The sequence below is a fragment of the Macrosteles quadrilineatus genome, unplaced genomic scaffold (genome assembly GCF_028750875.1).
Source record: "Macrosteles quadrilineatus isolate MER2022 unplaced genomic scaffold, UCM_ALF_1.0 Scaffold_3__2_contigs__length_128488019, whole genome shotgun sequence".
In the NCBI taxonomy this organism is placed as follows: domain Eukaryota; kingdom Metazoa; phylum Arthropoda; class Insecta; order Hemiptera; family Cicadellidae; genus Macrosteles; species Macrosteles quadrilineatus.
The window spans coordinates 38,992,089-39,064,177 of NW_026542596.1; the positions used below are offsets into that span (position 1 = coordinate 38,992,089).

Here is a 72,089-nt window from a genome sequence, read left to right on the forward strand (position 1 = left end):
TAACCAGAAAAAAGACCTTGAATCAGTGTTGTATATGGCTGGGACACTTAATGATCGTCGCCAATAGCTTACAAACAAGGTTTCCAATCATTGACGGCGCTTCAATGGCGATTGTGTAAAGTGTAAAGTAAAAAAATCACAAACGCAGTGGGTGATTGTAACAGAGGTGTTGGATATGGTCTACAAACATTTCATTTAAATAATCTATGGTTTATACTTTGTATTGTCTTTTCCAGCTGCTATGAAAATATGAACTTTTATAATTTTGAGACATATGATTTTTGAATGAATTGTTATGTTGTGATACAGAAATAATAGTTTTGGTAGCATTTTACTATGATTGAGTAACTTTTCTTTTGTAAATAATTAAATTATTTTCTGCTCAGTATCGAGTCCTTTTTCTCTCTTTTTTTGACTTTTAACATTTGGCGACCGTGACAGGACTGTATGAGTTTTTAACACAAGATAGTCACTATTGAGATAATGGAAAGAAATAGGAAACTAAGAAAAACCTTCAGAACAGCATTTACCAGAATTTATAATGGAATAAATGAGGAGCTATGCAAAGATGAGCAAGACCTACACAATGTACAGGGTAAATTGAGCTCTCTGGAAGGTAAGATAGAAGAACTAAAAACTTTGGACAGGGAAATTTTAGATTTCTTGCTTGATTCTGAAGCAGATGAAGAAGAGTTAGATGAAGAAATTAAGCTAGCAGATGAATATGTAGAGAAGTTTAATCGAATTAGTTTAGCTGTACAGAGTAGATTGATTAGATCTAGGGATACTTCACCTGAGTCCAATGGGTCTGTAATGAGTAAATCTGCTGCTGTTAGGACTAAGCTGAGGCTACCTACTATTGAATTCACAAAGTTTAGCGGGGATTTGAAGGATTGGCTACCTTTTTGGGCACAATTCAAAAGAATAGATGATGACGAGAATATTGATGATATTGATAAATATCATTATCTTGTGCAGGCTACTTTAGCTAATTCTAGGGCTCGTCAGCTGGTCGAAAGCTATCCTGCTACCACTGAGAACTATTCAAAAGCTTTGCAAAGTCTTAAAAGTCGTTTTGGTAGAGATGACCTTCTCATAGAAGTGTATATTAGAGAGCTTTTGAAGTTAGTGCTGAATAATTTAAACAGTAAGGTAGAAGTTTTTTGCATTTACGATAAACTGGAAACCCAGCTAAGAGCATTGGAGACATTAGGAGTAACAACTGACAAATGTTCTGCTATGTTATATCCTCTTATAGAATCTTGTTTGCCTGAGGAATTGTTGAGAGCTTGGCAGCGTCACTCCGGCTATGAAGTTGATGCTGAACTTAAGGATAGACTTGATGGTTTGATGAAGTTTCTGCAAAAGGAGGTTGATAACGAGGAAAGGATTACTCTAGCCGCATCTGGTTTTGAAAATAGGAAGCGACCTAACCTACAGCCTAAAGTAAGTAAATCTACTGTATTTCGACCTAAGCCTAGTTACGCCAGACATACTGAAATGATGCCGACAGCTGCTGGTTTAGTTAACCCAACGAAGTCTGATAAGTTAAATACTAAAGACGTTAAATGTATGTTTTGTGGTTCTAACCACTTAGCTGAAAACTGTAAAGACAGTAAATTGACAGTAGATGAGAAGGTGAAAATCGTTGGAAAAAATGGTTGTTGTTTTACTTGCTTGAAGTATGGTCATAGGAGTGCGCAATGTAAAGTTAGAGTAAAATGTCCCATCTGTGGAAAGAGGCACACCGCTGTTATGTGTAGGGCATCTGCTGCTGAAGGAAGTTCATTGAGTGAACAACCAGGCAAAGAAAGTTCTCTAGCAAACAATGTTCACACAGAAGTGTTTTTACAAACCTTTTTAGTAAAAATTAGAAACCAAAATCGAGAGCGAACAGCACGTGCTTTAATAGATACGGGATCACAACGATCTTATATTTTGAAAACTACAGCAAAGGAATTTGGCTACGACATAGTCAGAAAGGAGAAGCTAGCTCATGCTTTATTTGGTGGCACTAGTACTGAAAAAATTGAACATGAGTGTTATAAGGTTAGACTAAGTGACTTAAATAACAGTTATGCCTGTAATTTTGACGTTCTTGATCAAGATGTAATTTGTAACGATGTTACAACAGTTAAGCCTGGTCCTTGGTCCATTGAGCTTGGAACACTGGGAATTAATGTAAAAGATGGAGACGGGCCTATTGAAGTTCTAATAGGTGCAGACGTTGCCGGGAAACTTTACACTGAGAAACGATATCTGCTTTTCAACGGGTTAGTTGCAATGCACACTTTGTTGGGCTGGACTTTAATGGGAAGAACTACAGTTGAAGGGAATGACAGGTCCAGTTCTATGACAGTAACTTCTTTACTGTCCCCTGTTGATAATAAATCCATTTCAGATTTGTGGAGTTTGGATGTTTTAGGAATCAAGGATCCAGTGGAGGTAAAGAGTGAATCTTCAGTTAAAAGTAGAACAATGGAACATTTTGTAGAATCTGTTTCAGTGGAAAATGATGGCAGATATCAGGTCAAATTGCCATGGGTTGATGATCACCCGCCGTTACCTACTAATTTAAAAGTAGCACAGAAGAGACTCGGTAATCTTACAAATAAACTTATTTCTAGTGGATATCTTAGTTCATATCAACAGGTGTTGTCTGACTGGGAGGAATTAGGTATCATAGAGAAGGTTAACGATGCTGATTTCGAAATTGGTCACTACCTACCGCATCGACATGTGATAAAAGAAAACAGTCTTACCAGGAAATTGAGACCTGTATTTGATGCATCTGCTAAAGAAAAGAATCAGCCCTCGTTGAACGATTGTCTAGAAAAAGGTGACAACCTAATTGAATTGATTCCGTCCATATTAAATCGTTTTAGACTACACAGATATGGAGTTGTTGCCGACATTGAGAAGGCTTTTCTACAGATTGGTGTACATACGGATGATAGAGATTTTCTTCGTTTTTTGTGGATTAATGAAGATGGTCAATTGGTTGTTTACAGACACGCTAGAGTGGTCTTTGGAGTTACCTGTAGCCCATTTATGCTAAGTGCAGTAATAAAACTTCATTTAGAAAAAAACTTTAGACTTGATAGATTCTGGATCGTTAAACTACTCAAGAAAAGTAGTAGAGACACTGTCGAGAAGTTTCTATGTAGATAACTGTATGGCAAGTTTTGATGACTTTTCAGATTTGAATCAATTTGTAGATCAAGCGACTTCTGTAATGAAAGATGATAGATTCTGTCTTCGGAGTTGGGAGTACACAGAAATTCAAAGTTTTAAAAATGATTCTACTTTGACACCTATCTTAGGTTTAAATTGGAACAAAAATACTGACATGATTGAGTTGAATTTTGAAAACTTTGAGTTTAAAGAGCCTGAAATTGTCACAAAGAGATCTATTTTGTCTTTTGCTCACAAGTTGTTTGACCCCATAGGTATAACTTGTAGGTATAACTTGAAAATCCCAAGATATTTTGGAAATGAAATCGAAGGGAATATTTCTTGGACAGTTCACTGTTTTTGTGATGCAAGTCAGGACGCTTATGCGGCCGCGGTTTTCCTGAGGGGTGAATCTAATGGACTTGTCACAGTTCAATTAGTTCAAGCGAAGAGTAGAGTTACACCTGTCAAGAAGATGACCATTCCTCGGCTGGAGTTACTGGCGGCTACCATTGGCGCTCGTCTAACTGACAACGTCTTAAAGAGTATGGGATTTGAAAATGTCAAAAAATTTTATTGGACCGACTCAACCACCGTTTTGTCATGGATTCGTCGAGAAGATTACTGGGGAGTGTTTGTTTGGAACCGAGTAAAGGAAATAAGATCCCCTTAGTAACATTGAATCTTTTGAATCATGTTCCAGGCCATATGAATCCAGCTGATTTGCCGTCACGTGGATGTTCTCCTAAGCAGCTAGTGGAGTCGAAATGGTGGGAGGGACCACAATGGCTAAGAAACTCATCAAACTTGTGGCCTAACCAAAACTTCAGTGATGATTGTGATGAGAAAGAAGTAAATTCTGAACTTAGGAAGATCAAATCAACCACAAAGATTCTGATTAATTCAAAACCTGAACCAGATTGTTGGTATTACAGATATTTCTCCAGATTTGATAAAATCGTCAGATTGGGAGGCTGGTGGGAAAGACTCATAAGACTATTGAAACAGCTTCTTCGCAGAGTCTTAGGAAGAGCTAGTTTGACTTATAAAGAATTTTTGACCGTTTTGTGCAGTTGTGAATCTGTCATAAATAGTAGACCCTTGACTTACATTTCAGAAGACAGCCTTGACATGGAAGTTTTGACGCCAGCTATGTTTTTGAATGGTACGAAGGAGTATGGAGTTATTGATTTGGACCAGATCAACTACACAAATTTGTCTCGACGTTGGAACTTTAAATTGAAATTAAAAGAAGATCTTGAAAAAAGATTTAGAAGTGAATATTTAAGTCAATTGGTGTTACATTCAAAGAAGAAGAAATCTCATCAAGTACAAGTTGGAGAAATTGTTTTTCTTGGAAGCGACAATACCAAACGGATGGACTGGCCTTTGGCGAAGATTGAGAAGATACTTCCTGGAAAAGATGGCAACATACGTCTTGTGGAAATGAAAACATCAAAAGGAACAGTGCTGAGACCCATACAACATGTGTTTCCACTTGAATTGGTCCAGCAGAAAGACAATCAAGATGGTAATGAAACATTCGAAATGGAAGATGAACAAGTAGCTGAAGGTGTTGATCGTGAACATGATCAACCAGTTTACACACAAAGAGGAAGAAAAATTAGACCACCACGAAGATACCTGAAGCGATAATTAATATTTTGACTTTACAAGTCAAAAGGTGGGAGAATGTTGGATATGGTCTACAAACATTTCATTTAAATAATCTATGGTTTATACTTTGTATTGTCTTTTCCAGCTGCTATGAAAATATGAACTTTTATAATTTTGAGACATATGATTTTTGAATGAATTGTTATGTTGTGATACAGAAATAATAGTTTTGGTAGCATTTTACTATGATTGAGTAACTTTTCTTTTGTAAATAATTAAATTATTTTCTGCTCAGTATCGAGTCCTTTTTCTCTCTTTTTTTGACTTTTAACAAGAGGTTTACGGATGATGCTAAACTCGCTTTTCCAATGTGTCACTTTCTGTTTCTACTCACCGTGTAATGCAATCGCTAGACCATACAGCAAATAGGCCCATAGCCCATCTTTTGGGTACTTACGCCTTTCTATTTATTAATCTAACAACCTTTTCGACGACGATCCTTGATACCAGTACTTTTCCATAGAATACATAGCCTACCTACTTAAGAAATAAAATTACAAATGTCCAAAAACCCAACATTGTGTGATTTTTGTCACATTCAACTGACTACTATAAGATCCCCGTACGTAGAACGGGCACACAGCTAGTTAATAATACAAACGCTTGTAGCGAAAGCGATCTAAACCCAATACCTGTTTTGTAAATATGCCAGCGGTCAAAAGCGTCCCTATTCAACAATGTACATGAAGAAAGACAGCTGTTCAAAGTAAAGGTTAGTTCTATGACTTTATAAAAAAAAAATATTCTCCATGCGTAGTAAGAATGTGCAAAATGATACCACATGATTTATTTCCCAGCAAAAAACTTTAGACCCATTATTGGCCTTGTGCTTAGCATCCTGTAAATAACAAACGTTAGATAAAACGCTGCGAAAACTCTTGTCTAGTATTTATTGTGACCATGGTGATATTATATTTCTGTCTAGCCCCCTTGTACTTTCTTGTTGGTGTAATAAATAAAAATTGACGATTTTATAGGTAGACTAGTAGGTACAGGTATTGCATCACATATTATTTTCAATAACTTTGTGTTCACAACACTATTTACTAAATAACCAACTACCTTAACTAGTTTGATAAAACTAATGTTTTACATTTTGATTTGGACCTACAGCCAATAAAGACCATTTAAACAATAAAACACCTCAGGAAAAGATTCAAAGCTTATTGGCATCAAAGGCCTTCCTGTAAGTAAGATATTATTTATAAAATCTTGATAGGAGCAATCTAGAGCTATTATGTACAGCAGCTGAAGTGCCTCTATTGCAGTGAATTAATTTATATTTCACTCTTGCCAATATCCCTTTATATCTGCATCATCTATAAACAGTCAGCATACAATTACTGTCATGATGGTTTTTTTTTTGTTTACGTATACTAGTACGTTAACAGCAAATAGATTAAATACCTATTACAGTTAAATGCTTAACTAAAGACATCCTATATGTATTTTGTGACTATGTGATTATGTTTCTTATTTTCTCGTTTGTATGGATACAACGTAGATTTAACTCCTAGTAAACACTATTTACTAACTGCTTGATGTATATGTCCATTGATACAATAAAGGGGTAGATTTATCTGTAGCTTAACTGACAACACTATAAACAACAATGTATATATAGTTTAAAGGCATTATGAGAAATACATTATGAAAAAAAAAACAATCCAACATAGAAGAAAAAGGCGCACTATTTGGCTCCCTCCACAAATAATTCCAAATCTTCGTTACTTAAAAATTAATTAAATATGTGTTTGTAGTCGATGTGTGAAAACAATCTTTTGAAAGAAGAAGAAAACAGACTTAAACAATAGACACAAAAGACGAAACAAAACATCAGGTGAGACCAAACAGCAAAGACAACAGTCACTTCACGCAGTAACCACTAAAACAGTAATAAACTTGTTTCTACCTTCGCCACAAACATTCGTCTGGTAAACAAAATTTGCACCACGTGTTGTCTTTGTCGGGTGTAACTTAAGAAATTTTGTCTCTATTTTGACCTTTAGGCACATATTATAAAAACTTAATAAATAATTCTAAAAGATTTTTAAATATCGAGATAGAAAACAGTTATTGGAAATCGATTCTAGAAATTGATCAAAGATGAATGATAATGGATTAGAGAAATTAAGGAAATTTATTTTGCTAGGACTGCGAAATTACATATCGGTAGTGCTGTGATTTAGGATACTCTAGTCGATAAAAATGCAATATAAAGTTCTATTAATAAGGAGAAAATGCTAAACAAGCATCAATTATCAATTAAGTATTTTGCCAAATATAGTAAATAAACAACTGGTAGATAATTTAAAACACACTTTCAAACAACATTTTCGTGTAACAAAAGTGTCTTCAATATTTTCTGGTTACAAAAGCTTAAGTGAATAAATCATTGACCATCCACCTCTACTATGGTGTATAGTTATTTGTGACGAGCTAAAAAAATGACACACAAGCCCTGTTATACAAGAGTAAGGTCGCAATAAAAGTTCGATGCAATTTATCAGATTGTGGCCTCGCCTACCCAGCTCTAATAATTTGTAAAACCAACCACGAAATGCCTGATAGCACCACTAAACCTTATCTTCTACGCTGCGGTAACTTTATTAATTTGTCTGCGTTCTTTCCATATCATGAAGTTGAATGGTCTTCATGCGTGGGTTTTTGTTAGGTATAAAAAATATTCTTGCTCAATTTACCTTCTCTACGATACTTATAAAACATGTAAAAGCAATTAAAAAGGATTAGAGGATTAAACAGGCTTTACAAGTTTTAATAAATACTTCAATAAAGTAATATTTCGTAACGATTATTTTACTAACAAAACAACTTGTTATAAAAAATATTCACCAGATGTATAAATACATTATTCTATTTATAGCAAAGTTTTCAATCGCTCTAAACTGTTTTCAATAAACATTACCTATTTTTATATTATAATATATTAAATGCATTTTCATAGAAAATCGTTTTAAACATTTTTATATTATAAACATTTCACATAAAGTAAGGGTATTTTTTGTTGTTGTAAAAAACGTCTACAATATTTAAAGACACGTAGAGGAAAAATTAACACTTTGTAGAAAAAATCGCTTTCTTCTTACATCAGATAACACAGTTTTGAGAATACTGTATTTGCGAAAACAGAGCTAAGTAAAATTAAGGAAACTTAAATTTTAATAATGAGTGAGTTCATAAACAGAGATTTGATTTTTAAACTAAATCGAAGGGGTCCGTTGGCATAAAGTTCAGACTACTGTAATTGATTTTGTGAAATGGCGACGGATTAAAAGATTTAATTTGGGAACACGAAACAAATCAAGATAGTCAAGGTTAATTTACTTTTGTAAATTTTTATATTAGGTTTGTTACTGAAAAAGGAGACTTTGTTGCTACAATTGTTTTTGATCCAAAGAGAACTTGTTTGAACTAGCTGTTTTAGTTTCAAGAAATGGTAGATTTACATTCTCTGATAATTACTTTATATTGTGTCAACATGCATTTGATTAAAATGTTCAGTAATAAAACTCGACGTAGTTAATTTGGAATGAATTAGTTTTCTTCACATAAATGTGTTGAATGATTCATAGAACCAAAGGATCGAATGGTGGAATACCTAGTAGATTCATTGAATGACTAATTTTTACCATTTTACCTTATTTATGATGTAAATTTTGCAATTTTCTCTATAAAGATAAATGCTACTTATCAATCTTGGTGTAGTATCATTTGGATCGTTGGATTAAAGCTAAATGGTTTAAGGTGCCTGGCTTAGTAGAGTGATCCTTTGTATAATACTATAGTTTCACACTTCTGGAGTCCAGATGAGACCTTATGTTTTCGTCACACCATATGGTCCTCAGAAGTTTAAAATTATAGTTGTGTACGACTGCAAAAGATCGCCTGAAGAAGCAATGCAACTATAAAATTTTAGCATTGATATCTCGTCTAGAAGCAATAAATATGTAAAGTACAATATTATACACAGGTAGTATAAAGATGATAAAATAGTAATCTTAAAAATATTCAGCGTGTAAGTCTAAACTTTGTCTCGAAAAGATGTATAAACTTGTGACAACATTATGTGAATGTTTACGTTAGCTGCAGTATAACTTTGCTAATAGTGTAAGTATAATTATAAACGAATATTTAAATGCAGCAAGAATAATGTAGTCGCTTTGTGATCGTGAAAGTAGTGAAGCTAATGCAAACAGGTTAAAGTCTTGTTCATTAGTTATGCTCTGTTTATATTGTAATCTAGCTTTTAGGAAATAATTAAAGGTTTTCGTCAATGCTAATTTGGGTACGATGTTTAATAAGGTTACGATTTTTTTACATGTCTAAATCAAAGCTTATATTCATATTTATACCTTGTTCCAAATAATGTATATCCGTGTGGAAGCTAATTATTTTAATTTACATATTATATAATTCTAAAAGAAATAGAAAACATAACGTTTGCATGTATTTACAACTTTTAATTATTCAATTATCAAACACCCTGTTGTCAATGACACAATATGAAATAAATAGATTATAATAAATTGACAATTAGTACTGCAAATGATTAATTGGTAATAAGATAATTATTGTAATTAAAACATGACTCAATAAAACCAAGTATTGGGCAAAATAATAATCATAGAATTGCACAAATGAGTTATTTTAACTGAAGACATAACGATGTCCTCCCTAAAACTGGAAAAATAATTAAAACACTAATTAAAACAGAAGTCTGGGTGAATTTTTACCCTTTGTATTCACTGCACTGAAAATATCATCCATTTTGAATTCTGATTGTATGTGGCATACTTTATTCTTGTCTCTTGCTAGTATAATTCAAATATTTTTCAAGGCTTTCGAAAATCATATACAAATATATTTTTAAGTAAGCCTACTATTTTTTTATTTTTATTATTTTCGCACAATAGGTGATTAGTGTTAAAAATCCACAATATTCCTTTCGAGACTCATACTAGTTTGTTGAATTGTGGTTGGAATGCTTTAGTTGTAGTATTTTGTTCTGTTATATTTTCTAATATGTAGCCTGGAAATTATATAATGTAACATATTTTTTATTATAAAACAAAATCGACTACCTAAACGCATGTTTTGAAAGGGGATTTTTGCAGATATATCAGATTATAACAAGTTTGTTGGAATTAAATGATAAAAATATCATTATTAATCCATGTATTATCACATTGGAAGAGATTATTACGTTAGTAGGCCTACAGTTTTATCATGGAAATTATATTTTCAGAGGCTTTATTTTTATTAAGGTGAAAGCTTTAGCTAGAGAATGATTATAACCAGATTTGAATTGAAACGTCTATGTAGAAATCAATAAATTAGTACTGTTAGCCTCATCAGTGGCATAAAATGGGGTTTCATTATGTTTCTTTAATAATTAGTCGGCTATTTAAATAGCCCTCAATAAAAAAGCGAAAATTTAAACCAGAGATCCTGATTAAGGTACCGAATGGTTTAAGCATAATGGTCATTAATATTACCTTTAGAAATCTCAGTATCCCCTGTGAAATACTATTCAATGTCAATAAAGCTTTTTTAGTTCGAGACGTAACAAATTTGACTATTCGTGGAATCAAAGTAGTTGTGGGATTTATGTACTTTATTTATGGATTTATGGACCAATATATGCTAAAGTTATGGAATATAAAATATAATATGAATTACATTTTTCACTATGTATTTTTAGCGTATGGTTTGTTTTTAATTAACAATTACGGTTCAAAGGGAAATTGATTTGTTTATAGTGTCTAATATATTCATAGCGTTTGAAAAAAAAAACACTCACGAATGGAAATTCACTTACAAATACCACGTTATAAACTAAATCAATATTTTGGATAAAAATAACTATAATAATAATGTCATTTGTAACATGAAAATGAGTAAATCAATTAAAAATACTATTTATGAAAACATGCTTAATTTCAAAACAATGGTGTGAAGATTTGCTAATCATTCTATTAAATCCACAGACTAAGTAATTATAACTTTTCCATTATAATGTATTGTGCTCTTAATTACTTTTTGCATAGATTATTCAAACTAATCAAGGGTTGTAGTCGTAATAGATAATTTATACGTCTATGCATACAAATCAAAGAATGCGTTTTATACGGAAATAATTAGTAATTTAAATAAATAAATAATATATTAAATAAATAATTAAATATAACAGTTTATCATCTTAATACTTGACTAGGCTGGGTAAAAGTAAATTATAATCATATATTTGAGATTTTTAATCATATTGTATTCGAAGCATTTCTACTACTAAATATTATAGCTGGACCAACGGACTTTGATGCTGATGAAGGTTTCGACAATAAATTTGAAGTCAACTTCCAATCTAACTGTTTACATACCGATTCAAATAGTAAAATAATCCTAAACAGTTAGAATTTTTCGCTTACATTTCACACTATAAAATTTTAAGTTGCCAAATATTTCATAGGTACATATAAACGTAAGACCAAACTTTTTAGGTCTTATCACGAATACTTGAACAGAACCGGTGTAGATAATAAGCATAAACAAATGCTGGCCTGAATCCTATTGGTACTAATAGCAGTAACATATGGTTTTAAGAGTTCCATTTAAGCAATGTTAAAATAAGGTTTATTTTCGGGCAAAAAACATCATTATGGTTAGTTTATGTTTATGATTCATATCGTTTCTGTTCAAGTATTCGTGGCCCTTATTGGTTTTTAATCACTAATTTCATTGGATTCTAGTTATCTATTTGTATAACATAAGCTGATTTTATTCATGTCGAACCAGTGGTATAGTGACCAAATAACTTACATAATGGAAAAACATCAGGAGAATGTTTAGCTTATTTTATTGAGCTAAATATCTAAAGATAAAAATTAATAACATGTAATTTAGCACTACTTTACTATAATTAATACCGTATACAGTAACAGACAGCACGTAAAGGCCTGTTTAAAGAGTCTGAATGGAGGGTGAAATTGATTTTCTCTAACAGGACGACATCGCAAAACCCGTCCAAATTTATAGCTCGGGCAAAACCACTGAGTCAACTCATGCAAACCAAACTGTTGAAAGCGTTACCTTTGGTATCTGGTTTACAATTTGATGCGTTTCATTTCCAAAGTAAAAGTTTCTGGAGGATAATGTTTAACACGAAGTAATTAAGCATATTTATTAAAATAACAAATGAAGGTCTATTTATCGAGTCTTGTTCCATTTGCAAATATGTTACCTTAATATTTGCAAATCAATAGCTTATCACGTATCATAGCTGAAGTAGTATTTTTTTAAGCTTCCAACTATGCTTGATTTGATAAGGGCCAGCGCATGTTGAATTCAGTATAAATGAACAATATTTGATTGCAAACCTGGGTATAATATGTTTGCTAAGTTAATTATTGTTCTATTCAACCTCTAATACAATCTCATAAATTGCATTTTTGTAAAAGCACTGTGAAAATGACTAATGAAGTTTTCTCATATTTGACTGGACTTATGTTTAAAATTCTTATAAATTTGAAAATCAGCTGTATTTTAATTCTATAATTTTGACAGTTCATTTATGTTTACCTTTTGTAAGTTTTCTAGGATAAAAATAATGATGAAATTGATATACTGTATTTAAAAAAAGAATTGATTTTTTCTGCAATTTAGTTCGAACGGTCTAATTTCCACAAAAGTTTAATCATACAATGTTTAATTGTTTCTAAGTTCGATTTGTTTAAGGAATTAATCTCTTTACAGGAATTGAGAACAATTCTAATTTTATTATAACCAGAAGAAATTTAAAAAGCACGGTTGTACCATTAAAGGTTACATAAACAAAACATCTAAAAATACTAATGTTATCCTTAGAGAGGAAAAAAGGTTGTCGTAGTTTGATTGTTAATAGATATACTTTGATCGAAAACTGCCAAAACATTTCTTTTATTCCGTAATATTGACAGGTGGTTATAAAATAAACACTTTTCCTTTCTTCGTACCAGCAAAGCTAATTACTCTAAACATCTAATGTTTAGTTAAAAAGGTAATACATATGAATTTCCTTTGAGATATAAAAAAATCTAATCAGACAAATTTAAATTCACTTAGTCTGCAGGTTTGCTGCGGAGGTATTTCGGTACAGTAGTTGTGAAAGAAAAGAAGGGAACTTTGTTAAACTAACTATGAATCTACACTACATTGGGGGTATATAAATGATTCTAATGAATAACTATACAATGTTCTAAACATTTAGCTAAAACAACCCTATCACAGCTAAAAGTTGACAGATTTAAGTTTAGTTTTGGTCTATCAAATAATGTCCAAATATCCTTTGAAAACTCAGTTCCAAAAATATTAACAGAATAAATTAATTTAAGATACTATTAACAACTTTTATTTGTACAATATTAAATTCAATCCCTACTAAAGTTTTTTTTTTTTTTAGGTAAAATACATATAAAAGCAGGTGATTAATATTGTGAACGCTGTGGTTTAGATCGTGGTTTTACACTGAATTACTAGTTTTTAATCTTTAATCACACTTCACCTTTGATTTCTGTTTAATCACGGTTCGCGCAGGTGATTTCTGTACCCCGCTCTGGTTTTATTTCCAAACTATATTTTTTAACACATTTTAAATGCACTTCAAATCCCTTACATAAAATTTGGATTTGTTGTTAGTTTGTTTACTAGTACACGACTTTAAAAAACAAGGTAGTCTACACAGTTCACAAAGTCAAATGCGTTTAACATTTCAATTGTAGCAAATGTACAATCCCAAGCTGTTGTTGTGGCTTTAGTGGTTTCGATGTGTTTGTATTTTATTATACTTAACTACTTATTTTAAAAACGATTTCACATCAAATTTTCCTACAGGAACCCAGCTCGGACTCCACTACTTAAATCTTCAAGAGTTAAATTATACGAGCAAAGAAATAATTCTTCACAGCGTAACTTTAGTGAGATTTCTGCAGAAACCCCTACTTATCAAGGTCAAACATTGTGTTTTGAATGCATTTTCTCAGTCGCTATCTTTGTCTTCTATTGTAACAATCTAGGAACAAAGGCCTATTGTAAGCATCTACCTGCACTATTGTATGTAGAATGTCTTCGGTTTAAACTTTGATTGCAAATAGAGAACCAGTTGAGTAGAGCTTATATCAGTGTTTTTTTTATATACAGTGACGTTATTTATTTTGACTTGGAGCTTAAACTGGTTATACACTTACTTTTCCTATCTTTAATTTGCAATGACGTGTCGTAGAGTTTTCTTTTTTACTTTTAAAACGACTAAATAAATTACAATTTGATTAAATTCATTAAAAGTACAGTAAAGTAACTTATTAAGTTTTGGCCCTTCCATTGACTTTTATGCTATTGGTAGTAGACTGTAACTAAATATCTAGCTAAGCTATGGTTAATTGTTTTAACTCTTATCCACCACTTTTAACAATCATACCGTGTTTATTTATTTACTTGGTAAAATATTTATAAAAATTAACATAAAGATAAACACATGATCAGATTACAATTTACTAATATCTGTCGTACTAGCAAAATTTGAATATTTCATCGTTACTATTAGCTATGTATAATAGGTGATTTAGACAATATATTTGCTACTAAGGAAAACCAGTAGGTTTTATGAATAATAATCAGCATCTTTAACAGTAGTTTTATGTTATTGTGTATTTTTTCACAGTTGCAAAATAGTAGAAACTAAGTGTTCAATATTTATGTAGAAAAAGACGCGTGTATTGAAAACTGAACCTGTATAGTATTCGACGGTTATTAATTAGTAAACACATTTAATTTTAAGCATGGATAATACTCCAAATAAATTAAACTTCAAGAAAAACAAGAGTCAAGAACAAATTCAGCGATTGCCACTCAGGAAGCCTGTCACCAACACACTTTACGTCTGTGGCAAAAACTTGATTTATATGCAAATGTGCTGGAATGGGTGCAGACGTGGATTAGACTTCTACACTTCAAATGTGTGACAGGAGCTTTTACTGGTGGATTAAATTATTTTAAGATCCTTAACGCATTTGATAAAACTTAAACTGCAATTTAGGATTGTAATAAATGCTTACTTTGATCTAACTTACTTGTATATATAATCCAAAACCTCGTACAGTATAACGTTCTTGATTGAAAGATAATTAAAGCAGAATACACAAAATAGTTTAATTCGTACCTAGGGCCGAAAATGAGGTTTTGCCGGCTCGAGATAGTTGTTAAGTTCGAGACGAAGTCGAGAACTTAAAACTATCGAGAACTGCGAAACCATTTCGGTCTGTGGTACGAACGCTATTTTTCCCCACACCATACCCTATTACCACTACTCACCACAATAATAATAAACACTGATATTCAACACAAATACAACTTTAAGGTTATGTGGAAATAATTTAAAGGAATCAGTAAAAATAATAATAAATAGTTGCTAGGCAGTGGTGATAGTAAAACAATTCTATTGCAATGCTATATGGATACTGATTGTGTATTTAATATGCATTCATGTTTTAAGAAAGTAAGCGGGCAGCTGATTTTGCAGCCCTAAGGATGTAAAAACCTACTCGGTCCCCAAATATCGATGACAGCTGGCATGTCCAGGAAACCTAGCATTCAGCCACCAATTAACGTATGTAAAACAGCTAAAAATATCACAGTGTGGTGAAAAATAAGTATTAGTCTTAATAGTTTTAATTTAAGTTCATAAACTAATAAGTGGTAATATCAGATTACAAAGTTGAATACTAGTGGGGTCGTATAGCTGCATATAGTGGCAGAATATTTCAGTTCTGGCAGACAGGCTGCAATTTTAGGTGGTTATAGTATACAAGGTTCTGAACCTAAAACCGCCCAGACCCCAATTTTTAAGGACCTCGGTCGTCCGTAATGACGTCATCAAAATGGCGGCCGTAAGAGGATGCTGGGTCCCCATGAATCGGCTATAATGACCGAATGCCTGAAACGATTTCCATGAAATTTGGCACACAAGTGCTGAATACATTATCTCGGCCTGGGTTGAAAATGGTCAAGTTTCATCAAGTCATTTCAAAATGGTGGCTGTTCAAAACTAAAAAAATTATGAGGAAAATAATTGTGAATTGTTTTATACAGGGTGAGTTTCAAATGAGTTCCCCCCTACTTTTTTATACATTTCTTAAGATATCAACTCCGAACCAGGTCAGATAATTGTAGAGTAGTGAGTACTTCATTTTGACTGCGTTTTATTTTATCCGTTTTATGTTATCAAGCTTTTTTGATAAAATATAACAATTATTTTGATTTAAAATGTCAATATTTCAAAAACCAAATATGATAATGAAAAACGAATTGCGGCATTGAATTCAACATAAAAAAGTAGTTCACAATGATGGGTCACAATACCACCTTCATATTTAAAATAATTTATCAAACTTCAAAATGGCGGATCCAAGATGGTGGCTGAAAAAAATACATCCGTCATAACCGAGTGAAAATAGGTCAACAATGAATGGTGGTGTTCACTTATCTTTATCTAGCACTATTTTGAGATTATGGCCTTATTTTGTAAATGCACAATGTTATAATGGACTAAAAATAAAGTTATAAAAAGTTCTCATAAATTTAGAATGGATCAAACTTTTTTAAAACGGATTGCAGCATCGTATTCTGCGTAAAAGTCTTGTTTGAAACGGTGGGTCACAACCCTACCTTTACGTTTGAAAAAAAATAACTTTTTATCCAAAATGGTGGATCCAAGATGGCGGCCAAAAAATTAAACCCAGTCATAATGAAGTACTTGCTACACTAGAATGATCTGACATGGTTTAAAGTTGATATCTTAAGAAATGTAAAAAAAAGTAGGGAGGGAACTCATTTAAAACTCACCCTGTATAAAACAATTCACAATTATTTTCCTCATAATTTTTTTTGGATTTGAACAGCCACCATTTTGAAATGACTTGATGAAACTTGACCATTTTCAACCCAGGCCGAGATAATGTATTCAAGCACTTGTGTGCCAAATTTCATAAAAATCGGTTCAGGCATTCGGTGGTTATAGCCAATTCATGGGGACTCAACATCCTCTTACGGCCGCCATTTTAATGACGTCATTACGGATGACCGAGGGCCTTAAAAATTGGAGTCTGGGCGGTTTTAGGTTCAGAAAATTGTATACTATAACCACCTAAAATTGCAGCCTGTCTGCCAGAACTGAAATATTTTCCTGCTACCCAACCTGACTATAATAAAACAGATATTTAAACATAGTTTTAGCAGATGTTTCAAACAGATGTTTTGCTCAATCCTAAGAAAAATACCTCCTACTTGATAGATAATTTTGCTTTAAATAAAAATTTCTTGGTAACGAAATAGCAGTTTGTTTCAATTTGTTTACATGCATATTTACTTAAAATACCCCAATTTCCATACGTAACAAACATATTACTATTTTTTTCTAGAATTCTGAAATTTTATGTGTATGAACATAAACATGGGGAGTGTAACACAGCACATACGTTTTATGTACACATTTATATTCAACTGTTACCGTTCCTATGACGTAAATAGAATAAAATTAAACAGCTAATAAACAGACAATGAACAAGGCATTTAAAAAGATAAAATGAGTTTTCAACTGAGCTGTAAATGCCTTTGAGGTAATTAAAAGAGTTTAAAATTGACAATTGATATTTGTCTGTAACGTTATGATGAGTTTTTTTTACAGGAATAGTATTTTAAGTTTCTTCATTCTTGGACGTTATGTGTGAAATAGAATAATACAATATCTTGGGGAAATACCATTCATGAGATTGTATCCACGCAGATCCCAATGCATTTTTTATGTACATCTCAATGCAAAAAACGTAGATTTAATTTTAGATTCATAAGTTAATTATTGACAACTTAACATATTTACGTAATGATTAAACATATAACTTTCGAACATGGAAACATAAAAACGTAGACACACAGAAACAAAGAAACCAGAACTTTAAGGTGTGTTATCGAGGAAACAGGATTTCAAGTACTATTGTATAAAGAAGACAAAAAAACATGATACTTAAAAATACCTAGACTAAAACTGCATTTTAACTGGAACGGTAATTATAATGCAATTTATTGCAAGGCCAACATATAAATCAGACATAATTCAGATAAAAACATATTGCTACTTCATACTTTTTATAAAAAAGTGTATTTAATTTGTATATAAAGGGCGACAACTAAGTCTTAGAACGTCTTTGTAACTTTAAAACAAAAAGAGATATAATACCTTTAGTTTGATGTGCATAGCGACCAATGCTTACGTTTACGATTTTCTTTTCTTCTGGTGGGTGCCCACTGAGGAGGTAATTTGATGAACTTATCAACATATGCTTACCTTTAAGATTTTCAACTTACTCCCTTATGGGCGGTCCCCTATATGTGACATCCGATCACTATGTACACAAAAAACTATTACCATTAATGGATGCTAAATTTAGTTGAGATATCTCTTTTTGTTTAAAAGCTATAAAGTCGTCCTACCTGTATTTATAAACAACGTATAATGAATTTTGCGACCAATAAAAAAACTTTACATTAAAAACCACTGCCTGAAAAATAGGTAGGGAGGAAATTATGGTTTATCAAGCATTCATATTTTATTGCGTTAGAAAGGGCCATTGCACGTTCGTTTACGGGTTTTTGAAATTTATTATAAAATGCCTGGCGATAAGACCAACAATGGGATCGTAAACTATACGTACTTTAGACGGAGTTTTATATTTTTACCGTCCCTATTACACAGGGCTCACTATAAAAGCTATTTAATGCAAACAATATTTGCCTGTATAAATAATATTAAATAGTTGTTTAGGATTTAGTGCATGTTTAATAACTTAACGGTCTATATTACACTTTTAGGACTAGAACAACTTTTGAAAATAAAAATGTATACTGATGGGAGGTTATATCTTAGGTTTTATGTAAAAACAAAATGTACGCAGAGTATGGAAACATACTTCTTACACCTGCCGCATTTCAAAGTTTATTGGGCGTGAGATGTGTTTTTGCATTTCAAAATCCAGGTTTGTGTTGTAAAATGCAAGAGAAATTCTGCTTTAGTGTTTCACATTTTTAAACACTTACAATATCAATCCAACCATTCCTCATTTTCATTTTATAATATGTTAAGTCAACATTTCATTAACTGCTTATTTTATCATGATTTCTTTTATAAATATGTTGACAGCCTCTTTCGAATAAACTTATTTTATTTAATCAAGTTCATGTAGACAATATATTAAAGATGGGACGACAAAATACACTTTCATTAGCTTCACATTCCGTAACTAAACAGTGCTTAAACCAAGGATAAGGCATCCACAGTCAAGCTCAAAATCATAGCTTTAATACAGCACGACGAAGTTGTTCAGTTGGCTACTACGAAATAGTATTGGTAGTAGTGGTGGTAGCTTACTGCCCTGAAGATGACATTTGAGACGAGATCGAAACGTCGGTACACCCTGTGTGATGTGACACAGTTTTACTAACCATTAATCAAAGTTTCAATAATCATAATACGTAATCGACATAATTTTAAAACATTAACTCTGATCAGGATTTATTCAACAATCTTTATTTAACATTTTATTCAACATTAATTTATTCAACATTTTTGTATCGCAGTTCACCCAAAAACGTTTGGATATAAATTACAAGTATTTTAAACACAGTCCGATATAAGATAGTCTAGTAGCTCGTACTTTTATATTTTTTATCTAGAGCGTACATAGTCGTAATCATTTAATTTGTTTGGATTGAGGATTAGGCTTCATCTGCAAGTTAGATTAAATGACTTAAGACCCTCGCCTATCATAATTGCCTTCATTTAGATATTATTCAACTCCAAATGGGCCTTTTCTTTATAATTATCACATCGGGAACTATATTTTTGGGGTTAACATAGTTATTTTTAAAATTATGAATACATGGTCCCCACTACTGCTGTTTCTAGTTAGTATAAAAAGCTACAAGGATATCTCACTCCATTCTACATTCAACCCTTACTTATATTTTGGGTTAAAATACGCCCTTTTGCGTCCTATTTCAATTAGAGTCACGAATGAATAATATACAAAGAATAACTTTCAAGTTCAACCAACATGTTTTAAGTTTTGAAAATTTAGGCATTTTTAAGAATCTTTCACCTACTATTGTCAATCAGAAACTTCACATACATTTAATATACCAATTATTAATTATACATTTAATATACAAATTTATAAATCTATATAAATAAAATTAGAGTTTTGTTAATTATAAATTAATTATCACAGCAATCCTGCATACTAAAATTAATATCAAAACCATTTGGTGAAATTGTTTCTGTTTCAAAATTTTAAACTTAATGAAGACCCAAGTTTTTTTTATTTATTTATTTATTTATTTATTTATTTAATGTTTCAGATGCTATGTTTCATACTTAACGAGCTACTCATTAACTTATATTTTGAATTGAATATGATCTCTGTTTATTGAAAGGATAATGTATTTAAAGTAAAGTGTAGGCTTATAATTCTAGTTACAAACCATCACTAAGCTCTGGAGCTTCATGATGGTTCGAACAGGCAAACTTCACATTAGTTTGCCAGCATACACCAACGATATGTGCTCTTTGGCATACACACGTCTCGAGCAACTTTTAGTTTTTACAGCACCATAAAGGAAACAAAACATGTTATTTATCGATATGAAAAATGTAGATTTATATTGTGCTGCAACCGTGTAATGTTATAATTTATCACACCGTTTGAATACATATTTCAAACTTTAACACACGCAGTTACATTCGTCGGGTCCGGTACATTAACATTCCCACGGCTAAAGTCACGTCAGTGACAACAGAGCCGTTGAAAACAATAAGCAGTCGCTCTACGATTATCGTTCAACGGCTGTCGTCCAACGACTGCAGTTCCAGCCGCACCAGTGACAATGCACCTTAGCTACGCTCTCCGCCACACTCTAGCCTGCCGCTCCACTATGTTTTCACCCTTTACAATCAAGTAGGCCTTTCCAAATATATTTGTGTTTGTATTACTACTTCAGTAAATCAATACCAAACATTTAAACTTAAGTTGTAACTCAAGATACAATTTTGAGGTTGCATGAAGGTTTATCGATTTAGCTTGAATGAACCATGCTACAAACTATGTAACCCACCTCTCCCACTAACGTTAAAGACCTAGGCCTATCGATCTTTCCTGAAATACAACCTCTTACGAAAACAGCTTATTGAAAACTATGGCTCTTCCAAGTATAATATCGTCTGATATCCAGGTGTGGTGGCTCATATAAAATAAATTCATAATAAAGTCCTGGACACATAGAAGCCCTGGGCAAGTCACGTAGCGTCGGTCAGCCGGTAATCTGGTTATCTGTACGTGACCTCTCCAACCATATCACTTACCGCATTGCCAACCTAGTTTACCAGCTATGTGCAAAATGCTATCGTTCATGCTATGCACATCATTTGGTTAATAATCTAGAGAGTTTATACAAGTTTTGGATAATAAACGTGACTGTTTTAACACATTTAAAAACATAATTAGTCTAGTTGTTTATGTTAAAAACTTTATGTTTTAACGTAAAGTAAGATAACACTAGATTATATTTTACTCCAAAAAGCAATTTTTTTTATTGTCAAAAAATTATTCCAGACATTTGGTCTTGACAAAGTAAAGCGTGTGTGCTATTTGTAAAATCAGTTATTGAAATAACGGGTTATTACACAGAGAAACAAAGGTTATGTCTAATATTTTTTATAATCTTAATAACTTTATCATATTTTTATCTTCCGTTTTTTGTAGGCATTAACTCAAAGGTGTCATAAACACGAAGCCCCGAGTGATAAAAAGAACCTCAACACGGCCTTCATGTCGTAAAGGTTTACTGAACTCTTGAGGTGTTGAGTTTATTGTTGTCAATGTTGAAACATGACAGGTTTTATAAAAGCAGACTACTGTATGTAGAAACTCATAAGAATATTTTCCTTGACAGAACATTTAAATACACAAAAAATATTTCATTGCCGTAATAGTAGTTTACGAAAGCATCACGTAAAGATGGTATTAACGACACGAGTATGAATTTTAGATACTTAAAAACTTCTACGAGTGTCGTTAAAGCTTCGCGACCACTAGGTCGGTATGGTTGGTATGGTATGGTCGGTATAGTATTTTTCAAAAGTTAAAAACATTGAATTAAATGAGCATGCGCCCGTGATGGCTGTCAACGGAATTCCGCACTTTTGGGATGTCGGACAGAAAGTTTGGAGCTACAAACTCCAGTACACTTCCCTGACGGCGGATCCATCCAACAAATCCAGTACGCGCGGGCTTCGGACGTTTGGGACTGTCGGTACGGCATTTTAAGCGATCTACGCAGTCTGCTCTCTGATCTCTGTTTTGCTCGTGTTCAGTTTGATTGCAATGGATGACGAAAATTCGTTTTCTCTCTAGATAATAGAGTTTCAAACTTGTCATGAGTCATCCAAGAGTATAAAAAAAAACTTAACGTTATCTTCCATAAGGTCTGGGGATAAAGTGCGGAATTCACCATAAAAACGTTATTTGGTAATTCCATCAACCTTTCTCTATTGATATTGTGAATCCAAAACCTCTTTTTCTTAACTTAGCAGTCTCCACTACTTCTTATGTTGAAAATGCACCTACTAACACAATGTCCTCCTCCGCATAACTCTTTTAACAGATTCGAAACTGACTTCTGTTTTGGCGAAAGGTGGATGAAAGACAGTGCCGAAACTCTAATGCCCCCTTCTAAAAAGTGCCAAAACTGCCGTGACAGCCGTACCGGCCTTACCGAGCCAGTGGGCACGTAGTTTAAGTCTATTTACGCGAGTTGCGTACACTACTTTACCTACGACAGTTTTTTAATTACTAACAATCACTATTCATAACTTGAGAGATCATGTTTTTGTTTATAACCTTCCATTGCCACTAACAGTGATGCAACGACTCATATTACCAACCACTAATTGCACCCCTCATTAACAATTAAATTGGTCTTAAAAGCTGATAAGTTAAAGTTTAAAGCATTAAAATTTAACTTTTTTCTGTGAATCCTTGAACCTCATTCGTCCGTTATTCGTCTTGTTAAGTAAAACAATGATGTTAAGTGATTTTTTTTTTATTCTAAGAACTGAACTGAAACGGCTATTAAACAGCGGTCGTAGGTAAACATCATGTTCTTAACTTTGCTGTGAAAGTTTACATACGATTTTAAAAATATTTAAAAAATTTGATTGGTGGGGAGCGATTTAGTAGTTGGGTCTAGGTAGGGGGTCTAGTAGTTGAACACGGTACTTCTGTACCTGAGGTCCCGTGTTCAAATAGATTCACATCTCCAATGTTTGTTTAGTGATAATGCTACAACCCCTAAGTCTAGCCTGAATTAATGTGAAAACAATCCCAGGCTAAAGCCTAGCGTCCTAGGACAAAAAATATTTTATGGGTAGGCCTATACCAAATTGTTTAGCAAATTGTAACCTACACCAAGCTGTTAACTTAGAATGATTTGGAATATTAGCCCTGAGTAAAGATTTAGAATTGAGAGAATTGTAACATTTTAAATTGAATTTGCTGACTGGACAATACCTGAGGGACTGCATACATCTTAGAAGGTAATTTTTGCCAGCACGGGTCGACAGAAGAAATCAATCCCTTTGGCTAAAACCCTCGGGTCACAAATCCCCCACTCCTGGATTCACCATGACCAAAATTGCCTTATTTGGGGAATCCTTGAAATGGTTGGTCTAATCGAGGAAAGATATGTGCAACAACAGGATGCACATATCTGTAAAATAGCACATGACAACTGATAATACTAAGCGGACCTACTCTCATCCAATTTCAATAAGATTTTAACAAAAAAGAACATACATTTTCACAAATTAGGTTTTTTCACCAACTTGTACAGTAATTGAATCGATCAAGTATATTTGGTTTTCGTGGAGAAAGTTTTTTCTCCTTCCATAAAAAGCATGACTTGCCCCTCCCTGTAAAGGGTTTACTAATGTTGGCTTATAGAACAGCTAATGTAAATGTGTGTGGCAAGTCTGTCAACGAAATTGTAACAAACCTTTAAAAAAAAAATTCTCAAGTAGTAAAATGTTAAAACAACATTCCTGGTGTAATAAATCATTAATATGCACGAATCGTCTGTTGTCGTTAAGTTCAGGGCTTTTTCAATTTAATGACTTTTATTTATATAGTTCTTGAATCAAGATAATCAGAAAATAATCGAACTACACCCAACATGGAAACGAATTAATACTATATTTCATTCTATTGCCTAAGTGTTCTTAGGGAATGAACAGTACGAAAGTCAAAAACAGGTGATGCTTGATAGCCTATAACATGTAAGAGTGCAGCGAGCAGTGGCCACAAAAATAGGCTATTATGGAAGTAGTTTCAAGAGGTTATCTTTACATAAAAGTATTTTTGTTGTTTAACTTAGTTGGTTGAATAATGTTCCACTGTGCCAAAAAATATAGTTCATCACACGGCCAAAAAGTGTCTTTCAATACTCACACATTTTCCAACCTCGGCTAAGCCTCGGTCGTGAAACTCGAACTCGAATTGAATAGAGTCACTTTATACCCTAGTGATGAAATATAATATTATTATAGTATGAAGCTAACTATAATTTAACAGTCACTAGACTACCTCATCTAATGAACATCTAATCATAGCCTCATCAAAGTTAATTGATCTCTAAGACCCTTTGATCTTGACATCAGTCTATTGATGAAGATTAACTATCTTGATTATTATCTATAATCCCTACCATACATGTGAACTAACTTTTAATTAATTTTGAATTCGACGTAAAAGTTTCGTCAAAATAATTGCGTGATTTTTTTCATAATCTCGTAAAAACACCAGGCAGTCGCAATAGTAATGAGTAAAGAGGAGTCCAATGTTAAATAAAGGCAAATTTGGAACAAAGAATTCAACTAGAAACATCTTCATCTTCTCTGGGAAATATAATATAGGAAATACAATGTAACTTTTTCGAGGTGTGTAAGGTAAATATCAGATTTTTTAATAGTTTTATAATTAGATTGTTGCCGCAAATGAAAAACTATTCTGGTTAGTCGACGGAATATATTTGCTCATAATACATAAAATAATGGTTCATAAGTTTATTTTAAAGAGGTTTAATACTCCCTAATAAACGTCTGTTTTCATTAATAATTTTTTGTTGCAGCTTAACTTCGCTAATAGGCTATTGATTTATGTGTATTCAAAGTCTTCTATCAAACTGGAAGGAAATTACGGAACCATAGAAAATTTTTTTTTTAACAAATTAAAATTACTGTTATTTTATGGGGTGGATCCTTAATGGTCACATTTCATATTTTAGAAAGCCGTAAGTATGTTTAACCCTTGACTATTGAAAGAACAATGAAACTTCTGAATAACTTCGGAGACTTTAGACCCGTAAATAGTAATTTGTTTTCTACTTAATAAATTTGTTAAGAGAACTCCAATCAAGTTTCTTGTTGATCACCAAGGTTTGTATTTGTATTGATGAGCTTATGTTCACATTTAACTGTGTTTCATAGCAACAAAAATAAGCCTACGTCTTTAGATAGTTTTACATAATAGTTTTTAACTTACAATGTCTCTCATAATAAACCAAATGTTTGTCAAAAGTAGGTACTGTAAAATAATACAGTATATTACTGATGAACATATTCAAACTGCTACAGATTTCCTGTAGTTTGTATGAATTTAGCAACAAATTAAAACATTTTTAACCTTTTTTTACATTAAAATTTAACACTTGTGTAAAATATTTTAGTTTGCGACAAATAAAAGTTCAACAAGGTGTTTGTTCACAAGCCATCATTTTAAACGTGATCTCAGCCAATAATACAGTTTTGCTATGTATACATAAATTTGTATAAAGTTATTAATTTATTTGTTTCAATTTCACTGCTATTAAGTTGAGTTAAAACATCTAGGCGTCTTTAACACTGATACATTTAACACTTGTTTAAACGTTTGATCTGCTGCTATCTTAAAGCCCCGCTACAACTCTTACTCTTATCCTTGTTGTATCCTGTTGTCTCCTGTTTTTAAATGGCCAAAGATACCAGTTGTTAGATCTGGTGCACCGGACGAAAACAACCTGACTTTATTAATACTACGTTACTACGTATAGTATTTTACGTTTGTATGGTGCTTAGTACTTGGGACAGAGGTTTGAACTTGAACTTGGCAGGCGGAAGCGCGTGTGGTAGATTAGATAGATGATGACTCTGCCAATGTCACGCCGTAGCCCTGCTGATCTAGCGTCTAGTGCTAGTGTCACAAGCACACTTACTTGCCAACTCAGACTTAGCCGCACTACCGCACTACGGGTCTTTCTCTTTTCATAGTGTCTTAAAAAAAAATTTACGCCATTTCTATAGTACAACTTACATTATAGAAAGTGTATCATTAACTTGAGTCATTGCGAAAGTAGGCATCATAAAACAAATGCAATGCTCGTACCAATTTCAAATATAAACACTATTATAATAAACTGTATCAGCAATCTGACACATTATTTCTCCATGAGATTGGCAATAAGCGGTGGGAGAAAGTATAGTATGGGTTAAATCACAAAACTTTCAATCACTCTTGAAACGTAATGTTTACATAAATTGGAGTGGTATCATTCTGTTTGTAAAGAACCATATAAACCAAACCTTAATCAAAATCGATCAAGCCTTTTTTTATACAATTTATTAGTTATTTTATGGTTTTTAATTGTTAAATCACGCAAATATTTTACCGCATTTTTTACAGCAATGGGCTTTGTACCTTTTTGTTAGGAGTTTAAAGGACAATAACATACCAAATGTTAATAAAAATTAATTGTTTAAACTGTTTTTTTTATCTGATTTTTCCGTTATTTTATGGGAAAACTACCATACAAAAGATTAAAAAAATTAAAAATGCTTGGAGTTACCATGAATTATTTTCAAAGATATACCATACCTCAGAAGCCAATTTAGTGGTAATAACACACAACCTTTGCCCTAAAAAGTCAGGCTCAAATCCCCTTATTTCTATAGCTACTTTGCTATAACTTTGTGATGTAAAGTTTTGGAGTAATTATTTATAAGTGCACACATATTCATATATTTTATAGGCGTAAGAATCGCCCCATTATTGTAGTTTACTGAATGTCACACTAACTTTTTTATTCTGTTAACTATTTTTTGATGAAGACTTGAAATATGTTTATGAAGGATAAAATCATTAGTTTGTTTATAATTAATTAGTACTTAGGCTTTAACCAGCTTAGTCAAAATTACTTGTTATACGCTTATACAAATAGAAAATATGAACCATCAAACATTCGGCCCACACATTTTATTCACAAAAATACACACTACTTTTTATTCCTTCTGCTTTTACTTTTACACTAACTAACATGGGATGGTAGGTATTTTAATATCGAAAGTTTCTCGTAGTAAATACACTACCATTATTGTTTAACACATATTGTAAGAATTATTCTATTTTAGCGAATTTCCCTATAGGGAAGTACCTATTACCGTAGGTCTCATGGTACGACCTAAGCCCAGGACCGATTTACTTTTTAATTTTGATGTTCCCAGAGGCCAAAAAACACCATTCGTTCAATTTTTTATATATCTGTATCAAGATATATATATATATATATGTGTGTGTGTGTGTGTCCATCCGCACGATAACTTGAGTAATTTTTGTCCGATTTTGATAAAATTTGGTTTGAAGGTGTAAGGCGGGATAGAATTGAATAAGTTCGCGAACCAGCATGATCGGACTATGGGAATGGGGGTTTATGGGCGGTTTTATGGGGTAAAATAGGTTTTTCCCATTTTTATCCCTAAAAACACAAAATTTCACAATTTCTTTTTAAACCATTTTGTAGAGCTTAAAAAAAATAATTTAGTATATTGAAGCGTTACTATGCGCCTAATTGTTACGGATAAAATTAAAAAAAAAAAATTAATTTTAAAATTCCCATGTTATTCTTATGAAGAATAAGTCAACTGTTGTAGTTTGCTTGTTTATGAACATATTTTGATCAAATTTGGAAAATACATTAATTAGTTGCAGCAAACCTAAGTACTCATTAAACTAATTCTGTTTAAATAGGGAATAAATGTGATATTTTTAAGGAGACATTTTAGTTTAAATCCAATCAGGCTGGAAATTCGCTAAGTCTGCAGGTTTGCTGCGGCGGGGTATTATATTTTCCTTGTAGACTGTTCCCCATTTAATGTGTTCTCAAAATAGTTTCTGGATACCAATGGTGGCACAGTTAAGTTGTTCACCCTGTATAAGAACCAATTTATGCAAGTACCGATAGGAAACCTATTCGTAGATTGACATTACGTAAGATTTGGAAAACTACAAGATGGGTTATAACTGATTGGGAAAACATTTTATAAGAAGAAATTGTCAAAATAAAAAAAAACTAAGTTTTACATTTTTACTCAACTTATGCACCTAGTATAATATTCTGCTGTTTCGTTTCAATTAAAACATTTTTACTATATTTTCAAATGTGTATTGTGAACCCCAATGAGTTTTGATACGCTATAAAACATATATAGATATTTAAATGTAAACTTATTTACGAGTAAAATACAGGGTGTTCATTTGAAAACTTTCCATATCTGTTGTGTGCAAAGGTAAGGCTTTTAACACTTGTTTGTTCTCATTTCCCCCTAATTTGGACATGCCAAATCCAATAAAATTATTTTCAATTTCGAAAAATGTCCCAAAAGGGCCCAATTTGGGGGGTAGGGGTGCTTTTTGAGAAATTTTCAAATGTAAACATGGGTTGTGTGATACATCAATTTAAAGGTCTAATCACCCCGACTATTTTGGTGCAATAAAAATGTCATTATCTTTAACCGTATTTACAGGGTGGGTCAAAACGTTTTTCAAAAGGACTTTGAAGTTAAGTGCCGTATTACCCGAACTACTGAACGGAACAGCGCCAAATTTCTTTCCAAGCTTATTCTTGATCTACTCTTTAAGATAACTTGTAATAAGGGCATTTTCCATGTTATCTTCTAATTTTTAAAAAATCTCAAATTTTAAGAATAAAAGAAAGGTGAAAACTCAAAATTCTTAAATAGCAAGGTATGACAAATTTCATACCACGTGAAAGGTCCTTTTTTAACAAACATTTTACGTATTTAAGTTTTCTTTCTATCTCTTACCGTTTAAAAATTGCAGTAGAAAAACTGAATTTTCCATAGTAATATTGTAACTAGTTTTCTAATAAAACAGCCAAAATTCGTCTCTAGACACATTTAATGGTGCATTAACTGAAGGAAACAATTCATAATTATTGATACCCTGATTGACAAACAAGTCGTTACGTTTTAATTTGTGAAAAACAAGTCTTATAGCTGATGAGGACAACCTACATGTGGGCTGCTTTCTGTAGTACCATTGACTAGTCAACGGTAGTACTAATTTCAAAAAGTACTATTTTCTGTAGCATCTAATCGAATATGGTGTACACTTAAAAAAATAGACTTTATTTTTACTTATTGGGCAGAACAAAAGTGTTTCAGGATAACTGCAAAGTGTTTAACAATAAATATCCAGGTAAGACCTTAAGTAATAAAGCTGTAAATGATTTGGTTTAGAAATTTCTGAAACTGGCTCAGTTCCCAATGAGAAAAAAACAGGATGAAGGGTCCAAGATGAACTGACACAAGTAAAAGTAGTTGATCAATTTGTAATTAATCATAATACATCGTTGAGCAAAGTGCAATGTGTTTTGTTAGAAAACTAGTTATAATTTAACCATAGAAAATTCAGTTTTTCTACTGCAATTTTTAAACGGTAAGAGATAGAAAGAAAACTTAAATACGTAAAATGTTTGTTAAAAAAGTACCTTTCACGTGGTATGAAATATGTTATACCTTGCTATTTAAGAATTTTGAGTTTTCACCTTTCTTTTATTCTTAAAATTTGAGATTTTTTAAAAATTAGAAGATAACATGGAAAATGCCCTTATTACAAGTTATCTTAAAGAGTAGATTAAGAATAAGCTTGGAAAGAAATTTGGCGCTGTTCCGTTCAGTAGTTCGGGTAATACGGCACTTAACTTCAAAGTCCTTTTGAAAAACGTTTTGACCCACCCTGTAAATACGGTTAAAGATAATGACATTTTTATTGCACCAAAATAGTCGGGGTGATTAGACCTTTAAATTGATGTATCACACAACCCATGTTTACATTTGAAAATTTCTCAAAAAGCACCCCTACCCCCCAAATTGGGCCCTTTTGGGGCATTTTTCGAAATTGAAAATAATTTTATTGGATTTGGCATGTCCAAATTAGGGGGAAATGAGAACAAACAAGTGTTAAAAGCCTTACCTTTGCACACAACAGATATGGAAAGTTTTCAAATGAACACCCTGTATAAAATCAATATTCAAAAATCAATATAAAATCAATAAAATCAATTTATAATAATTTAGATGAAACACAAAATGTGTGAGGTTATAGTTTCCATCTTATCATCATAAACAGGAAGCCCATGAGCCATTACAGCCTACATAAACTGATACGGTTATGGCAACGCAAGTTAGTAAGGATTGAACCCGCGACTAGACCACTCCGGTCTGTGGTAGCCCCGACGAATCATGTTCATAGGACGATTTCTTTTGGAGGTTTCTCTGATCGCAGGTAATTTTAACAATTTATTGGCCTTAAACCAGAAAGGTTCTGTTAAAAAGCTTACATGGTCAGGTCACAAAGTGCGTATGTAAATAATTTTCTCTCATTCCAAGAGGGGGTTGAGAAGGGTGGTAAATACAAATTTTAACTCATAAAATAATTAATTTGTGTAGTACATTATATACTTAGGGAAGTAAAATTTAATTTATCAAAAAAATCAAACGTTCTATGGGCAGCATAGCACGATCTATGCAGCTGTTTGATACATTTGTGAACAAGTATTTACACAGCCAAATTTGCTTGGCGTATGTTATAAATATGTAGCTATTAGTTATGTAGTTGCAGATTCCAAAAAATAAAATGTAAAACTTTATAGTTTAAAGTAATACTTTTTTCCCTTTTAAATTACGTACGTTTGTTTTGTTTGTTGTATATACGTTGTAGTTTTTGCTGACTTTCCTAATGTCCAGTTCTATCTGAAGGATAAAAATATTTTAATTTTAAATACTAATAAAAATGTTTTGTCACAGCCTTAAGTCGTTGACAAACAGTTTCTACGAGGTAAAAGACAATGAATTAGATCGACATTCTGTTCTCATATGCTCCTTATACGTAAAGTTTATTTTTACAATTTATAAAAACAATGGGCTAAAGTGAACTGATAAAATTTTGGCTTGCACAAAATAGATAACAAATCAAATCAAAATATCATTTATTTCGCAAAAAACAGACATAACATAATATTATGATCCCTGTACAAAAATATTTGCAATATACATAACAATGTATTAAATTAGTTTAAAGTTATATGACAATGTAGACAACTCTTGTTGTTTGATTAATGTATTTTTTGTGTTCTAGAATCACTTTTAAATATGAAGAAGTGGTTAATCTATTTAAATTTTGTCTCGTGATTCCTAATGCATCTTCTAAGGGTTGATAACGATCGTTTCGGCGACTAGGTTGCCTTCTTCGGATCCTTGTCGAGAATCTAATCTTTACTAGTATTTGAGGTCGTCAAAACATAAAACACAGTAAAGATCAAATAGAAATAATAGGAGTCCGGACACATCATCGCAGTATATACCGGTGGCCACAGTAGTCAAATATTTATTTTACAACATGTTGGTGTATGCGTGTTTAATGTTTTTTATTTCCTCAGTATGAGAAAAGATTAATATTCTTGACAAGGATCCGAAGAAGGCGACATAGACGACGAAACCGTCGTGATCCATCCTTAGATGATGTATTACGAATCAAACGAAATCGAGGTAAATTACGGTCTTATCAATTAAATTAATGGATTATTTTTACAGAACATTATAATACTATTACTTTCAGCTGTGACAGCTCATCACACAGTGCTCATCGCAAACCAAGGAGGCGTACACGCTGTGGATCCGATCAGTCAAACTGTCAAAACTCTTCTACAATACGAAAAAGGAGCCAACGCCGTTACATACAGCCTACTAACTGAAAATATTTACGGGATTTTCCAAAGTCCCAACCCATTTGATCACAAAATAGTCAGGTATTTTAAACATATTTTTATTGACATTCATTTTATTTTATTTTATATTCATTCAATATTTTGATAAAATTGAAACAATAAAATTGCCATTTTATATTCAACTAGCTGTTCACGGGCTTCGCCCCGTTTGAATTCATTAGAACTGTATAAGTAAAATTATTTATCGTCAGTCTGAATCCGTTGAACAGCTTGGGTGGATTTAATATCGCATTAGTATTATTGGAGTTCCTTCTTTTAAAGACAGTAATGTGGCGGGTAATGACAATTTGGGGAGCATTTGAATACCTAGCATTTGGATAGCACGCGTGGTTATTATTCACTTATGTTAGATTGTGTGGGTATAGAACAAAAGATAAAAATATTAAGGCATTGCCATCCCTTTTATTGTTTACAACACTTTGATAAAGGATTTTACTTTTTATGTTTACATATTTAATAATGGAGAATTTAAACGTTGTTAAGTGCACAGGTGTGCTGCGATTTGGGTTTAATATATTTGGAGTTTGGACTTATTCAAAAGTAAAATTATTTTCTGTGCTGCATTCTGTGGAAACAGTGTGGCGCTATTTCAAATAATGACTAATACCTTTGACTATTAATACAACAACTATAACTTCTGTATCCAATAGTCAATGCTAATACAGAATGTTGTGATTATTCAAATCTACAAAACAGTTGGTGAAAGTAAACATCTATGCTCCGCAATGGGAAGAGAACGCTTAAGAGAATAATTAATATTCCATAGATCTGCTGTATGTAGATAAACTTTTAGTAATCCATTAAAAGTATTAACTTAAAATATTAAGTGGCTACTTTCGTTTCCCAGACATTATTTTTTGGGAAATAAACCGTACAAGTTCAATAGGTTTTTATAAACATTTTGAAAAAAAAGACAATAAGTTAATGAATTACGCACTTAAAAATAAAACTCCTTATTCACTCACTATTAAAAAATATTTATTAAATTAAAAACATAAACATAACTGTAAACAATCCTACTTTGACAGTTCTAATTTTGTATCACAGCTGCTTGGTTGAAATTAGCAACTGTAATAGTCGTCATTTGAAACTTAATAGTGCTGCACCCTTTTGGTACATTTTGTAACCTTTTAATGCTAGTGATCATCTTCTATATAAATAAAATTAAAGTTTTGTCTGTACATTGCTTAGAATCATGCAGTTTTTTGTTATTTTGACGTTTCATAGCCTAAGAAAGCCGAAACGAGTCTTATCTCAATTTCTGTCTGTATGTCTGTTTGTCTGTCCATTCTGTGGCCCCGTCTGTAACGCCAAAATGTCATTTTACGCGGCCTACTTCTTGAAAACTAGAGTACAGATCAAGATTCCAATTATTTTTCTGTATTCACTGAATTGGCGAGAGTGTCTTTGGCTATTAAAATATGGCCTAACTACTTTTGAAAAATTATAACGAACCATTAAAAACCCAATTTTGTTCGATTTTTGTCAAGTTTTCTCCTAATGTTTACTATTACATTTTATGAAATAACGAACAGCTGTTTGGATCAATTCTCACTTCTAGCTGTTACTGATATGTTTAATTGTTTACATTATATTTTGTTTACAAATACTGCAACATTTCCAATCACATTAAGTACGAAAATCGAAAACCATTCATTGAGGAACCAAGTACGTTAATTGACCTTTTGTCTTGCATAACGGATTTAATCGATCGCAAGTACTATAATGTTAACTGCAAATTAAAATAATCATCATCCACATCCAGGTCAAGAACCTGCAGATTCTACGTCTATAAAATTCAACTTAAGTTTTGATAACCAGGGAAAATACAGCAAATCAGTGTTGTATAAGACTGGGAAACTTAAATTTTTAAATAATCACCACTAATAGCCTACAATCGAGATTTAACAGCGTTTCGATCGCTGTTCTATCAAGTAAATAATTACTACAGTACTGCAGTGGGTGATCGCGGGTGTTGCTGCGACCCCGGAAGACCTTTACGATTTCGTTGTCAACGTTACAAGTGAGATAAAAAACGTTTTTCTTACATAATGGATTTAATTAAGTGCAATATCATATGTAACCGTAAATGAAATTAAATAACTAGGCATCATCCAGATCAGGAACCAGAAATTCTTTGTGTATACAATTGTTCTTGAGTTTTGATAACCAGAAAAAATACCTTGAATCAGTGTTGTATATGGCTGAGACACTTAATGATCGTCGCCAATAGCTTACAAACAAGGTACTCATTGACGGCGCTTCAATGGCGATTGTGTAAAGTGTAAAGTAAAAAAATCACAACTGCAGTGGATGATTGTAACAGAGGTTTACGGATGATGCTAAACTCGCTTTTCCAAAGTGTCACTTTCTGTACTCACCGTGTAATGCAATCGCCAAACATTGCACATCTTTTCTAGTTTAAAATTGAAGATTTGTTTTGTAATCCTACGAATTCTGTTATAGTTTCCATTTTGAGAACCAAATGTAAAGTTTAATATTATTATTAATTATTATGAGGGCAACTCTTCCATTTCGCGGTAGTAAGTCTGAAATATATCTATGAATTTATCCCTGAATTTTAAAACAGTAAGGCCCATTTCCCGGAATATCTTTTTGTGTAGCGGAAAGCGACGCAAAAGCCATTGCACTGTTGTAAAGCCTTATTATTATTATTATTAGCCTCATGTTTTTTATGAAGTTCGAATCATGTAAAAACAGTTCATTTAGTTCGTCCTTTAATTGTGGTTGTGGCATGTCCATTTTGGCAACATGCGTTGAAATGTCCATTTGTGGCCTCCTCTGCGAAGTGAAATGCGCCACAATGCATGCAAGTGCTTTAGGAGGATCTAGATTGTGAGAAGCAACACTCAACTCATTTTCCAGTGTTCTTCTAAAGACAGGTTGTAAAACAGCTTCTGGATTTCTTTCACAGTTAGGCCCTACATGACGTTCTCTTTTGCATTTCTTAAGTCTGTTTAATTCCTGGACACTCTTCCACGTCTTGCAGGTCTTTCCCTACCCTGTCTAGTTAGTTCACTCATTATAAAAACGAAAAACAAAAAATTAAACACAATTCATTTTGAAACATTGTTTACCAACATTGACTTTCGGAATCAATGTAAACATTGCAAATAAATAAGTAACAGCTGATAGAATGCAGACGTTTTTCAGTCCCCATGCATTTCTTATGGTGGATATTTTACGTTATATCTCGTTTTCTGGCAACTTTATGGGAATTCTGCTATTTTTCCCGAGTCCCTGGGGTCAAGACCTTTAATTTAAGACCGCTCCCACTTTTCTGCGACTTACCAGACGTCCACAATTTTCTGGTAAAAATTTGGTCTTACAGAATTATATATATAGATTGCTAAAAAGTGTATTTATAGCTATGACTGAAATATATATCATATTTTTATTTTATCATGTAGTATATTTTAATTTAGATTTATATTAACATTTGAAATTAGTAAAATAAACATCAATGTTTTTTCAGAACACCGAATATAAATTAGCCTTTACAAAACTATATAATTTTCTTGTGTTTCAGGACTAAAATCGTTGACAAATCAGAGCCTCATACATGCAATTCCACCAACTTGGAAGAATGGTAAGTTATTACTTTTTCTTTATTAAGTTATACTTTTATCTAAACAGGGTGTCTCACCTAAAGTGAACCAATACAGTGTACCACGCTGTAACTCCTAAACGAGTAGCTTTTTAGAAAAAATGTCACGAATTCAAACGTTTTTAAATTGCATTTACATTCCAAAACAATCATCGAATACATCAAGAAATAATCATAGTTGGCGGCCATATTGGAAAATGGCGGACATGCTAAAAACATTTGAAACCACCCCAAAAAATATCTTACAAAATACATGGGAGTGCTCCATAAGAAGTTAACTATATAACTCATAATAAGAAAGTTAGCTATTGGTTCACTTTAGGCGAGAAACCCTTGTATATTTGTTGTAACTGATTTCTTATTTCAATATACCTGGTATATCATATGAAAATGGAATATTATTATTATTTACAATTGTTTTACAATTTTAAAACAGAGTGGATCTTAAAATGATTATGTTTATTTTAGGTGCCGTAGGAGCAAGTTATGTCATAAAATCTGCAATTCTGACAATCCTTACATGCCGTTCCGAATTAAGTTTGGCAAATGTCTAAAGGCTAGCAACTTGGTATTAGACTGGATCAACGACAATTTATATTGGACGTGTGAGCCGAATGGTCGCGAACAAATAAAGTCGTCCCTCAATGTCGTGGATGTGGAAGATGAATACAATAAAACTCTTCTAACAAAGTCAAATCCTATACAAAGCATTGATGTCGATCCATTTAAAAAGTAAATTAATTTTGTTTAAAGTAATTGTTAAGTTAAGTTAGCCTAATGAGTCTTTCTGTAATCTTACAGTTTGATAGAAAACTATATAGGCATTTAAAGGTTTGTATTACTTGTGAAATAAAGAAACTTTATCTATTAAGTCAACGCTATTGTACAATTAATTTCTAACTACTAATTAAAATCGATAATGTTTGCAGTAGCACAATGAAATTAAAAGAAAAGTTCTCTCAATCAAAAAAACAATGGTAAACGTAGTAAGGTACCTTCCTAAGTAAATAGTATCCATATAATGATATTTTCCTTGAGATACCTGACTATGCATGCTTTCATGCACTGATAGTGGGACGCAAAGTAGCTAATTCCTAAATTATTTTTTTTGCCACACTCATTTAACTTTGTCGCACTCATTTTACTTTTCCGCACTTCAATTTCAACCAACCAACACAAAAAAGTGTGATTGTATTAGGCACATAATATGTCTATGCTTGAAAACAAGTTGGCAACACTTAAAGATACCACAACTACGATCAGCTGTTTATTTCGTCAGTTTATTTGTCATTCCATTAGACCATTGATACAACGAAATAACATACACCTGTTGTTGCGTATTTCTATATATTAATTTGAAACTGTTTTTCTTTGTGACAGCTAATTTGAGAGAATGGGTGGGCGTAGAAACTCGGTAGGGGTGTCTAAAGAAAGGGCTTGGTCTAGATGAGCCATCAAAAGAGAAACGTGGTAAATTCCCTTGGGGCTCTGCCCCAAAGGCCTTTAAATTCCCATCCCATGTTATTCTTATGGGGAAAAACGGGTTTTTGTCACAGCTAATTTCAGAGAACGGCTGGGTGTAGAAACTTGGTAGGGGTCTCTTAAAAAAGGTCTTGGTCTGTAGATGAGCCATCAAAAGAGAAATTCCCTTGGGGCTCTGCCCCAGAGGCCTTTAAAGTCCCCTCGGCAGATTTGTTTACATTATGACCATATGTATAATTTTACACTACTTTGTAATGAAACAGCTGTTAATATTTAAATTGTGATTCACTAAATTTGTCAAAATTAAGTATTTCCAATGGTTTTTTCTGATTTTAAAATCGATTTTCTTCTGCATCGTGTCATGTTTGGCAATATAATGTTCTATTGTCAAATCAGTGGAAAATCCTAATATCACAGTAACTCTTAAAATTATTTCTTACAAGAGGTTCTACCCACGAATTCATGGGTAAACAGAAGTCGAAATTAATTTAATCAACTTTGAATTTCCCCATTTCATTTAAAGGGCCCAAGTTCGAGAAATTGTCATCTGAAAGGGTGTCAAAAGCAGTGGAACCTTCATACCTTACGTCTAAGGTGGCCGAGGTGGGTACGGTTGTATCTGAGCTCGCCGCTCTCTTTCACGACGTCGTTAATACTTTACTTAAATATTTTTCAATGAATTGGCGACCTGATGTTAAAGATCGGTGATAACCTCTTGGAACGAACAACATACATGGTTTGTTAATCTCATATTCATCGTGTTTCGAACACCTTAATCACTTACTTGTAACAAACAGCTAGAAATAGCTTCACTGTCCATTTACCGCACCTCGTTTAAGAACATAAAAGTAAATAAAAAATAAGTAAACAAAAATGTAAACAAACAAACTATATTGTCAATTGCATTGGCCAGCTGTTGTTCACTAAATTAAGCGAATAATGTTAACTTCCAAAACATGCAAGGCGTAGCCCTTTGGAAATCAGCCAGTGGGGGAGAGCCCTTAGGGAATTCGTCCATATCAATACTTTTCGGCAAATTTACACACTCTAAGCTTCATTTTGATATGCTATATGCCTATATTTTTATATGGTAAATGGCCTTAAGCGTTTACATAAAATTTGATTGTATCACTTTAATAATATAATAGATGGAGTTAACTTATGTCTATTGTATGGGTTGGTTTCTGCCTTTTTTACCACTTTTCGGAGATTGTACGTAGGCGAGTTGCACGTAGATGATATTCTTTGGTGTATTGCATCTGTAGACGATACTTGGGTTGTTGTAATTATTACAATGGAAAAAAGCGAGAAATCCTGTACAATTTGATATAGGCCTACTAAAAATAAAACTGAATGAACACTGTGCTACATTTCTTGAGCAATCATTGAAAGAGCTGATTTGCACACAATGGTATCATAAGAAAGTCATAGAATACAACCAAGTAGAAGAAATATAAATAATGTTTGTTTTTCTTCATTTATAATCATTATTATAGAGAATCTAATGCGGCTATGAGTGGGAAAGATTTGTAGAAAGCTCTAAAAAACAAGATCAGCTTTTGAAAAAAGATAAGATATTTACAAACAATAATTTTGATTATATCTAACTGTTGTGTACATCGTGAGTATTTCACAATGTTTGAGTCGACTTTTATTAAGTCATCGGAAATTATAATTGTTATTCGTTTTAAAATAACGCCTGTAATGCTTCGCAATTGCTCGAATTCGAGCAACAGGTACACTAGTTAACAATTAATCGTCGTTTAACGCTTGTATTTTACATAAAATCAAACTAATTGCTTAGTGTTTTCAATTATTGATAAGTAAAATGTTTGCAAATAATGAACACAGCGAATGTGAGTGTTTTAATGAGATAAAAGTAAGAGAGTATTAGGTAGTCGTAGTATTAATGAGTGTTTTGCACCTGTTATTGCGTGTTCACATAAACATTACAACGCAAAAAAGGTATTCTGGTTTTGATTCATTAAATTTCTCAGATTTCATTCTGATTTTTGTTTGCTAATTTGTGAAACAATAATTTTATTTAGGTTTTGATTTGTTTCTGAGACAATTTCATTTAGGTTTGAATTTGTTATAGTAACTTGTAAACCACATAGTAAAAGTTAATATGCTTTTACCATTGATTAAAATCTATGCTTTTACCAAAAAAATGCAAACTATGGTTACAATTATAAAAACGATGCTTTTGTGTTCGGAATCTTTCGAATTCATAGAATAAACTAATTATTTACAAGTTCTTCTTTAAATGTTACTGAAAGAAGATTTTAATAAATGAGCAAAATTTTAAACCGTTTCCCAAAAAAAGAATACTATTATGATTAAGTTTGAAGTAGGTTATAGTATAATGTTTGTTTTACTTAAAATTTATATCAAATCTAAATTTATTGTTAAAATAATGTAATATTTTCAACTATTTGGTATTCATGAACTTAATTTTCTACAGAAAACTGTTCATACTGGAGTCTAACGTGTTGACCACCACGACCCTGGAAGGTGGCAATGAGACGATGATTTACCAGTTTGACGATGGTGTTGAGGACATCTACAAGATCACTCTGGATACCGATAGCAAGATCGTCTATGCTGTCGGAAAATCGCTAAATAACAGAAATGAAAGGTTCCTGGCCAGTGTAAACTACGACGGAACGGACTACAAGAAATTGTACACAAGTTCTGACCCGGCGTGGCAGTTTGGTCCAAAGATTGTCAACAAAGTTGTCTACTGGCTGACTTACTCCAACGACACTGAATGGCAAGCTGTTGGCGAAGCCCACGTTAAAATGGAGAAATTGCTCGTGCCATTGGTAAATAGTTGTATTAGTTAGTTATAATTTTACATCTTAGAGAAAATAGGATAAGAGAGTTTATATAGACACAACTCTAAATGCCCGTGGGAAAATGTATAAGATGTAAATACACGTGATCAAATACATTCTTGTGGCAATATTAAACATTAACCCTTATTTTTTGCGTAAAAATAAGCATTTTTAGATTGATTAATTGTTGAATTTTGATGTTCCTTTATAAGTAGTATGACCCTTTTGCTATATGAAAATACTTCACTTGCAATTTTAAAATATATCTTTAAAAATTTTGAAATTTTTTTGTTGCATTTTAAATTTTAAATGGTATCTTACAAACATAACAACATAATGTAACATCTGGCTTCTGTAAAGCTTTTATTAAACTTCAACAAACTAAGTAAAATAGTAGTTTACGCAACGATTGCGTAAAGACTATTAACGCGAGTTGCGTACACTACTTTACCTACGACCGTTTTTTAATTACTATCAATCTGGATTTAATTACTAACAATCACTAATGATAACTTTTTAGAGAGGTTATGTTTTCGTGTATTGTCATTGCCCCTGAAAGTGATGCAACGACTTGTTGTATAATCAGCTGATTTCCTGTAATTACTTCGTTAAATATTACATTGCTAGCAGCATTCTTACCATAAATAATATTGTACCAGGTACAATTCGGCAAATATTTCATTTATTTTTGGACTTCCACCAACTTAATTAAGAATACGCGAGTATCAACATGAACAAGTCGGATCAACAATTAAATTGGTCAACTGATCAGCTGATCAGCTGATTAGTTGACGTTCGAAGCATTACAATTTTAATTCTTTTCTCTCAATACTTGAACCTCATTGGTCCGTTACCTGTGTGGATATGAGAAAACTATGCGGATATGAAATGAAACTATGCGGATATGAAAGTAAACAGCTGTAAAGTGAAACTTTTCAATTCTAAGAACTGGACTGAAATGGCTACTTTAAAAAACGGTCGTAGGTAAACTATTTTTCCGGACGTTTTTACACAGACCCACTCGTTTTAACCAATCAATACATTTACTTGTCTAGTGCGCACATATAGAACGATATGTGCAAATGAAGTATACTTTACACAAATTGCATTTTCAGGGCGTTGTCCAATGGAGTCTCGTCCATATAGATGCCCAGAAGCCTTTGAACAGTTCACACTGTAGATTGTCAGGATGTTCACACGGTTGTACCATTTATTCATGGATAAATGTGGCATGTCAGTGTCCAGATGACATGATTTTAGCAGAGGACAACAAAACGTGCAATGGTACGTAATATAACATTATCTAGGTAGAATACTGCATCCTGATGAAGCTGATATTCTTTGAACTTGTTTTATATTCAATTGATCACGACATGAAATATTAAATGATAAAAAAAATGTTAAAGTAAAATTTGAATTATATAAAAATATTTCTTACTTAAAGAGTTCTAAACAACAAAAAAACACTGCCTGCCAACCCTTATTAATAACACTTTAGATGACTTATATATCTACATACACACCAATCTACATGATAAAAAATGTAGTGTATTGGTTTGATTGAGGGATACATTATAGTGGAATAGATTACAGAATAGGACTGGCCTTTGAAGAGGTAGGGGATGCGACGTTGCCACTTCGTGAGCTGACTTTCACCTAGAGCCCGGCAACCCCTCTATTGTCCCACTTGTAGGGTAGTTCAGTTCAACACTACAAATTAATAATGCATTTGTTCTTGGTGGTATTTGTTAGTATTGTTACATTTTTATATCGTATGGAACACAAAATTCATCCCATACATTATTATGGTTTGGTTTGATTATTTGCTACACAATTGTCTTTAAAATGGCTCAAACGGCTACCAGATGCAGTTTTTGAAAAATATATAAACATAAAATTAATAAATTTAACAGAACAATTTGTATAGCAGTTCTAAAAATTTTCTAAAATATTGCTCAGCTTATTGTTTGATACATGAAACAAAATTAACATGGAAATTAAGAGGATACAATCTACCATATTAATTATTCATTTGAGATGGGGACGCCACCTATGAGCGTATTTTAACCTAAATATGAGTGAAGGATGAGTGTAGAATGGAGTGAGATGCCTTTTGTAGCTTTGTTACTGGCCTGTTTCGAATTATAAGCACACTTTAAGGCAATTTCTTGACCAAACAGGAGGATATGCTCGAAACGCACATGTCGGCTGTCAGGCAAACACTAAGACTTACCAGAATGCAACTGTAACAGCTGGAGCAGTAACGGCATCTTCAAGCAGTATGACATTATTTTATATCGTCATAACAACAATCTTTGTGTCTGTATTTATTGTTATGATTGTTGTCAAACGAAGAGCGAAAATTGGGAAATACCAGCCGGAAGATTCGCAAGAAAGAACGGACTTTTCTTTGTGAAAACAAACTCGAATTTATTAATAGTAATATATGAAGGTCTAAATTTGAATTCCCGGTATGATAAGTTTTGATATGATAAATGATATTCGTACTAAGGTACTTCAAGGTTGACATTAACTAAGTAGACATCTCATTACATTGTTTGTTTTCTGTTTCATGTGTTGCCTACACATTGGTATAGTTTGGGTCGTACAAATGTCTATTAAATGATTTTATTTTCTTTTAAGCTGGATTTTATGATTTGTGTTTTAGTATTGTTTATGACACTAGATGAGATGCCATTGTTTATTGTTTATAATTGGATCGATTTGTTTTGTTAGTTGTTAATAAAGCTCATGAACAAGACATAAATACAGTTAAAATAAAGTAGCTAAGCTAGCTAGTAAAATAAAGAACCATATGTCAAGAACATAAATGTTGTCTTCTGCTGGTACATAAGATGATAAATTCACATTAGAGTATGTTTATCTCATAGTAGTGATTAAAGGCCCATAATCTTTATATTTTGTGTACTCAAAAGTATCACAGTATGTATTTTACTATACGGTACAGCCTAAGAATTTATGTTGTTTCTATTGAATGCTTTTTACAGTTGTGTTTTTACAATCAAACCAATAAAATCTGAGTGTATTTAAAATAAGTATATTTGTTCTTGACAGCTGAAAAATATATTTTGTATTTATTTATGTACAAACAATTGTGTTTTTTTCCAGTTGTCTGACCAAAGTCTTTGAGGTAGAACAAATCCACATTCAACAGCATTGCATATTGCTTGAACAAAATAATATGTAAATGGCCAATAGAACGGCAGATTCACATTGTTAGGTCATATTCTCATTCAAGGAATCCATTTATGGCCAGTGAATTTTATTGTAATGTTAAGAAATTTCAACAATAATATTTACTTATTTCTTCTGTATTACTTGTGCGTATAACTACGGTTAACCATTGTAATTTTCGTTGTCATTAATTATTCTGAAGAGTGTAAGCCGTTTGATTTTTGAGTTAAAACGAGTTCATTGTTTTATAATGTTAGATTCCTTTTCAGCCATTCTAATTAACTAAATTTAAAATTGAGTAGTTTAAACTTATGATATAGTGAGTGACTAATGTTAACTAAAAAACAATTTCCATCATAAAGTCGTCACTCTAAAGTTTGTTTTTACTATTTTACAAGGACCAAGTGCTTCTGGACCTTTTTCTTTTTAAATGTTTAAAGTGTAAATTGTATTTTACCAGCTGAATGAATAACCACATTTAAAAGAGATGAAATATTTTATGAAAATGAATTTCAAATATGCTACATTTATTGATAACCATAACCGGGTTGAGGCAGGCAAATCACTCTTTACTTTATAGTATAGATCTACAATCAACAAACTTAACTGTTGCAAATTATTTGAATTATAAAGGTTTGGTTTAATAAGACAGAAACTGTGTTAAAAAAACACAATCTTTGAAAGGTAAACAGGATATTAGAACTATAATTTTTTTCTAACGTAGAAATTTTGAGGCCAACTAAAATGGGCAATTCGCTTACGGCTCCCCTCATAGAATCAATTTTCAAATTACCAATACAAAGAAAGTAAATTAATTTATTAACAGAAGAATTATATGAACAATGAACATATTGTTACAGCGAGTTATAGTTCTTTCAATAGGATAGATGAATGTATTCTGCAGTAATTTACTGAAAGCCTACAGTCATCTTAACCGACTAATTGGGTCTCTTTTAGCAGAAAGCCGCCACTATTTAAAGTCTCCCTGTACGATTACAAATATACAATGTGTACATTGATACACAAAACTTGTAGTGTTATCACGGGAGACACGTGTGGCGATGGCGACGCCGGAAGATGAGTCATGCGTGCATGTCAAGCCCGGTGGATGACGTAATGTATATCTCCTGACCTTCCTTAACCTTGGTGTGTGTTGGTATTATCGCTACTGTCTCTGTCAGCTGATAGCTTCATAGCCATTGTAAATTACATCAGATTATATCGATAACTTCTCATTTTCTAATAACTAGTGTACCTGCTGCTAGAAATCGAGAAATCGCCCTGACCCTGGACAATCTCAACTATTAGGTTACAAACGCGCCCTAACACTACCCCAAAACGACTATTCGTTCTCAATTGGCCCTCTATCAATGACCTGTGTTGGCTGTACAGCGAGGCATTTTGAGAAGGAGAAAACTGGCCGGAATGCTTTTGTTTTATCAATAACGAAGATAAACATAGTCTGAATTACACACCGGTAATCTTTGAGCTGACTCTTTTAAACCCATTGTAAAATGACTGTTATTCGTTTTGAAATAACTCCTGTAATACTTTGCAATTGCTCGAATTCGAGCAACATGTACACTAGTAGTGAATATTTCATTGCAACCAAGTCAGTAAATGTTTGTAGCAAACTGTTAAATTAGAAAACTTATTGACTGTTTACAATTAACATGTAATCTTCTTCTCACTTTTAATTTCCGACAACAGCTGGAGTTTCATAACAATTTTTGTTTTCCATGATAATCTTATGGAGAAATACGAAACTTTAAAGGGCCCCAGGGCCTCACTCTTTAATTATTTCCCTAAAAAGAAAGTGTCCTGCACAACTTCACGTTACGCTTTTTCCAATGACACCAAAAATATGTCAATTGGTTCAGTAGTTTCGGAGGAGTAATTGTCCCAAAAAACCTGCTTGCGTATTAAATAAGTACTAGAGGTCGTCCAGTGGTCGAAAATCGACCAATAATATGTAATATGCAGACTTGTTTATTTTCACCTTACACTGTAAATAAACACACTGTGATTGGAGTTTCTTCAATTTGTTTTGATTTTCTGTTTAAATTTGGTTGTTATTTCGTCACCAGCATGGCAACCCATAAGATCCATGTTAATAAAAAAAAAATTAAACTCATTTTTCTGCTTATTTTTGAACCTATTTTAATTTATAAAGGTATTCTGCACATCTACAGGAAAATATTTTTCTAACAGTATGCGTAGATTTTCCCTGCGATGCACACGAGCTGAGAAAAAAGAATTTAAAGAAACATGCTTGCCTATTAATATACAGTAGTATAGATTGAGGAATTTCTTTAGAAGTTTTAAATATTTCAAGTCCTTCAATGGTGTTGTTCCTGTAATTTAATGAATGAAATAATATGTTTATTTTCCACATAACGTACAAAATATATGCTTTTGATACATAAAAAAATTACAAATATAAACTTAAAATAAAATAAAAACAACATTTCTGTATTACTTATTTGATTTATTTTAAGAAAATCAGCAGACATAGGCAAGTGCTTCCCGTGGCTGCTATAAGCCTTTGTATCTTAAACTATACCATGCAAACAAGATTAATTAACCTAATGTAATACATCATCATTGAAGTTTTCGTCATATTTGATATGGTTAGACATTACACTAATGCGGCTAATATACGCATCAAACAGTGAGTCCCGTGACTCAGAATATAGTTATATGGGTCAAAATAAATATAAAATCCCGACTGATTTTTGACAAAATTGCTTCGTTGACCAGAAATCCGCAATTTTGTGATTTAAGTAGGCGTAACAATACTATTTTACTATTATATTTTCATCTATTCATTTGAATAGAGTTGAAAGTTTACTATTTAGTTACGATGTTTTATATTGTTATAAAGTATATATTTGAAGACTGATGCGCCGTCATAATTACGTAAGAGCTCGTTTACCTTCCGGAAAGACATGTAAAGTTATTGGTATACAAATATGTGTAGGCGCTAACTAAAGCCCACTAGCAACAACTGAACATCCTTAAAATTGAGGGTTTTCTGTAAATTAAATAATTGCAGCCAACTTATTAGTTAGAGTGTTTGTATCAAGTGTTAAATACGCCGTAGATAAAAATATCCTGGTAAACAAGAAAATCTTACGTGACTGCCACTGAATAGAACTTGTTATCACTCCATACAGAATGCAGCTATTTTCGACAACAGCTGACATTAAAGAGAATAATTAATTGTTTGCAAAGATCTTATTTAGAGCAAGATAAAATGGTCAACAAATTTTACCCTTATCAAAAACGAAATTCCATTGCTTTCACTCAGTTCTCAATAAAATTTAAAATCAGCTTTTTAAAGTTGCAAACTGACACAAGCTAATTTTGTTGTTTTTGCCTTCTAAATTTTAGGGTTTTTATGTGAGTTTGATATCACTAGACCCGGCGTTGCCTTAGACATGAAGTTTGAGCGCGCTCCGGAAATTCAATTGTAGGTTCTTCTAATGAAAAATACTATACTACTCCTAGTTCATGGACAATTTCGGTAAGTACAGGTAGGTTAACTGGTATAATTGTGAATATCTCTTTTCTTTAACAGTTTTGAATACAAGACCTCAACGTTCACAACACATTAAGTTTTTGGTAGCCATAAAAAAAAAAAAAATAGTTGTTTAGCTACAAACCCCCACAAGTAATAAATTTACATTTTCACAGTATACTGTAGTCATTTTTCTTACGGGTTTCCTGGGCAGAAAAAAGCAACACTATAAGCAACGAACGTTAATATTTACATCCAAGAGATAATGCTATTGTACACTGCGTTAGAATAAATTGTGTGACTGAATAAGCTATAATTATTCACTGACAGTTTAAAATATGTGAACTATATATAAGAATATGTCTTTAAGACATTAACTGTAAAACACCTTTACGCAAAGATGACGAAAATATGATATACTATTTTAATGTCGGTGTGCATATTAAAGATTTAATACACGAGGACTATTGTCATTGTTAACACCTGTCTAAGAATTTTTTTACGAAAAAAAGTATTGTTAGAATTTTGTTTTGGACCTTTTAGTTGTTGACAAACGTGTAAAAGGCATACCTTTACTTGATATATTTGTATCAACATTTGCTGTTTATAAGCAAATATTAGTTGCGTATTGACAGGGCCAAGTCAAGCTTTTAAAGAAAGAGACAAAACCCTTCGTCAGGAAATCCATTTATACTTTATCAATTCATTACAAGTTAGTTGTCTGTCCACACTAATACAAACTGAATGTTTTCTTTTGGCAAGCTATCTCAACTTAGTATTAGGATAATGTTTGGTAAACCTATCTTTTGACACATTATTCCCAAGGTTGCTAGGCTCTAATCCAAAATTGTTTTCCACATTACCTTAGGTTAGGGTTTATAAGGGTTGCCGAATTATGCCTAGGATACAAATCCATATTGTTTTCAATGAGTTGAGACGACAAGGTCGTGCAAAAAATGTACAAATATCAACAACATAAACAAAAATGTTAATTGCCATAAACTACTAAATTCCACCGCACCGGACAAAATGTAACCACGAGATTAGGTTTGAAATATGTATTCAAACGGTGTGATAAATTATACACGATAAACGTTTGCAGCAATATTTAAATCTAAATTTTCATCTCGGTCAATAATAGGTTATTTACGTTTTAATGCCGTAAAAACCAATACATTGATGGGATGACAACTCATGATGACGGATTAATGAGAATTTTGCATGTTCGAATCCTTATGTAGCTTCTCAGCTTAGTATTGGTTTATAACCTGTATGCATAAATATACTTTGAATAAATCAACCTTTTAATAAACAGACATCATATTCAATTCAAACTAAGGAAATGAGTGTAAAGTTGTAATTCGAACAGTAAAAATACATAACAAAGTAAAATTTTCGAATCATAAATAATATATTCGCAAAATGATGTTGAGACGTATTCTTTTTTAATCGTAGGGTTGCTGTGATGATTAAGTTACAATCCATGATTTGTAGGTTTAAATTTATGAGTAGTTTTTAATTGCCAATAATGAATGTAACATGCTTCTAGCTTAAAACATGTTGAATTTGAAAGTTATTCAATGTCATGTTATTCATTCGTGTCACCGATTTTTCTTATCTTTTATATCAATTTCAAAGTGTATTTTAACCTTAAATATGAGTAAGGATTGAATGTAGAATAGAGTGTAATATAATCTGAAGATTTGGTACTAACTATGACAAGCTATATCCTTAGCGGCAACCATGTATTCATAATTAAAAAAAATAACCTCAATAATATCATTCTCAATGTCGTGATGATAAAGAAAAGGCCAATTTGGAGTTAAATAATATCTAAATGAAGGCAATTATGATAGGCGAGGGACTTAAGTAATGTAATTAACTTGCAGACGGAGCCTAATCCTCAATACAAACAAGTTAACGCCTATGGACGGGCTTCAGACTTAAAATATAATAATGAATATTACGATTATATGAGCTACGAGTCTATCTCACTATATTGCACTATGTGTTTAAAACCTGGTAATTCAAACCTAAAAATCTTATGCGTTAAGTTGTGTTTTTGGTGGAAGTTGTACACTAATATTTAAGATCGTTGAAGCAATCCTGCTAGGACTTGATTAAGGCCTAATAATTGCTGTGTATCATGATTAGCCTATCATGTATAACAGTGTCAGACCATACGTGAATCACAATTAAGCCTTTTAATTGTTATGTCAAATTCCACTATCAAGGGAGAGAATGGATTAATCAATGTCAATATGCTCATACCATACTGTAGTCTCAATTTGTCAACCATTACAAATGTCCAATGGCCATTGTGTTGGCAGATGGGACACTTAATTGTAATGCCACTAATTATACTAATGTAAATGACATGCACAGACTTTATTTAACCTTCTATTCATGTTAGATTATTACTTATATTCACATATTTAGTAATGTTAATAGCTATATGTCCTCTAATTCTCGATTCGAAGAATTAATAACATTTGCCATCAATGTTTGTGGGAACATTAGGAGGTGAATCCGCAATGGTTCCGTAGTTTAGTCAGTGGGTTGTACAAACAAATTAGGCTATCTGTTGATATGTGCGGATCGTTTGTATGCAACCGTAATGTATGTACAAGATAATTAGGTTCGTAGCAACATTGATAGCCGCAACATCGTACAAGGTCATACTACGTCACAGAGGTCATACTACGTCACAGAGGTCATACTACGTCACAGAGATCATACTACGTCACAGAGGTCATACAACGCCACAGAGGTCATACTACGTCACAGAGGTCATACTACGTCACACATGTCACAGAGGTCACAGAGGTCTCACATTGAATCTGACTATAAGATTTTATCTTTGCTGCAATGGTCTGACTATAGTTTAATTATTAAAGCAATGTATTATAATAACTCCAATTGAGCGAATCCATTTAAAAGAAGAAACTGGTGACAAACATGTCTGTATGTTAGATGTTTAATCAACATATTATACCATACTAATAGTCCAGTCTACGTTTGATGTGGCATACACGTAGGAGGCTTCTGTAGATTTGGATGATCATTTCAGCTTAAATTCGACACTAAGCGCACGATTATACAGAGTTAAAGTGGTCTACTGGAACTATTTATTAAATTTCTTTTCACTCTTAGTCTTCTTAATTTATTCAAATACTCTAGTATCGTAGACCGATGTAGATAAATAGTGTTCAAAAGTAATTGTAATGAAACTATAAAATATTTACGAACATAAAAACAAAAGTTTTTGATGGATGTTTAGTCTTGTTAAACAAACAATTTATATAAACACGAAACCAAATTACATTGTTTTAACTTTGTTTTTAACATTTGTGTTTTAGCCTAGGCAAGAAAATATGACAGGGTAATGATTTACTTTTTATTTTTATAACTGTACCCTTATTCTTTCAATCGTATAAGCATTCACCTCTGTTTGCAATAGGTCAAGCCTAAACATGTTTTTATGATCAATATATTCAACAATATTCAAACAAAATTCTTATATCATCGTTATTTCAAGTTTTAAATTAGCAAAATATCCGCCGGGCTCAAGCTTTAAATAATTAAACCTACTGTCACTGGCATACAGTAATGAAATAGCATGTTGTACCTGCATATATCCTGGGAAACCTTATTTATATGCAAATCTTAAAATCCATTTGTAGCTATTCATTTTTACACGTAGATTATTGTTTAGGAAATAACCGTAATATGGCTTAGAAAGTGTAGATTTAGGTTTATTGCTTGAACCTTTTGTGTTTTTTATAAAAAAAAAATAGTTCAAAATATTTATACTGAAGTAAAAATACAGTTGAGGCTATCATATAAATATTGATAATATGAATAATTATTGATTTATTAAATTAAATACACAATGATAGCAAATAACTGTCATATTTTAAACCACTTTAGGTTAAAAACAAAATACGAGTATGTTTTTATTTTATTTATATTTTATCATAATTTTTTGAAGAGGTTGGCGGCCTCTTTTAACTTTGCATTTCCCCGTCCACATAGACTACAGATCTGTACGTGGAATGTATCCAGCAAAGCAAGGGGTGAGCCGGTACAGTACGAAGGTGAACTGTACTGATAAAATGCTTGTGGCAGTGACCAGGATCCGAACCCACGACAGCACTGCCTTGGGCCCGAGGTCCATGACGCTACCATCTGAGCCACCGACTTACCTGAGGTATTCTCTATTTAATAGCAACTAACAATATAAAAATAATAAAGCTATCTTATATATACTAAAAGACTTTTGCAAAAGTTATGACAGATAGCCTGGCCATACTACTGGACCGAATTACGCGCGGTTGGTACAATATGAAAGATATTTTTCTGTAGATGTGTATAATCCCCTTATAAATTAAAATAGGCTCAAAATGAGCACGGTAAATTAATTTGAAATAAAAATAATAACATGGGCTTTATGTGTTGCTATGCTGGTGACGAAATAAAAACAAAATATAAACAGAAAATCCAAAAATTTCCAATCCCATGTTTTATTTACAGTGTAAGGTGAAAATAAAGAAGTTGGCACAATACAAACTTTTGGTTTGTTTTCAACCACGGGGCGAGCTCTCGTAAAAATCTAACATATTTATGACCTGCTGAAGCATAATTGTCATTTTCTGGTTTTTACACAAAATAGATTAAATTTAAAGCAATACAGTACATTCACACCTCAGGATTTTATGTACAAGTAAAAGATTAAATTTTAAATTTTAGTCTGCTAACACATGCAATGCATCCCATAATTTGTCATCCATGAGATCAGAACCATGAATCAGTTAAGTAGCTTAAGTAAGTTAAATTGTTGAAATTATCGAAAAACTACTAAACAATATTCACTAAAACACAAGAAAGCAATTTACAAAGTGAATGTAATTAGGTGAGTTTACACGTAGGCAGTAAATTAGTCGGTTAAGATGGTTTGTAGGTTATCAGTAAATTATTGCAGAATACCTTCATGTATCCGTTAGAAATTACTGTAACTCGTTTTACCTGTAATAATATAATCCTTGTTTATTCAATTACTCTTCTTTTACTTATCTTTTATTGTGAAATTTGAGTGTACAATACATATTACTTTTTAAGCAATAGTTTAAAAGAGATAGTGTTCTTTAGAACGATAAATGATAAAAACTGGATCAAGATATTTATGGTCACATGTAATTGACAGAGAACAGCTGATTACACAAGCCCTAACAATCGATTAACATTATAATATCTCTATTGATTATTTTTATTCTGGTTAAACATTACAAAGCTACTAAATCTTCTCAGCATTGAACCTGTAGCCATTTCAAAATGTTAATTAGTAGGGTATCTACCCTAATGATACATTACTGTATATTACTTGATACTCACATATGAATACAGACCCAAAACAACATTAGTGGAGCGCTTTTGTTTTCAACATATGTAACAATAGGTTATTTTTGGTTTGTAACCACAGGATTGCACATATGCAACACCTTTCTTTAAATGTCATCCGAGGCTATTTTGTCAAATCTATTTTTGAGAATCAGAATAATACTTCCTACCTTATTCTACTTTCAATTAATAATTTTTGCCAGACCACACAATGTGATCCGGTATAAGAGCATTTACAGTAGAATAACCTCGTTTAAATGAACTACGCAAATTTCTGTTTGAACATCCACCACCTGTTGCATATCAGAACCTATGATGTCATACAATATCCGTATCCACTACGGCATCATCCAATTACTTATCCGGATCAGCACAATCTGGTGCTCACAGATAATCACCCACATTGACTAATGCCACTGTCACTAGTTACACGATGACTTGCTGCCAATTACGTCATTTATATAACTAATTAGAATGGTTGGATCTTACGTTATGCAAATGCTGTACAAACATAAAACATGAACAATTCACGAGCAAATTTTATTTAGATTTACTCCTCACAAATCTATATATTTAATTCCGTAAACGAATCGGTCCCCAAAATATATCTCGAGCTACGGAAAAGATAGCATGGCTGATGAGGATTCATTTTGAAGCCGAAGGTCCAAGGACGGTGGAAATAATTTCTGAAGTGTCCAAAATTACATCTGCTCTACCCCACAGGCCATCAAATATCCAGTCTTTTTCTAATGGAAGTACTGCTACAGTGTTTTAGAATGGTAATGCTTGGTTGAAATTTATCGTGAGGAAATGACCGCGACTACGAAGGTGAGTATTTAGGAATGGTGCACAACATAGGGAATGACCAAATTACAACGGAGGAGAAGGGCAACAATTGCTGCTATGGTTCTCTAGTGTAATTAAATTTCACAGTGCTTCAGTACTTCAATTATGGATTGGATAGTTTTGATGTTTGACTGACATTTATTATTGGTGTTATGTCCAAAATTTACAAACACTTTAACAGTCTATTGTTAAACTATATGCATCAATGGTAACAGGTCATATTAATAAGCGATTCTGCTGATGAAAAATCAGGAATCTATAAATATTTGTCGTTGCCTCATCATGAACACCTGTTGTTTACGTCAATTTATAAAATTCTTAAAAAAATTTTAAATTCTATAACATTAAATTCGTTTTTACTCAAAAGTAAAAGTCAAACGGCATGCACTCTTCAAAATAATTAATAACACCGAAAGTTACACTGGTATAGTTATGGGCACAAGTAATGCAGAATAAATAAGAAAATATTAATGTCAAAATTTGTTCACGTTACAATAGAATTCACTGGTCATAAATGGATTCCTCGAATGGAAATACGACCTAGTCATATGAATCTGCCGTTCTATTGGCCATTTACATATTTTGTTCAAGCAATATGCAATGCTGTTGAATGTGGATTTGTTCTACCTCAAAGGCTTTAGGCAGTCAATTGGAAAAACACAATAGTTTGTACATAAATAAATACAAAATATATTTTCTAGCTGCCGAGAATAAATATACTTATTTTAAATACATTCATATTTGTTTGGTTTGACTGCAAATACACACCTGTAAACAGCCTTTTAATGGAAACTATATCAATTCTTAGGATATACCGTTCATAAGTACATCGTCAGTAAAAAAAAACACTCTGATACTTTTGAGATACACTGCAACAAAAAATTAAAATTATGGGGCTTTAATCACTACTATGAAATAAAAATACTCTTATGTGAATTTATCAGCTTACGTACCAGCTTAAGACAACTTTTATGTTCTTCCCATTTGGTTCATCTATAGGTTACTTTTATTTTAACTATATTTTTGTCTTGCTAATTAACTTTCATAACAACTAAGAAAACAAAATGGTCCAATTATAGACAATAGCATCTCATCTGGTGTTATGAAAAATACTAAAACACAAATCATAAATTCCAGCTTAAACGAAAATAAAATATTTCATAGAAATTTGTGCGCCCTAAACTTTACCAATATGGACTACAAATAAAAAAAGGCATCAAATATTACAATGTGGTGAGAAGTCCACTTAGTTAATGTCAACCATAAAGTACCTTAGTAAGAATGTCATTTATCATTTAGAAAATAATCATATAGGGAATTTAAATTTAGACCTTCGTAAGTACAAAAATTCGAGTTCGTTTTTACAAAGAGAAGTCCGTTCTTTCTTGCGAATCTGCAGGCTGGTATTTCCCAATTTTCGCTCTTCTTTTGACAGCAATCACAACAATAAATACAGACACAAAGATTGTTGTGATGACGATATAAAATAATGTCATACTGCTTGAAGATGCCGTTACTGCTCCAGCTGTTACAGTTGCATTCTGGGAAGTCTCGCCAGCTGACTGTGTATATTCGTCTGTTACGTTCACAGCTGATTCGGCAAGGTCACGTGATCCATTTACAGATTCTCTGTTACCCTGTGATTCATTTGTGCTTGGAGTTTCAACTGTCTTTTGAGTGGTGATCTCTAGACCAGGGATTACTGTTGGCATACAAATGATGAGTGTTAAGGTAAATATTTAGAAAAGAGCAGTTGGCATTATAGTTATGATAATATTCGAAAGTTAGATTTTTTATTTGTATTTATTTTTGTTTTTTAAAGAGATCTTTAAGGAAGTAATTATTTTCATACAATTCGAATTTAACTTTGACAATTTCCAACAGACAGTTTTCCACAATTTGACAATTTGCTAGATATAAAAATCATTAAATATTTTTAAGTCGTGGTTAAGTGAATACAAAAGAAGTTCAAAGAAGAGAAGGTAAATCAGGATTCAGAATTATACCTAGATAATGATATATTACGTACCATTACACGTTTTGTTGTCCTCTGCTAAAATCATGTCATCTGGACACTGACATGCCACTTTCATCCATGAAGAAATGGTACAACTGTGTGAACATCCTGACAATCTACAGTGTGAACTGTTCAAAGGCTTCTGAGCATCTATATGGACGAGACTCCATTGGACAACGCCCTGAAAATGCAATTTGTGTAAAGTATACTTCATTTGAACATATCGTTCTTTATGTGCACACTAGACAAGTAAATGTATTGATTGGTTTAAACGAGTGGGATTGCGTCAAGTTAATATTTTCCACATCGAAGAAAATCATTTCTCATTGACTTGACAGTGTTTAAAATAAGTTCAGGTAAATAGCTTTTACTTAGTTTGTTGAAGTTTGATGTTTCTCAATGCATTATTGAATCAATAGATTTACAGAAACCGATTGACAACTAATTATATTGATATGTTTGTAAGATAACATTTAACATTTTATTTAACATATTAATTTAGAATTAAATCACAAAAGGAAATAAGGGAAACACTTGAATGTTTATTTAATGTTCCTAAAATTGAATTCTTTTTCTTCTATTTACTTTTCTCAGACGATTAATTAGGTTTTGGGACAAATTAATTAATTATTATTGTATAAATTGAGTTCTAACATATTTTAATCGCAAGTGAAGTATTTTCATATACCAAAAGGATCATGTTACTTATAAAGGAACCACAAAACTCTAATGTATTTTACATACTATTTTATATAAAGTTGAAATCGTAACATATTTTAAACAATTAGTCAAACTAAAAATACTTAGTTTAAAACGCAAAAACTAAGCGATTAGTGTTTAATATTGCCATGAGAATGTATTTGTTTACGTGGATTTACATCTTATAACTTTCCCAAGAGCATTTAGAGTTGTGTCTATATAAACCTTCTTATCCTAATTTTCTTGCGAGCCAATTTTTATTGTTACTATCATATTATTTTTTTATATTATATTATATTTGTTACTAAACTAATTAGATTTGTTTAGTTACATTTATAATTGTTTAAATATTGCCTATAAAAGTTTTGTGATACTTTGCTTATCAAGTATTCAACTTTTAAACCTTAAAGATCAAAAAATATTTTTTTTAAGTAACACAAAGAATAATGTGCAATGTAAATTTATAGCTAACTAAAACAACTATTTACCAATGGCACGAGCAACTTTTCCATTTTAACGTCGCCTTCACCAACAGCTTGCCATTCAGTGTCGTTGGAGTTAGTCAGCCAGTAGACAACTTTGTTGACTATCTTTGGCCCAAACTGCCACGCCGGGTCAGAACTTGTGTACAATTTCTTGTAGTCCGTTCCGTCGTAGTTTACACTGGCCAGGAACCTGTCGTTGCTGTTATTTAGTGATTTTCCGACAACATAGACGATCTTGCTATCGGTATCCAGAGTGATCTTGGATATGTCCTCAACACCATCGTCAAACTGGTAAATCATCGTCTCATTGCCACCTTCCAGGGTCGTGGTGGTCAACACGTTTGACTCCAGTACAAATAGTTTTCTGTGGAAAATGATGTTTATGAATACCAAATAGTTGAAAAATATTACAATCTTTTAACAATATGTTTCGATTTGATATATATTTTAAGTAAAAACAAACATACTGCTGGAACCTACTTCAAACTGAATCTTTATTGTATTGTTCTTTGTGGACACGATTTTTGAATTTGCACATTTATTGTAGTCTTCTTTAAGCACTATGTAAATATGAACTTGTATATAATTAATTTTGTTATTCTTTGAATTAAAAAGATTCCGAACTCATAAGCATAGTTTTATTGTAACCATAGTTTGAATTTTGTTGGTAAAGCATAGATTTTAATCTATGGTAAAAGCAAATTAACTTTTACTATTAAGTTCACATGTTACCGTATCAAATTCAAATCTAAATGAAATTGTCTCACAAACAAAACAAAACCTAAATGAAATTATTGTTCCATAATTTAGCAAAAAATATGTAAATGGAATTTTACAAATTTAATAAATCAAAATCTAAATACAATTTTTGGTTTGTAATGTCAATTTTAACATGCAGTAGCAGGTTTAAAACACACATTAAAACTAATACCACCTTATATTCGCACACTTTTACTATTATAACTTGTTAAAACACTCGATTTTACTGAGTTAATTATTTGCAAATATTATACCTATAAATAATTTAAAACACTAAACGATACGTTTTATCTTAGAAAAAATGCGTTGAATGACGGTTAGTTGTTAACACGCAACAACAGGTGTCGTTGTATCAGTGGTCTAATGAAATTACGAATTAACTGACGTATAAACAGCTGATCTTATTTGTTGTAAACTTGTTTTTAAGCATACACATATTATGTGCCTAATACAATCACAACTTTTTGTGTTGTTTGGTTGAAATATTGGAGTGAGGTAAAATAAAATGAGTCCCACAAAGTTAAATAAGGGCGGCTAAGCAAGTTAATGAATGAATAAGCTATAACGCGTCACATAATCAGTGCTTGAAAGCCCTGCTTAGTCAGTTAACTCTAGGAAAAGAACATTATTCCTAGAGTTCTTTTCTAGGGCTAATTAATTAATTTAATCGTGCTACTGCAAATATTTTCGATTAGACTTAGTAGTTTGATATTAGTTGTACAATAGCGTTGATTTGATAGTTTCACAAGTATTACAAATCTTTAAATGCCTAAATAGTGTTCTATAAAACTATAAGATTACAGAAAGACTCATAAGGCTAACTTAACTTAACAATTACTTTAGACAAAATGAACTTACTTTTCATACGGATCGACATCAATACTTTGTATAGGATTTGACTTTGTTAGAAGAGTTTTATTGTTTTTATCTTCCACATCCATGACATTGAGGGACGACTTTATTTGTTCGCGACTATTCGGCTCACACGTCCAATACAAATTGTCGTTGATCCAGTCTAATACCAAGTTGCTAGCCTTTAGACATTTGCCAAACTTAATTCGGAACGGCATGTAAGGATTGTCAGACTTGCATATTTTATAACATAACTTGCTCCTACGGCACCTAAAATAAACATAATCATTTTAAGATTCTCTCTGTTTTAAAATTGTAAAACAATTGTAAATAATAAATAAAAAGTGAGTCCTTGTAACAGGAAGATCTAGAATCGTAAGTACATGTTAAATTCCGAGAAGAACTTCAAGAATCGGAGATATATTTTGCTCCCCTGTAACTCATTAAATTAAACCCAATAAGTTATAGCAGGTCTGCAGGTCTGCTGAAACGGTGGTATTTTCCTTAAAATTTAGGATCGGGTCATCAGGGATTTGGTGTTCTCATAGTTCTTGAACATTTTGTTATCGGATTTGTTTGTAATGTAATAACATTACATTGTTCATTGTAGAAATCAATTACTAAAAAGTTCAATCGAAATATGTAGATTGAGAACAGAGAATTAGTGTAGAAAACGTGGTAAAGGCATATTTTTTTAGTTTTTCTTTACGTTAATAGGCTAGTTTGTCTTTGTTAAAATACGGAACTGTAAAGATACCTACTGAGTACAACTGAAAACCAAGCCCTGCATTTTTATATTGATTTGTTTCATTGAATTTACTTCTTCGACATTTGAATTTTTATAATAAATAAAAAGTAATAACTTACCATTCTTCCAAATTGTGGACATTACATGGCTCTGATTTGTCAACGATTTTAGTCCTGAAACAGAAGAAAATTATAAAGTTTTGTAAAGGATAAATTATATTTGGATTTGTGAGAAAATTGACGTTTTTTAATTAATTTAAAATGTTAATATAAATATAAATTAAAATATACTGCATAGTAAAATTAAAATATTAAGTATATTTCAGGCTAAAATAGCAATAATGTGTATTTAGCTAACACCGTACTCTTAATGTTTGTCAACCGATACGTGCAAAATTATAAAATAACGTACTAAACAAAATTAATCAAACCTTTCTCAGGGTTTTCCTTCATTTTGTTCAAAGCCAGACGTGAGTTAGCACACTCTTTAATAAAAAAAAAAACTTCTTGTTTACTATTTGGTTAGTTTATATACTCAGTTTCAGGATTATAGCATAATACGTACTAAATGCATGAAAATATTACCACTCGTGATTTTTTTACGCATACAGACATATAAAAATGTGTTGTTATTAATAAATCCAAAAAGGTCTATTCATAATACAAAAGACTATAGGTATTAGGAAGTGTATCTTTTACAAAGTTAAGTATATCCAAATTTGATTATTTTTTTAAATTATCTAGTTTATTGTTTTATTGTATATTCATCCTAGCAATACACTATGATCCATATATAAATCCCAAAGTACCGATGAGCTTTTGAGAAAACTACAAGTAACACACCTAAAAACCATGTACTTAAAATGTTCGTCATGACGAGAAACCTTGGGCAAAACTATCCATTATTTCATAAATTGCCCTTAATGGGTCGTAAGTCCTTTATTAAGTGAATTTCCATTTACCTAATGTTAAAATACCTCATCTGTACTTATTTGTTTGTTATTCTTTCAATTTATTACCTTATTAAAATCAGGTGTGATCATTTGTTTGTATTACTAGATTCTGTTTTGTATGTTTCAGCTTAACTTAACCAATCAATATTTTTATTAATACTTATGAAGTCAAACGGAGTGAAGCCCGTGGGTAACAGCATTGACTATTGGATACAGAAGGTTGTATTAACAGTCAAAGGTTACAGCTAGTTGAATAAAATGGCAACTCAATTGTTTGAATTTTATCAAAATATTCAATCAATGTACCTTAGTGTCAATAAAAATCCATTAAAAAATACCTGACTATTTTGTGATCGAATGGGTTTTGACTTTGGAAAATCCCGTAAACATTTTCAGTTTGTAAGCTGTAGGTAACAGTGTTGGCTCCTTTTTCGTATTCCAGAAGAGTTTTGACATTTTGACTGATCGGGTCCACAGCGTGTACGCCTCCTTGGTTTGCGATGAGCACTGTGTGGTGAGCTGCCACAGCTGAAAGTAATAGTGTTATAATGTTCTATCTATAGAAGATGAATACATTAATTTAATAAATTAAATCTTAATGTACCTTGATTTCGTTTAGTAATTTATAATACCTCCATTTTAGGGTGAATGATAATCGTTTCGGTGACTATGTCACCTTCTTCGGATCCTTATCAAAAATATTAATTATCAATAGTCTTTCATATTTAGGTCATCAAAACATTGAACACGCATACATGAACATTTATAAAGACATAAAAATGAATATTCAACTACTGTGGCCACCGGGTACATCCTGCTTGGTTTATATGTCCAGTCTCTATTTAAAAATCACTGTTTTTAATGTTTCGACGACCTCAATATTAGGGAAGATTGATATTTTTGACAAGGATCCAAAGAAGTCAACCTAGTCTCCGAAACTATCGTAATCTACCTATTTAACCCATCGCTAGCTATATTGTGCAAGCAAACATTTAAATTAAAATAAACTTTATACAATTCACTTCAGCCAATTATATAAAAAAAAAATATGTTACTCTAGTAATTAGGAGCAATTGACAACAATATTTTGATAGATCTAATTTATTTTTTATGATTTACCTCGTAGAAACTCCTCGGAAAAAATGCATGTGACAAAAATGTTTATATAGTTTTTTTTATTAAAATATTTTCATCTCTGAGATAAATAAGGGCCTAAGAAAGTCAGCTAAATTGCAATATAAAACAAAATAAACGTGATTGCAGTGTGAAATCGAACTATAAAACATTATCTTTTATTATTTGGTAAGCTACAATAAATACCTATTTAATAAAAATTTTCATAAATTACACTATGTACATTTCTGTGAATAGCTTTGTTTATAAATTTACCAAAAAACCTGCATAAACCGTGGGCTATACTAACCATTGAAAGTTAAATTCTTTGGACATGTTAGTATTTTAAGTGAATAATATACTAGGCCCTATACACATTTTATGTTTTATTAGTGTAAATTTTAAGATTACCGCCCTTCACAACGCCGTTATATTAACAACCTATTATTTTATACACCTTAATACAAGTACTTTTCTAACAGGAGCTTGCTGGATCAAGGCCAATGACACGTTAAAATTACCTGCGATCAGAGACACTTCCAGAAGAAACCGTCCTATGCACATGATTGGTCGGGGCTACACACTACACAGTTACTGGAGTTGTCTAGTCGCCGGTTCGATCCTTACTAACTCTCCATTACCGTATCAGTTAATGTGGACTGGAATGACTCACGGGCTGACTGGAAATGATGATAACGGGGGAAACTATGACCTCACTCATTTCGTGTTTCAAAATAGTTATCTAAATTACAATAATTTATTAGTTTCAATGCGTTTGGTAGTCTCTGGATTCCAGTTGGTTGAAATTTTAATTCATTACCGTAACTCATTTTCTATAAATTTGGTTACTCGTATATAAGTGTACACTGAAATAGCTGTAGATGTTTCCTAGTATATAAATGGAGGGGGATATAGATATACATTTGAAAATCGCATCTGGATAAAACTGTTGTCATTGAAATGGTGAAACATACGTGGAAACATAAAATTCCAATAGAAAGTATACAAATTAAATAAAATAATTTTCCAACTTTACTTTCTATGAGTTCTACTGTTTCTGCTGATGTTCTTATCCTTTTGAACTGATTCCACAAAAATACTTCTTAGAAAACTTGTACAAATTGCTTCTCACAAATCAATTTATACTTCGTGGATTTTTAAAACACTACCCAAATACTGTATGTTTCAAAACAAATATAGAATTTTTACTAAACTATTTCATCATTATTATGAATTATAGCTTGACACTTCTCAAGGAAAATAGTTAATATGGAAATACTAAATACATTTTTGTGTTATAAAACTGTAATGTATCTTTGTTTCAAGCTACTTTCAATGTTAAAAACCCCATGTAACGAGGACACAAAAGAGTATGTTTGGAACTTATAATTTTCTTGCCCACTTAACTATATTTTTCACCAACCAGAAGGTATTCAAATTAATACATCAAACTACGTTGCTAGTAAATATGCACGTACACACACACAAGCACAACAGCTTAAGGTCGATAATTAAGTATTAGAGTAAATGCGTATTGTTAAATGGTTGAAGACAAAATAGTGGAAATTTAAATAACGTAAAAATAGAAAGACTGTAAATTTTGAAAAAAAAACATCCGTCTATTGCATTTGTTTACACCCTGTATACAAGAAAGTGTCCGAATATAGTAAAAACTGCGGCATTTTATAAGCTATCCAACCATATGATACACTATTGGGCTTTATGTATGCTTAGGTAGGCTTTAGTGGATTGAAGACTACAAAACATGGTGTCTTTAACATTTAAAACACAGAAAGTTGGCATGTATTAAGTAGTGGTATTAAGCAAAAGTTGTATTATTGTTTCAGCTGGAACAGTAAAAACAGTAAAAAAGTTCCCTGCTTTCTGGTATTCAAACCACTAAAAGAAACAAAAGAATATCTAAACCTCAATAGTGTAGCATATGGTTGGAAATCTTACAAAATGGCGCAGTTTTTAACATATTCGGACACTTTCTTGTATACAGAGTGTGAACAAACGCAATAGACAATGTTTTTTTAGAAATGATTATCAAACATCTTAATTTTTATCTTTGAATCTATTTACAATGGAGTTTTTACAACTAATCCTCCGTCATTTTCTATTATTCGTATTCAAAATTTAATGTAGAACACGAAAATGACATTATCTACTCAAATCCATATACAGGTATTTGAGAAAGAGCTGTAGGCCTATTAAGTTCAAAAACATAGTTATTTTAAAAAAAAACATCAAATAATTTTTTAGGAAGCTAATTTTTAGACTTGGAATCTTTGATATGCATCATCACACTTCATTTACTTTGTACTTACACCAAAAACTGTTTGTCACACTGAGTACAAATCACCCTGTATTTAAATTTAATAAGTGTACAAATTAGCTTGTCCAAACTGGTTAAGGTCAAAAGAGTATTTAAAAACAAAAGATTTTATCCTTCTTAAAAATATTTGAATTTGTAATCTATAAGTAGCTAACAGAATAAAAAAAATTAACATTCAGTGATATCTAATAATGGGGATTCTCATTTATATTAAATATATGTATATACATGAGCCAGAAATTGTCTCCCAAACATTTGTTATCAAATTAGAGAGCTTTAGCCATATCGTGAATGATAAGATTTGTACCTGACTTTTTAGGGCAATGGTTATGTGAAATAGCCACCTAATTGGCTACAGAGGTGTGGTATATATTTTTCAGAGCAAATCTGTAGTAATAAGTATTTGGGCAAAACGTTAGTTAATAATGCTGATAAACTTAGATATTTTCTTAATCGCTACTTGTGAGAACCGGCTGGTCTTGTGATAGAGCTTGGGGCTTCGGAGCCCGAGGTCCCGGGTTCATATCCCGCTAATCATCAATGGACTTTATCAATGTGATAATGACGCAACCCCCTAAGACTAGCTTGAAGCAATGTGTATAACACTTCCAGGTAGAACCTAGCGTCCTAAGATGTGAAGGTGGGACTAAAAAAAGAAGAAAAAACGCTACAAGCCACTGTTACCGGAGCTCCGCAACAGGGGAAGAATACGGAAGAGATTATTGTGGTTCTAAACATCTGCCGAATGCAAAATTACAATAGTTACACATTCATTGTTCAACTCAAAAATAAAAATTAATTTTACAGCTTAGTTTGATGATGGTTATTTGTGTGCGCGAAGTGGCACTTTGCGCTCGCGTTACACATTATATTGTTTACACTTACTATACAGCATAGAAATAATTAGTTTTTCATACACTTAACAACACGTTTTTTAGGTTAAATGCAAGCTTTGGACGAAAATAAAACGTTAACACACAGGTTCAATACTCAATGGCTGTGAAACGCTGCACCAGCTGATCGTAGATGTAGTATCTATAAAGTTTTGCCAACTTATTTTTAAGCGTGCACATATTTTGTGCCTTATAAAAGCACCCGGTTTTGTGTCGTTCGGTCGAAATAATTGCGGTAAAGTAAAATGAGTGCGACAAAAGTAAGTAAATGCAGTAATTAGATACTCTGCATGCTATAATGAGTGCAAGAAAGCCTGCTTTGTCAGGTTACTGTAGCAAAAGAAAAATTATTTTCTTAAACTTCAGGTTAGGGATTTTTATTTTCCTATACAACTTGGCACAGGTGTAAAATTGGTTCTGATGCGTGTTTGAAAGTGCCTTAAATATGATTTAATGAGGACAGATACGTTACTTAAAAAGTATTTAATGTTACAATTCTAATAATATTTTATGTCAACACAAAAAAAATCCCTCAACATAAATCAATACATTCAGTTACTTGATAGAGATATCTTATAAGAGGCATGAGTTAACTCTTATCCTTCAATGTTAATCAAGCATGTTTGCTCGAAAATTGTAATACAAATTTTACGAAAACATACAAGTGAAATCCAACAAAACAAATGTAAAGTAACATTAATTAAACACAACCCTGATTTCCAAATAATACATAAACACCAACAATGTGAAACAAAACTATGCTGGTTTATAATAACTTGGTAATTCCAATAAACGTATTATTGGAATTACCATATTAGTAGTGGTAATTCCAATAATAAGTTTATTCTTAAGAATAACAAGGCAACTTTTAAGGCCAGTGGAGTGGATACCGAGGAAGGTTTCGAAATAAAAATAAGCCTATGTTCACTTTTGGTACCAAGGTGATTTTACTGCAAAATGTCCAGCTCAATCGGTCAAGTAGTTTTCGGTAGATTCACTCATGACTCTAACTTTCGCTTTAATGATATTAGCAAGGTAAGCTATTATAAACTGATCAATCGTCTACACATCTATCAGATGACCACCTTTCCTTAAATGCTTGTATTGATATTACAATATAATGTGAATACTGATAGAGGTCTGAGGTCAGAGCGATGCACAATCAGTTATGCAATGGTTTGTGACGTTTGCTTGCCCACACAAGTTCAATGACACCAGTATCATATATAATCATGCAGTGAATCATAGAGTACAATGACCCCTCATGATGACATCGTAGCGTAAGTAGTTTGGGATTTAAATAGAAGCCATATTTTAAAATTGTTCAACAGGTTTAATTTTGTTTTATCTAGTCAAATTGCAATTAGTTAGTTGACTAGTTTAGCTTTTTAGGTGCAGTCTTAAGTATTGAATATTTTGAAACTAGGACTAAAAGTGACGGTCTAACATTTGAAATCTAGTTTATAATATCTACACATAACCGTTATACCAATCGTAACTGTGTAAGAAATGAATAGCTTACTACAGGGCATTAACCCAGGAAGCTGGTATCTAATTAATAAATCAATGGCACTTTTAGTTATCTTCTGATTATAGAGGGCTATTTTAATTTAATGATTAAGTAAACAGAGATAGTAAAATACATAATGAGACAGTATCTCAAAAACATAATTTAGATTTAGATGGTTGAATAAAATTAAATATAACCTTAGAACGCTCAAAGTAAAGTATAAACAAAATAACATCGATGAAACAACCTCCCATAAAGAGTATACACTACTTATTTGCTCAAATCAAAAGTTTACTTTTTATATTGGTAACCAGGGTATAAATGAAGTATATTGTAGCTGTATAAATCCAACGCACTTTTTCCAGTTAACGTTAGTTACATGGAAGTTAAGGTTTTACTGATATAAAGATACGTGTTTTTTTTTTAATTTTCCAATGTTTTATTGTATACAATTGTGATACAATATTCTAGCTGAAACATCTAACTGAATAAGATGTATTTTCACTATGAACAAAATTCATCTTGAACATACTCATAGTAACTCTGCAAACAGATTAACGTGGAGGCTAGAAACATTCGTTGAAACTTTTATTCTGTATATGTAACAAGTTTTTTTCACTTAAAAAGCATTTTTATATTTACAGTTGGAGAAGCTATAACTTGATTATACAGGTAGCTTTAACCATAGACAAATAGAATAAATATAGACTGTCAAAGGAAGGTTCCGGCACCCACCGCTAGGAGTGCCGTGTAGTTACGGCTCACACCGCTGCAGGCGAGGAGCGCAGGAGCCGTATGCGACCAGCAGACGCTGCAGCGGTGTGCACCGTAGCTACACGGCACTCCTAGCGGTGGGTGCCGGAACCTTCCTTTGATAGTCTAAATTTATTCTATTTGTCTATGCTTTAACCCACACAAAAACAAATACGAATAAAATAGAACCAAAACGTTTCACCCTTTGTAGTTTTTTTTTATTTTCATTAAACTTATTGTGTTGATCATTAGGGGAGCGATTTGGTCTAGTGGTTAGGGCACGGGACTCCGGTTCCTGGGGTCCCGGGTTCAAATCCCGCCAAATCACCAATGGAGTTTATCTAAGTGATAATGCCGTAACGCCTAGGTCTAGCCTAAAGTAATGTGAAAAACAATTTCGGGCTCGTGCCTAGCGTCCTAGAAAAAAATGGTCATTAAAATTGGGAGTTGAAATCAAAGGAAGTTATTAAAAACACGCCTCACTTTAAATACCCTACATGTACATAAGACTAATATTTTCTTGAATAAGGCCCATTTATCCAAATTTCCACATAAGGAATGATAACGACTCGCCTACATACCCTGTTATTCTTCCCAAGACTGCTACAAATCATAATCAGCTTCTACGCTAACATGAATTGAGAAAGACTTTTAAGAAATTACTTCCTTCCATTACATACCTGTCATGTTTGCTTAAAATTTTGCACGTAAAGGCCTACAATTTGCTGTTTAATTTTTTCTCATGCTTTATTGGTTTTAAGATCTCAGATATTGACTTATAAAAAGCTTTAAAAGTAGTGCGGTAGTTTTAAAGTTAATTTTATGTTTTAAGTGGTGCACATTGATGGGTTTTCAAAACGAAAGAAGAATGGTAAGAACCTAAAGAGTTATTGCTGAAATTTAGTAAAGGAAATTAATTAAACATTGCAAAGTTCATAAACAACATTCACTCATATACAGCGTATTTCCAAATTGTCTGGACATATTTTGTGAACTTGTTCCTTGCGCTAAGAAAAACATAAAATGACATATGGGCCTAAAATACTAGATTTATGTTTGTCGGTTTGCCATTTAAAATCTTTAATGCCAAATTACATGAAAACCGTAAATATTAAGAACATTTTTTGTCAGACCAAAAAGACCAAATCAAATGAGACCTTGTTTGTTAAAATCGGATGATTTTTTCCACATTCGGTTACGCAATTTAATAGAAGTTCCATACTGTTTATTATTTTGTTATTTTACAGAGCAATATAGTAGTCCTATTAAATTGCGTAACCGAATGTAGAAAATAACTGATAACTCCGTTGTTTGTCGTCCGATTTTAACAAACAAAACTTCGTAAGCTCTTTTTACCTACTAAAATACACATGTATACCAATTATGAAATTTATATCTTGAAAAATGCCCAAGATATAAAATCATTCTTGAAAATCACAAAAAGACCGACAAACATAAATCTAGGCATTTTAGACACATACTTATATGGCATTTTATATTTGTCTTAGCCCAAGGAACAAGTTCACATGATATGTCCAGACAATTTGGAAACGCCCTGTATAACTATTGTATATAGAACTGACACTACCCATGACATTTTGTAAGGACAAAGTATGGGTGTGCAGTAAATATACTGTACGTGTATTTAGGTTTTTAATTATTTATAAAAAAAATCTATTCAGTTCTACAGGAGTGTTAATCATGCTGCAAGAGTAGGCATTGGTGTTACATTATAAATTCCTCAATTATACCAGCTTGAGGTAATTAAAACGGCCTCTCTAAAATACATTGCACAATTTAGCAGCCTTGGTAAAAATATTTCAAATCTTAAAATAAAAAAATATTGCATGATTAATTAAGAGTTTATCCTGTGTGCAGGCCTATCTTGATTTCATTGAATACAATTTGGTATGTCACTTTCTTTTGGTTGCATTTATTGAATAAGATTTCTTTGACTTAATTACTAATAACATTTTAAATCTGGATAAATGCTGACAGTTACGTGTTGATTGTTTTATCACTTCTATGTTTGTCTACTGTATTATTCTGAGAATAACATACAGTAATAGAAAAATATTCAAACACTCATATACCTGATATTACTTTAATACATAATCAAAATATCAATTTGATCCGATAATGACGTATTTAAGCAATTTGGAGGATATTATTTACATGGAGTAATTAATTAATCACTTATCTTTGTGTTTCTATTTTATTTCGCCAATACAAAATATAAATACTTTGACACATCATTGGAAACCTAAATAATAATGTAAAGCATTTTAAGGAAAATTACTTAATTTGTAGGGCACTTACTTACAACAGGTCAGGTATAAACTCTCTATTACATTGCTTTTAGGGATATTCTGAATTGTTCTGATGATTCCAACTAAATAGTTTAATACAATTCTCAACACATTTTAAAATTATATTTGCTCCCTACTATTTGTTTTAATTTATTTAGGGCTGCATAGAAATAAAATTGTAGTGTTTCTAATCTTTATATTACTAACTAGTATGATGATATTTTATAGTAATTTATTGAACCCTCAATGTACACTTATATGTTCATTGGTCAAAATCTGAATGGAATTTGAGAAAGCAGAATACAAGTAAGTCATACGAATCATCTTTATTAAATTTATGTTATTTAATGTTTAAATAATATGGTTAATGCCATTTATTAAACAGTATTATTTATACAAAATCATGTATCATTAAATGTATGGTTAAGTGCCTGCCTAGTATATTTATTGTTATAAAGCTCGGGATAGTGTAGTCGACTATCTAATACAGTGCCATTGTCGTACCGTCCTTATCTTTAAAGGATTGTTAAAAGGACATGTACTGTGTAAAACAATACTCTATGATTCAATCTAACTAAACTGACATTCTACCTCGGTGGATGAGTCATTCGATTCTTGATATAAAAATATTTCTTTCTTCTCCTAATTATTTCAGCTAATATTAAATTTAGTAATTAATTAATTAATTTTTTTATTAATTTTAGTAATATTAAATTTTTACTAATCTATCTGGCTGTATTTTTAAGTCATCTATGTAACTTTTGTTTTATATATATATATATAAGTATCTTAAAAATTCCCGTACTCCAGTAAGGCTAGCGAGCTCGCATCGCTGAGTAAGGGTCTACGTCAGCAATGCGTGATATATTAGTATCGCACACTATAACTGTTGACGTAGCGATATTGTTGCTGAGGCTCGAACGTCAGGTTCTACGTGCCGATTGAATTCGCTAAAAACCTTGTGTAAACAAGTATTTTACCAGCAGGGTAATTGGTTCAATTGGATTCGATATATGCGATATATATGACTAAAATGCGTGTTTCAAGATGGAGAAGATTAAAGGATCAGTGATAAAATAAAACTAATTAAACTGACTACGATCACAAAGTACACTTGAATTAGAAAATGAGTGGTCAGTAGTTATTTGCATATTTATAGGTTTACAATTTAGTATAGTAATATGTCCTTCAAAAGTTGCGTCTCAGACAATTATCTTGACAAAAAATTGCCATTTCTAAGTCATTGAATAATTTGTCATGTAGTTCGTGTCATACTCATCTGTAAATCACATTATTAACCTAATCAACGTACCAACCAACATCTGTGGTTAAGTCTAGTGTTTCGGTGGTTGTTGTTTCATTTATATTTTTCAGGTAAATAGCATATTCCAAATATTCTGTTGTTTATATATTTAAATATATTTGTTTGATAGCACTAGTTTATTCCTTGTGCCATTACATTTTGAAATGCTTATACTATTGTACTTTGCAATTTAAAGATTTTTTTGTGACAAAAAGCTGATTGGTGTATAAAATAAATTAAGTTCGTCATCGAAAATGTCTGAACCCATCTATGTATTTTGTTAACTGTGTCAATATTTTTGTTTGGGAATGTTTAAAAGATAATTGATCTAAAACTAACCATTCAACAGAGTACACAATGGCAATAACACATAATTAAGTAAACTATACTTTTGTTAGAACTGCAATTATTTAAGTCATACAAACTTTAAAATATAAACACTAAACGCATTATTGAACTAGAAAACTTTCACAAGACTTACATGTTACAGAAAGTCTGTCAGAACTTCATTCACTTGTTAATTACTTACACTTTGCTAATCCCGCGATGAATCGCAAGTTCTACGAAATGCAAAGTGTCTTTCAAAACTTATTTAACAACTCCTTCATCCGTGAATGAAGAGCTGCTTTTGCATTTGTGATGAATAAGGAAATATAGTTAATAACATTTATTAATGAACTTGTAATATGTATGTAGTTAATATACTAGTATATTTATAACCCTTTGTCAAACAATTAAAACTGAAATGCAGCTTATATGACGGGGTTTTATACAACTATATAACCTATGGCATTTGTAAATGATGTATTGCATTTAATTGAATAAATGTTTGATTTGAAATATAAATTTGAGTTTTATGAAGGTTATAATACAATCATTCTGAACTAAAAGGCTCAAAGATATCGTATTATTAGGTCTAAGATACCTAAATATCCTCCTATGCTACAATTTTCTAAACATATTTTTACTTACAAAAGAGTTTTGAGTTTTTTATCTTTGTAAGGTTTTTACGTAAATAAAACATACATATGTATTAATTTTACCAGTAATAATACTGGTAAATCTTTTTAAGTTATACTTAAATATGTTTATGAGACAAATTAATAAATGTCACTACATCAATAATATATTCCCATAATCTGGAATAAATTTTTGTGGAAATGGTTCAACCGATATTTTACAATTTTCCCCTCAGAAAAAAAATACGTTGTAATAAAACTTTGTAGAGTACGGTATTTTAATAACAAATCTGGGTCGTTTTAAACCATAAGTGCAAATAGACATAGATTGGCAATAAAAAGACGTAGACATAGACATAGACATATTTTATTCATGAATTAAGTACAAATGATACAATGCACATCTCAACCGTAATATACATTATATGGAGTAGTCTAGTTAGCTTTTAAAACGAAACAAAAAATAATTAGTTAAGTCTATTTTATTCTAAAGATGATTTGCCATGTTTAATGAGATCAGGCAGACAGCAATTCTTCGAGCATATAAAACTCAAAAAACAGCTATATTCTATTTTTACATTTGTTTAAAATGTTCTCAAAGAATAACATGAGACAAGCATACATCTCAATTTAGGGAAGTAGAGATGCTATTAGGAAGAAACACAACGATTTAACTTCAAAAATGTGAAATCGTGGGTCTCAGGTTTTATCCCACCAAGACCTTAAGAATTTCAGAGTAGAAAGTGTTTTTTTGAGCGGAGCGAGCGAAGCGAGCGAAGCTCTTATACGTCGACTCTTATGCATTTCGTAATACGCAAACTCCTCCTAGACGGCTGAATCAATCGTTTTCAAATTTTGCATGGTGATAAAGACCATATCGGTGAGTGCCAACATCTATATGGCGTCAAAAACGTCTCTCAGGAATCCGCCCCACTGGGTCTCAAAGTTTCAATGTAATCCTTATGGAAGCAGTATTTGACACATAAACAAAAACATATGATCAGCTGTTGACTTTTAAATGTGGAAGCAGTATTTGACACATAAACAAAAACATATGATCAGCTGTTGACTTTTAAATGTAGTAAATAAAGAAACAGCTGATAGCATTATTCCACAGATATTAGAACAGAAACGGTATGGATCATAAATATAATCAAATGACGACACTAGCTTGAGGTCCGTGACGTAGGAAGTGGTGAAGGAAGTAGTAAAGGTGAGCAGTCTGGAGTGTGGAAACTGTTTATGACGATTAGATTAATGTATCTGCATTACTAAAATTCTATGGAAAGGGAGGAAAACAGGTCCGAGGCGTAGGAAGTGGTGAAAGAAGTAGTCAAGGTGAGCTGTCCGGAGTGTGGGAACCGTTTATGACG

The 72,089-nt window shown here is 32.1% G+C and overlaps 2 protein-coding genes across 2 annotated transcripts; one reads left to right on the forward strand and one right to left on the reverse strand.

The window, feature by feature from the left end:
• The first annotated feature begins 30,531 nt into the window (after positions 1–30,531).
• Positions 30,532–43,167, forward strand: LOC128990263 (low-density lipoprotein receptor-like). The gene is made up of 7 exons (XM_054412577.1): positions 30,532–30,620; positions 31,953–32,142; positions 35,672–35,731; positions 36,218–36,481; positions 39,696–40,056; positions 41,184–41,352; positions 42,249–43,167. Exons 1-7 carry the CDS (start codon positions 30,578–30,580, stop codon positions 42,482–42,484), a joined length of 1,323 nt encoding a protein of 440 aa, XP_054268552.1. The 5' UTR covers positions 30,532–30,577; the 3' UTR covers positions 42,485–43,167.
• Positions 43,168–53,652: 10,485 nt separating this feature from the next.
• Positions 53,653–61,266, reverse strand: LOC128990432 (low-density lipoprotein receptor 2-like). The gene is made up of 7 exons (XM_054412794.1): positions 61,173–61,266; positions 59,877–60,066; positions 58,706–58,759; positions 57,845–58,108; positions 56,231–56,591; positions 55,056–55,224; positions 53,653–54,728 (listed from the first exon to the last, which is right to left on the reverse strand). The coding sequence occupies exons 1-7, from the start codon at positions 61,213–61,215 to the stop codon at positions 54,388–54,390; spliced, it is 1,422 nt and encodes a 473-aa protein (XP_054268769.1). The 5' UTR covers positions 61,216–61,266; the 3' UTR covers positions 53,653–54,387.
• Between the last annotated feature and the right edge of the window lie 10,823 nt (positions 61,267–72,089).

Coding starts and splice junctions, on each gene's coding strand:
- LOC128990263 (XM_054412577.1), top strand. CDS start 30,578: ATGTTCATAGGACGATTTCTTTTGGAGGTTTCTCTGATCGCAG. Junction 30,621..31,952: donor GGAGGTTTCTCTGATCGCAG/GTAATTTTAACA, acceptor TATTACTTTCAG/CTGTGACAGCTCATCACACA. Junction 36,482..39,695: donor GATGTCGATCCATTTAAAAA/GTAAATTAATTT, acceptor AATTTTCTACAG/AAAACTGTTCATACTGGAGT.
- LOC128990432 (XM_054412794.1), bottom strand. CDS start 61,215: ATGTGCATAGGACGGTTTCTTCTGGAAGTGTCTCTGATCGCAG. Junction 58,760..59,876: donor TTCGATCACAAAATAGTCAG/GTATTTTTTAAT, acceptor CTTCTGTTTCAG/GACTAAAATCGTTGACAAAT. Junction 56,592..57,844: donor GATGTCGATCCGTATGAAAA/GTAAGTTCATTT, acceptor CATTTTCCACAG/AAAACTATTTGTACTGGAGT.